This window comes from Trachurus trachurus (genome assembly GCF_905171665.1).
Source record: "Trachurus trachurus genome assembly, chromosome: 13".
Classification (NCBI taxonomy): domain Eukaryota; kingdom Metazoa; phylum Chordata; class Actinopteri; order Carangiformes; family Carangidae; genus Trachurus; species Trachurus trachurus.
This window is the reverse complement of record NC_139892.1, coordinates 14,694,252-14,755,199: the sequence shown is the minus strand read 5'-3', so window position 1 is coordinate 14,755,199 and position 60,948 is coordinate 14,694,252. Positions and strand designations below refer to the sequence as shown.

At 42.7% G+C, this 60,948-nt stretch overlaps 3 protein-coding genes across 8 annotated transcripts in view; 2 read left to right on the top strand and 1 right to left on the bottom strand.

Moving 5' to 3' along the window:
• The first annotated feature begins 346 nt into the window (after positions 1 to 346).
• Positions 347 to 34,004, top strand: fli1 (Fli-1 proto-oncogene, ETS transcription factor). Of its 6 annotated transcripts, none has more exons than XM_083985449.1 (10): positions 347 to 509; positions 2,321 to 2,405; positions 11,944 to 12,155; positions 12,418 to 12,569; positions 13,590 to 13,793; positions 21,761 to 21,829; positions 29,216 to 29,275; positions 29,802 to 29,861; positions 30,447 to 30,494; positions 30,645 to 34,004. In XM_083985449.1, exons 2-10 carry the CDS (start codon positions 2,367 to 2,369, stop codon positions 31,172 to 31,174), a joined length of 1,374 nt encoding a protein of 457 aa, XP_083841575.1. In that variant the 5' UTR covers positions 347 to 509; positions 2,321 to 2,366; the 3' UTR covers positions 31,175 to 34,004. The 6 variants fall into 6 exon arrangements, with proteins under 6 accessions (XP_083841575.1, XP_083841574.1, XP_083841577.1 ...); XM_083985448.1 differs by having other exon boundaries at positions 12,415 to 12,569; XM_083985451.1 differs by lacking the exons at positions 347 to 509; positions 2,321 to 2,405 and adding an exon at positions 6,818 to 6,952.
• A 2,676-nt stretch (positions 34,005 to 36,680) lies between these two features.
• Positions 36,681 to 38,253, bottom strand: LOC310995586 (ATP-sensitive inward rectifier potassium channel 1-like). The gene has a single exon (XM_083984680.1). The coding sequence runs from the start codon at positions 38,217 to 38,219 to the stop codon at positions 37,098 to 37,100; it is 1,122 nt and encodes a 373-aa protein (XP_083840806.1). The 5' UTR covers positions 38,220 to 38,253; the 3' UTR covers positions 36,681 to 37,097.
• A 22,584-nt stretch (positions 38,254 to 60,837) lies between these two features.
• Positions 60,838 to 60,948, top strand: part of kcnj5 (potassium inwardly rectifying channel subfamily J member 5) — a gene marked incomplete at both ends in the record, with an annotated part of 11,348 nt that continues 11,237 nt past the window's right edge. Inside the window, one exon of the mRNA XM_083984504.1 lies at positions 60,838 to 60,900. Coding sequence (XP_083840630.1) covers positions 60,838 to 60,900 — 63 coding nt within the window. The remainder of the gene's footprint in view (positions 60,901 to 60,948) is intronic.

Sequence of the window (60,948 nt, the reverse complement as noted above, 5' to 3'; positions counted from 1 at the left end):
TCTTAGAAGAAAACTGTTGTTTTTGCAGTGACGCTTGTGGTGCGTTTGAAGTTCTCTAACAGTTCACGCAGCAGTTCACCCGCACGCGCTACTGCTGCTGTGGTGCACGAGGAGGGGGGGGATAACAGAAAACTAATAAATAAATAACAAGTGCAGAAACATCTTTAAAAAATATATTTACATATTTAGAGACACGTCTTTGCTACAGAATAATCTGCAAAGCAGATTTATGACGCTCTTTCTCTCTCTTGCTTTCCCCTTATTTCATGGTTCAGTGGCCTCACACGGCAGGCAAGGGGAGGTTTTCTCTCGCTGCTCATTGGTCGCGGCTTTCCCATCTCAGGAACATTTCCATTCATACACCCGGCGCTCCTTTTCAGCCCCTTTCAAAATAACTCACTGTCATCATCATCGGGAAAACGACTTTGCCTGAACGGGACTAATTATTGAGAATTGGAGGAGGCGTGATTCGATCGAAAGACATCAAGCGACACACACGGTAACGACAGGTGAGTGTGAAAAATAACAAAGGCGGATTTGGCGTTTCCTGAAGCCTCGCGCACTCTGCAGCGTAGGTGTGCGTGCAACAGGACGGTGCATCATTTGCACTTGTTTAAATTGTTGTTTTTGAAGGCACAGACTGGCTGTAAAGTGCAGCAGATTGCGCCTGCAGTTGATTATTTAAATACACTCCTCGAAATGACCGCGACAGTGAAATGAAGCTGCAGCCTCCATCAGCTTTCTCCTCAATGTTTTGTTGTCTTATCGCAGCAGACTCGTTCTTCAAAGTTGTACCTTATTCGAAGTCTGACTTCAATCGGACTTTTGCAATCGAAAAACACAAGCTCAGTTCGTCGGAGTCTGACTTTAGGGGAGTCTATAGGTAAAGTGGAGAGTGGAGAGGGAGAGGGAGGAGGGGGGTGGAATGCGTATTAGCTGAAAATCAGTTGGCTCTCGGTTATGATGGATAACAGCAAGGTAAGATGCTTAAAATGTAACACTAGAGGGGTCCCGGCCCACGGGGCTGTCTCGGAGGAAGGTTCACGCCGTTATTCACCAGTCCTCCTCTGCCTAATTGGCTGCAGATGCGGTATCCTATGCGCTTTTTACCGCGTAGAAATTGGATGCATTTGGGGAACTTTATGAGGCGAGGCCTGCGTGGAGAAGACAAAAAAAAGAAGGAGAAAAAAAAGAAAAAGACAAGGGTCCCTTACAAGTATTTAAACCCTGCCACGTTCGTGTATAATTCCCCCCACCTCCTTTTTTTGGGGGGGGGGGGTTAATTTATCATGGGGCAGGAATTCAATGCGCAAAAAAACTTAAGCGGGAACGTGAAATTGCGCAGTAAAAGAAGGAGAAATTGTGCTGCTATTTAACTCTTGATCGCGTGTAGGAAGGTACAAGCCCCCCTACCTCCCTTAAAAAAACTCTCTTTCTTTTCTTTTGGATTTCCCTGTCAGGTACTGGCTTAAGATCAGAAGAGCCTGAGATCTGCATCCACCTCTAATTATACTAAAAATGCACAGTCGAAAACTAAATAAATAAAAGTTCATTGTATATTTATAACCCTGACAGGTCAAAACTTGCATGCTACTGAACGGGATAGATGTCCCATAGGCCTTGTTAAGATACGTTAGGCTTTAATGGTGCGTCCTGGATGCCATTATAGAGGTCCATATACTGTACGTTAATTTGCTTTATCACACAGTCCATATAACAGCCGTTTGTGATGGTATATGCCACTACCTTCCTAATAATTGCACAGGGAGGGAAGGGCTAAAGACACCGTCCTCTAAGTGCCCTTTCACCCTAGACTTTGTAAGCTGCACTTATTAAAGCGAAAAGTGTTTCAATATGTGGTAAGCTTTAGGGGGAAAACGTGATGGGGGTTGGGTTGAGGCCCCTCTTTTTCTTCATGCTGCCCAGCTCTTATTGGAGCTCACTCCTATTGGAGTAGTTCTTTCTCTTTACCAGCAGGTTAGTGGTGTAATTTCCATCTGTTGGTGTTGTTAATCTATGGCCAGCTGTAATTAAAACCTGGCCATATCTAATACCACTGACCACTGCTGAAAGAAGAAGAGAAAAAAAACGAATGAATGAAGGCATTATGTGCAGTTACACATACATGGGGCATTAATTAAGCACATTTGACTTGTGCTTTATTTTGGTATAAGTGGTAAGTCAAGTGTGCCTTATGTTTAAGCTAAAATAAACAACTAATAATGACTAATAATAATGGAATAATACCCATGATAATAATGATAAGAAAAAGGACGTCATTAAGTTATGATTGACTCTCTGTGTTTTCCTTTTCTCTCAGGGCCCACTGGACACTGAACACCCTTGGGCCTGTCTGTCAAGTAGACATGTTTCAAACTGTCCCTGACACCTCGTCTTACGTCAAGGTAAGACACCACCGTCTCTTCGATCAGGTAATGTTGGAGGGACAAAGTGGGGTCCTTTCATTTCTTCTTCAAATTCTGTGCGATATTAATATCCCAAATAGTCTAACATGAGAAAATTGGGGTTTCTCCAGTAAGTGGGGGCGATGAGATGATCTTAACATGTTATTCACATCTGAAACTATTAAAATGAAGTCTTTACATTGACAGTTTATCCAGGTCTTATATAAATATTGTTACAACATTAAATGACAACAGCATAACACATGTGGCTTTACCATGATGCACATAACAGGCCTGGTGCATTTGTGTTGGACCTCCCTGCATGTTGACACTGTTAAAAAAAACATGGCTGTGTTGTGATCGTGTGAGTATTGATTAGATTTATTTTGTCTTCAACCCAAGAGCTACTTCTGTTATGGTTCATTATCATGTTTGACGTCATGAATCTCTCTCTCAGTCTGTCTCTTTCTCTCTCTCTCTTGCTCTCCCTCTCTCTGCCACGGTGCCGAGAATGTAAATAAAGCAAACAGCGCACATCTGGTTTTCACATCAAAAAAGAAAAAAGTGCATCGTGCCACATATGGCGCAGATCCTGCATTTCTGCTACATTTCTGAAGCGCTCCAACCATGAAATATTTCTTTTTGATATAAGACCGTGTATGACCATATAGGCTAATGCCCAACATGATGTTCCAGCGTGCACTTTGCTCGCAAGTTGTCTCTGTGAATCTGTGTGGCTTGCATGACGACGTTAGCTCACATTAGAATAATATACCGAGGGGTGACTGCTCAGATTGTGCCTCATTAAAATGAGCCATTATGCAGAGGCGGGCTCGGTGATATCTCCATAATCAAGGTATTTTTCCAAGGGCGACTTGCTAATGTTTTGAAGACTTATTCCCCCTTTGAATAAGGGCTCTTTTCATCCAGGCGCAGCGTTTGTGCCACAGCGGAGAGACTCGGAGTTTTAGGGCTCAGAACAATTCCCGATTTGTTGTAAGCGAGTTGAATGGTGAGGAATGTTTTAGGAGAAAATATGATTTTAAAATGAGTCTGTCTGCCCTCCTCCTGTAAAGAAGACAGGAGGCCAGTGAAGGAGGGAAAGAGGTTAGGAGGACCTGAGCAGGAAGGCGACTTAACTTCCAATTTTACAGTTACTCGCATCTCATAGCTTTTTTTTTTCATTTGCTGTGGAAATGCAGCGTAGATTATTTATTTGCTCTGATTCCAGATATGTTATGTATTGTATTTTTTTTCCTTCTTCTTCTTCTCGGATTCAGGGTTGGCGTGTGTGTGTGTTTTTTGCGTGCAAGTGCTGCACTCACTCACTTACTCAACTCACTCACACACATTCAGGGAGATATTGGTCAGAATGTGGCACGCCTCAATACGAAATTTAAAAGAAATATCCCTCGTTCAAGCGAATCCACGGCCCAGCATTTGGTTTTGTTTGGTTAAGGCCAGGCGAGACTGGAACTCTCCAATAAAAATAAATCTCAAATTAATTATGGCCTAGAGCGAGGGGCCAGACAGTTCGTGCTTATATGCGCTGCAGACTCCACTTTTTGCCCTCAGTATTTTGACTCGGGCTGTCTTTTAGCCCGAGAGAAGGAATGATCTGAATACAAGTCTGCAGTCTAATAAACAGCAACTTTAGCAGGCTCACATGGACTGGGACTATTTCTTCATTGTAATAACAGTTCGCTCCGCTGAAAAGTTTCTCACAACACTCCTGAAAAAAACAAAAACATAACTTCCCACACTAGATTGAAAAAAAAATGTCTTGATACAAAGCATGAAACAAGAAAAAGGATGGGTCGTTTGGGAGAAATCCACAAGCATGTTGACTTTTTTCTAAGAAACAAATAGGAAGCAGGACTTATGAAAATAAGCTGCCTCCTCATTTTATTTCCCCTTTATATCTCCTCTTTGACAGACTGTTTGCACTTGTTGAGCCAATGTGACAAATAAAAGCCTAAACACCCACTCTTTTTTTTTCCTTGTGTATGACATTCAACTCTGTTCTCTAAAACTTAGATCTTCATATAAGCTAAAGAAGAAAGGATGGGCCTAACAATTGAAAGGCTGCTGAACATAAACTCTCCATAGTGTCCGCCCACCTCTGGCTTGTTGCCTCAGCGGAGAGACAGAGGAGCTACTGGCTCGTGGTGTAGGCTAAGGCAGAAATGTCTGGCTGTCTAGTTCCAGCGTCAAGCCAGATGTTCTGTGGTTCACTGTGTAAACCAACTTGCATCTGTTTATTGGCCTTCCAAAATGTTTGTTACCACTGTATTCATTATGGTCTTGGTAGGTCCTGGACCCCCAGCCCTCCTTATCAGCTTTGAATCTGGGGGTGGCAGGTTATTTTAATACAGGGATGGACTAATGTTGTCTGTGTCATTTGAAAAGCATCCTGCAAATTCCATAACATTGCATTTCAGCTACTTACACAACCTAAACTATGTTTGAAGGGTAAACTTTACTTGTATATTAATGGAAACTGGTGATATAAATCCCCCCAAAAATACACACATCACAGTGTAAAGTGGTGGTATGGGGGTATTTTAGGATATGTGTTTGTAGAGGCGGTCATAAGGCTCTGTGAGGTGAATCACCAGCTCCAGAGTCACAACTTAAGCCACTCACAATGGCATCATTAAAATGAAAGGACTGTATCAAACCCACAGATGCAGGAATGTAGAGAAGAAAAAAAGAAAGAAACCAAACCAGTCACTGAAGAGTTAAACAAGGTGTCTCCCTTAATTACACGAGTCTGAACTGGCCTCAGGCAGGAGAAGCCTTGACCCTTAGCAGGATCCAGATGTGGTGGTCCCAAGGGTGGGGGCCCACAGCCCCACCAGACCCCCGAGTCGAAAGCAGACAGGCCGGCCCTGCTGTCAGTCGTCGCGGCGGCGTATGGGCCGCTCCCCAAGGCAAAAACCCCAACACTGCAAAAAATTGTCATCATCATTTCACCTCAGTTGTAGTAGGTCCATATTGTTAAACATTATAAGAACAGGCGGTGTAATGAGATATATTCACATTGTGTCCAAAATAAGGTCTTAAAACTATTTTTTTCCTCATCAAATGTGGTTTTCTTGATACTGATGGAATGATCCGATTTTTCCAAACTAGACTCAAGCTTGTTAAAAAAAAATCCCTTAAACAAGTATAATAGTAAAGTATGTTTTAAAGTCTCTAAATCTAAATTACCTACTTGTTAGATTTATATGTTTCATTTGTCCTTAGTAAAAAAAAAAAAAAGAAAAAAAAAGAAACAACAACGCTGAAATGCTGAATATGGCAATAAATTTGTGAAAACGGACGTTTCTTGCAGTGTTATTGGCCTGGTCACGTTCAGAGCTGGCTCCATGTCTAGCATCTGCACTAAAATTATGCTTGAATTGATGAGGGCAATTTCATAGGGTAGACGAAAAGAAGAAAAAAAATACCTATGTGGGGGTGGGGATTAGTGGATTTGTGTTTCTTTTTAGGTTCAGGCGAGTAGAGGGGGAAACGATAGAATAACAAAAGCAAAGTCAATGTCTACTGCTGGTGATAACAATTTAATAATATATTTGAGTTTGTGTTGTTGAGGCAGGCTGCGTGTCATCCATTCAGTCCTGTGCTGCAACAGCAGCAGCAGCAGCAGACGCACACGTGTAGAGCAGACCCTCAGACTATAGTGCGGTTAGGAGCTGAATGCTTGGATTTTATTAATGGTGTCTCAGGGAAACTTCACAGAAAGCTGTAACAAAAAAGACAAGGTTGCAACAGCTCCTGCCATAGGTGTTCAGGTTTTCTGTGCTGTCTTGATTTAGAGCTCCATCAGCAGCCCAACGTCTGGGAGAAACATCTGTCAGGATCAACTTTATTTAACGTGGGCTATCACTTTTCACTGGGAAATATAGAATAAAACAGAAAATATATTGATTTACAGAAGGATGGAGTCATAGCCAGATGCAAGTGTGAAGTGTAGGCGTGATCCTTAAAACGCTTTTTTTTTAAAAAGAAAAGAAAAGAAAGAAAACGTGGGATCACATAACTTGTAGTGTCATGTGACAGCAAACCCCACTCCAGAAAACCTGGGTTAAATGTGTGAAGAAATAATTCAAAAGTCTGACAAATAGTAAACCCGTCCACACCATCTGTGCCATTAGTGGGAAAGCAAAACACAAAACTCTATTCTACAGCATGACTACACAGCAATGGCTGTGCACAACGCAGGCAGCCATCCTGTAAATATTTCCGAGCAGAAAAACATAACAGCGGAGCGAACACTCAATTGTTTTCCCTGCTTATCTCTCTGGGACAGTATCCTGCTTTTTTGAAGGCAGGGCTTTCGGTGACACACAGCTTCCTTCTCAACCTTCTCAACAGTGGTGACTTCACTTCCCAAATTTAGAGGAAAGAAAAAACTCAATCCGGTAAAAGTGTCTCTTTCTCTCCGCCACATACCGGGGGCTGGAATTAATTCAGGAGCGTGTCATGTTTGGGATATTGTCGGGGTCCGCTGAAAATTGCGCAAAATGGACGGAACTATTAAGGTAAGGGTGGAGAACGGGGTGTATGAGTTTGTGGGAGACTGCTTTTTCGGAGTTGCGCCTCCTTTTTTTAAGCAATGGGTTGAAATGCCCCTCTGTGTCGGTCTGTGAGCTGGGACCTCCAATCTGACGACGATGAGCGGCTTTTTTCTCTCGGTCTGAAAGCGGTAACCAGATTTCCTTCTTTTTCCTCCTTTCTTTGAAAGTATCCGCTGTCCTGTTTTTCAATAAGATGCCTGGTTGAGAGGAGACGCTACGGTGTGGATTTAAGGCTAAATCAGAATCACGCTTTGGATTTTGGGGGAGACCAAGCGCACAATTACGCACGTCTGGAAAGACACAAAGGAGTGGTTATTTGTTTCAGACTACGCGCTGTGGGCTGTTATTCCATATAGGTATAAGTTATCCACGAGTTCAACGCCTTGGTTTAGTCTGGGAAGCGGGGGATTGAGCAATAGCTGTGACTGGATGTACTGCTGGATGCGATGTGTCGAGCTGCGCAACAGCGGTGTGGCACATCGCCCGGCTCGGTCCGAAGATTCGACCGTGGCTCAAAGAAACTGTGATGATTTGTTGCTTTAGAAAGAAGTAATCTTCCCGTCTCTGTTGCTGATGACTGTTGTAAGTGTTTTTCCCCTCCGTTATCGGACAGAGAGTTTTGTCAAAGCGTATGGAAAGCTGTCATTTGGCAACTTCATGCGGTAACTGCACAATTTGCAACACTTTAAACCACAGGGCTTCACAATGATACCTTGGCTTGCTCCTTATATAGTTACACAACTATTTTGAAATGGTATGTTGGTAGTCAAGAGTGCTGGTCCACATTAACATTGGCTACTGGCCCCCGACAGTCAAATTCCAGATGTATTATGGCTGCAGCCACCAGATGTTGAATGGCAAGTCCCTAATAGTTCACCCTGCCATGCGTCCAGTCCGTGTCCTCTGGTTAACAAGTCTAAGCTCAGAAGAATTCAGCAGCATCTGCATTTACTCTTATTGTTGCTGAAAAGTGATGCATGTGACTTATTTTCTTTTTGGAAATTTAAAGTAGCTGGTTTGTGGCGGCTGGGTGTGGTGTGAGTTTTGGAGGAGTGTAAACGTTGGCCAGACAAAAATGTCAGGCTGCATATATAGTCACTTTGAATCCCGTTATTCGCAGCGCTCTGGGTGTTTTTGTTGTGTACAGCATGGAGGTGAATGGCACACAACAGGGACATGGACGTCTCAGCTTGGATGTCCGCAACAAAGCAAGACGTTGTGTGAATTAATATAATCATAATTGAATCCCTGTGTGTAAATGAGTGGCTGTGAGCTGCATTCATGCTCTCTAAAAGAAAGGAAGGGCTCTCTAGCCATGAGAGCTTCCTGTCCTACACAATCTTTTCCTGACAGGTTTCCTCTTCCTTCTTAAACAAAAGACAGGAATGCCCCCCCTCCTCCTCCCTACCTCTACCCCCCGCATACCCCGGGTGGCTACTGCTTAGATGGCTGTGTGTGAACGCCAAACAGACACACGTGCAATTTGGATGTTGGAGCTATTGCATGTATATATATCCAGTCCGCTCCAGACGTGTGGTGACGCACTTGGAGAGATAGACTTGGCTGATGTAAACAGAGCAGAGGTGGCTCCCAGCAGGTGTCACACTCACACAATGCTTATAACGGTGCTTGCAGCTTCACAGCTGAGCTAGAATGTTTTTTTCTTTTTCCTCCTCCTTTGTCTTGATATAGATTTATGACATAGTGAGAAGCCATATCTTAAAAAAAAAAAAAAAACATTTTCCAAAAAACAAGTTTTCAAAAGGCTTAACGTTTTATTATGTCAAAATGTTCCTAGTGATTGGTTATGTGATCATGATTTTAGATTTTTGGGCACAGACTTTGGGAGAAGTTCCTGTCTAGTGCTCAAGGTAACCATTTCACAAAATATCTACAGACAGAAAAAAAAAAAAACACAGACTAACTGCCTTTGGCGCTCACTGGCAGTGTGTGTGTGTGTGTGTTCCTCTCAGATACTGGAAAGAAAACACAGCAAATTGGCACTGCTCTGTCATCCTTTCAGCGTCTCCTCATGAGTGTGGCGAGCTCCTATTTAAAAAAAAAAAAAAAAACCTCATGCAATCTTGATAGGCATGCACCACTTGCCAATCATGGCTTCAATTGCACAGGCTGATATGTCACTGTAAATATAACATGTAACAGTCAAAATAGCCAACTGAGCCCTTATCGGGCCGTAATGAGACATTCCCTCACTCTTCTACACTTTATCATCCGCAGACGAGCTGCTGTGCTCTGCTCAGATAGTGAGTCCTGCTGCCAGTGCTCAGACTATGATGGATCCACTGATGAAATCACTGGAAAATCTAATTCTGGCGAGTTGGTTAAGCGCTCCTGGAGAGATTCAGCTTTTTTTTTTTTTTTTTTTTTTTTTAATCCAACCATTAACCTGAAGACCAGTACTTTAGGAAACCTTAAGCGTTTGTTGTGTGTTTGTCGTATGGTGGAGGCCTAGCAATCTGCCAGTGGGAAGAAACATTAAATATGGCACCTGAGACTCCTCTCAAGTTAGTTTAATATGAAGTTGCCAGTTTCCCTCTTAATATTATCAAACCAGAATATTGGTGCACTAAAACAGCTTTAGGACTCTGTAAATCTTTGTGTCATTACAATACAGCCAGCCAGTAATCAGGCTGTGGTATTACAACAGAGGGCACTATGGTGCAAATGACTTCACTATAGTCCAAGTCTTCACCTTACTTTCACTGCTTTCTGTTAGATCAGTTTGGTCATATGGTGAGCAACATAGATTAGGTACTGATCATAAGTAAAACTGTCATCAAATCCAATTATTTCTTGCTGGAGCACTAAGATTTACACTGACATGAGTTCTTCTTAGTCACTCGGCTAAACTACCATAAAAGACAAAAAGGGTTGTGATCACTCAAAATAGAGTTGGTGACAGAGCATCCCTGACATTTATAGTCAATGTGGTGTTTCTGTGTGCGCACACACACACACACACACACACACACCCACCACATGCATACCTACTGAATCTCCATTTGTGCTGATGCAAACGTTTGCTCCAAAAAAAGAGACATATGTCATTCACATAGGCCTAAGTGAAGACTTTCGACTCGCATGAAATGTCCTAGAAAGGAATGGTACTGAAGTTATGTGAGATCAGGAGGATTTCACTTTCATAAAAGTAACATTTTAGAGAATGCAAACGACATGTTGGAAATATTGATCAATGAATATCAAGTAGCATTTTTCCCCTGAAGCAGATATGTGGCATTTTGGAATGAAATAATTCAGTCCCAGGGGATTAGACACGTCTCGGTCTAAGCTGTGCCATCAGATCCTATCAGATCCAGATGTGCATCAGACCTGAGCCTAATCCTTAGCAGAGGCATATGACTATAATGATTTCACTTGATATTCTGACTTGTTTTTTTTGTTTTCTTTGTATTTGAAGAGTTCTTTTGCAAAAGCAGATAAGTGCCATTTTGAAAAAAATGAGCTGAGGCTTTGTAATTATTCTTTGCAAAGTGTTCTTTTCAATAAAACTTTATTTTTTTGAGATATGTCTGTTTTGTTACATCTCAAAGTCACTCAACTTTGGTTTAACTGATATCACCTTATGTAAATAAAAAATAAAAAATGAAGATTCTGGAATTTTTTAAAAACGGAGTTATCTGCTTTTGCAAATGAACTCTTCATTTGTTTCTTTGATTGTTTTTAACAATGATGGATGGAGCATTTAAAACAAAGGCTGACTCATCAAGCCATTGTGAAGAAGTTTCTACATCCTGTGCCAGCTACAAGTTAATGCTTGGCACCAGTCTGAGATGGTGACATTGACCGACTCTGTTCACTGTCAAGCACCACAAGCGGTGACATCTGCGTGTGAAAATGCGACCCATCAAGTGGATAATCCATGCTCTACTTCCAAGACATTACACGAGGAGCATGTTGAAACCACGTAATATCTTGGCCGGCCCTGAGTTTCTGCGTTTGTTTTCTTTAATAAACTTACATTGCTCCAGCTGAGCCACAGCAGAAGGGTCAGTGTAGCCGCGACCCCCCCACCCCCCCTGCTTCTGTTGAGTCTTCAGCTGTGGAGGGAAGCCCAAGGCCCAGACAGGACAGACACATCAGGGCCTGACAGGGGATTTTTGTGTCCAGTGAAGTTAAGAAGATACTGATAATGGGCCACAGAAAATTATTATACTGCCAGAGAATTTATTTTACAGTACATTTGTCATGTCAGCACAAGAATTAAACGTGAGATTCATGATTTTGAAAAAGCATTTTTTGTTAAATGTAAATATCTAATGGCTACTGTTGAAAAAAACTCCAATGGATCATACAGTATGTTTAATAAACCAGTTTGTTGGATGCCTCCAATCTTACAGCTCTGTCTTACTCCACTGTGGGCATGATTGAAGTCATCCTAACATCAACAGGAAACGACAGTTGCTACATGGGCTGTGTACACAAACCACTTAGGATGCCAGACTGTGATATGACCTATAACTGCACATAATTGCTGTAAACACAAATACTCATGAGACTAAAAAATTGACATCACAAGTTTCTGGGTAGTGTCAAACGACTGACTGATGTCGTATCTGCTCATGAGTTTCAGTGTATTTTAATAATTCTTGTTGGATGACTGTGTCCTCCCACTCTTAAAGGAATAGCTGGGCATTTTGGGGGGAAATGTAACACTGATATCACTCTGATAACTGTTAATTGAAAATGAAACTAGAGCCGGTGCTTAGCACAAAGAAGGCAGCTAAACTTGCTCTAAGCTCCTGTAAAGACGTGTAACATGGGATGGAAACAGAAGTATTTGGTGTATTGTCTAAAAAGTGTACAGAATGGCTGTATATTTTATGTTTGGCATTTTCTCACATATTCTCACTTGAAAGTGAAGTGAAGTGAGTCAAAAAAACAAATAACAAGCATTTTTTTCCTTTCATCTCCAGGAGGCGCTATCAGTGGTGAGTGAAGACCAGTCCTTATTTGAGCCTCCGTACGCTGCTGCTGCCCCCCTCCCCAAGACAGACATGACTGCATCTGGCACACAGGACTACGGCCAGACCCACAAAATCAACCCTTTACCCCCCCAGCAGGAGTGGATCAACCAGCCCGTGCGGGTCAACGTCAAGAGAGAATACGAGCATATGAATGGATCCAGGTATGGCATGACATTCCCTTCCTGTCTCTTACATTCTTCTGTGTTGTGTGAAAAATGACTGCCGGTATTTTTATGGTCAGTTCTCGACTACAACTAAGCTTCACGTTTGTATCTAATCTTTGATATAATTGCCCCTGGTGAGCGCAGGGCTGAAATATCCAGTGCCAAAATCAACGACTGGAAAAGAAAACTAACAACACCCAAGTTATCTGCTGATAATATTTTTACAACTTACTTGTATGTGTGTGTGTTTGTGTAGCAGGGAGTCTCCAGTGGACTGCAGTGTGGGTAAATGCAATAAGCTGGTGGGGGGCAACGACACTTCTCAGATGAACTATGGAAACTACATGGATGAGAAGAACGCCCCTCCCCCTAACATGACCACCAATGAGCGTCGAGTCATTGTACCTGCAGGTAAGAGCACCCATAGGTAACCGCCAGTGTACCGTGTCTGTATATTCTCTGCATATTTATCAAAAGGTGGAAATTGTACCAGGTGTTTCTCCTGCGCTACTGCTGTGAGTTCAGACAGAATCACTCCTCTCTTTTGATATCATTTTGCCAATGCTGTAAATGTTTTATGAGTCCCGTTTTTATGTACCCAGTCCATGGTGTAAAGCATTGTTCCAGGGTTTTACATCACCCGCGGGGCGCACAGCTGAATGCGTGCAGGTAGAGATGTCAGTTTGTCTGCCAAACCAATATATTTCTTCCCTGTTTTTACAAATTTGATCTTTAAGCATGCCGGATAATACAGTTCAGGGAGTAACAAGTGCAGTTTTGGGGTGAAAGTATTTAATTTTAATGCGCAAGTTGATTATTTTCTTACACATGAGCCAGAGAGCCAGAGAGAATGACTGTTTTTCACCCCCCCCCCCCCCCCCCCCCCCAAAAAAAAAATGAGCACATGTAATGCATTTAATTAAAATCGAATGAACTCTCTGCAAATTTTCCATTATAAAAGCTACTCAAGTGTTAGTATTAAACTGATGCAAAACGCCACTCATCTATCAACCTAATAGGAGCTCCACATGGAGGCCACTCCTTAACCACAAGTGGTAAGTTTGGGGTTTGGTTTTCCAACTTGGCTGTGCAGTACTTGGGTCAAGTAGTACTTGCAGATACTTTGTATTTAACTTAAACAGAGCAAAACGTACAAGGTTTGGTCACAGGAGGGAATTTCAGAATACTACTCTGAAAGACGATTTACCTTAGTCTAACAAACCCCGCTTCATATGGTTGAAATAAGACAAAGAATATTTACTACTAGCTAAACAGTGTCTGCTTCTGATATAAAACTCTGCTTCCAATTTGTTCATTTCTTCCCCTCCATTTACCTCACTGAGACACTCCCAGCTCTGTTTCCTCAACTGTCTGTCCACACAATCAATCATTTCACATTCAATGCAGTTCTCCAATACCGTCTCCCCACAGACCCGTCGTTGTGGTCCCAGGACCATGTGCGCCAGTGGCTAGAGTGGGCCATCAAGGAGTACGGCCTGTTGGAGATCGACACGGCCATGTTTCAGAACACCGACGGCAAAGAGCTCTGCAAGATGAGCAAGGACGACTTCCTCCGGCTCACCACCATGTACAACGCCGAAGTGCTTCTCTCTCATCTCAATTACCTCAGGGAAAGTAAGTACACTTTGTGCAAATTAAGCGAATAAATGAAGAGGCAAGTCAAAAAGACTGTATGATAATCAGTTAATGGCTCACTGGAACAGTTTATTAATTGGAACCAAGAGCAAAAAATATTGATCAACTGATGAAAAAGCTAAATAAGAGCAATGCTGACACACTGTGCTTTTTCTTGCTGACTCTGTCTCAGCTGAAGTCTGTTACTGGCATCTGTCTTTGCCAAGGAAAAGTCAAAATCAACTTTCAATCAAAACACAAGCTTCTTTTCATATACTTTACTCCACTGTTGGATGAAAAGAGAGAGAGAGAGTGAGAAATTGCCAAACCCGGGCAAACAACACGACACTTTTTTTTTTTTTTTTGTCACCGCACCATATTCATGTTACCATCAATAAACAATAAAATTGCCTTTACTGGAAACTAATTTCTCCATAATGTCTACCCAGTACTGAGCAAGAGTTGTGGAAACCAAGAGGGTTTCTTTCCCCTCTCAAGATAACCATCAACTTCAGCCCCCCTCCCCCTCTCACCCACCCGCCCCCCAACACTACACTTTGCAGTGCCTTATTCCACATGGGCCACAGAAAGATGAAGCCCAGGTGCATTGCCTCAGGAATCACGCTAGGCCTGTGTGTTCAGCACAGCAAAGAAAGTTGATCTGCAATTTGCAACGGAGGCAACTAAATTTGAGCCTCTTACCTTTGAAGAGTTCCTCGGTGCAATCCGGCTTCATAGGTTTCGGCGGGGAAACCAAGCCAATTTTCTGAGGCAGTATGCAAATTGCATTTCAATACAAGATGTAACATCTGGAGTGGGTACCGGCTTGAATACACACTAATGTCTGGTTCAGACAATGGCTTCATCCAGTGTTTACTATGAAAATAAGCAGATCGTGAGTAATGTGATTGGTGGACATACAGAGAATTCTTCTCATTCTGTACTCTGTAATGGCGAGAGGCGAGCTGCGTCTGCTGTGGCTGAATATCATGACACCACGCTGGGTGGAGTGACTGATGGCTCAACTAAATTTAACATTACTCCCAAAAAATTGTGATGGGCCTCAGTGTGATGTAATGGGAACTGTATTTTGTGGGTGTCAACAGTTTTCTCTGTGCACAGCGTCTGGGCAGAGAGAGATGCTTGTCATGAGTATAACAGCCTCATTGTGTAGCACTGCAGCGGGTGGATCTGTCTGACCGCCACTGGGCACACTCCGCAGAGCAGTTTTCATTATGGCCACTGGCTGTGGGACTTAGCCACGGCTTAGGCGTGCTGCACCGCGACTCTGCCCAGTGCTGTCCTTTTTTTGATTTAGACCTTGTGTGTTTTGGAGACAGAAGAGATGTCTTGGGAATCCTCTCCACTTGCCAGTTGAAATTGCTTTGGATCCGTTCCCGACAATCAAAAAGATGAATGCTCCCGTCCTGCGCCTGGACCGACTGACCTGTTTTGGGGCAGCTCTCAGAGAAGCAAGCAGTGTGTATTATTGACACTGTGAGCCTAAGGGCAAGAGAAACCATGTTGGTAAATGAACGTCTGAGGAAGACTAAAAAGGAGGAGGCGGAGGAGGAGGAGGAGGAGAAGGAAGAGGAGGAGGGCTGAGGCTTCATGCAGACCCTGCAGGGCTGATGATTTGGAAACTAAAACCGTTCTCTCTTCTCCCCCCGCAGCACAAACAAACACAATCATAGACGAGGAGTAGCCCCGTCCAGAAAATAGACCTCTGGCTTCACTCACGAGAGCTGGAGCCGGGCCGAGCCTCCAGAAAACAGAAAAAAGAGAGAGGGAGGGAAAGTCTGAGCCAAAACCTGGAAGTATTAGTGATTACAGGTCATGTGATGTCTTCCGCCAACTCCATTCACCAATCTTTGTGATATTATCCCCAAATTCTCCTCCAAAGAGATGGATGGTCCGAGGGGGTACTGCAATCATTTCATACACATCTGTGTGCATCATGTGTGCGTTTGGTTCTGGTTATTGAACCTCTGATTAACATTCCTCAGAGTCATTAAGCGCTCGTGTACACTCAGCACGGGCCAGGGACATACTTCCCTACCCTACAGCCATCCCATAACAAAACATTCCTGCCACGTCATGCACAGAAATATCGTTCAGACACCCACACTTGTGTAAGTGTGGGCACAATCTGAACATCTGTCTGGCTGCCCAGCTGCTCGCAGTAACAAGGGTAGTTACCCATGCATTATTTTGGCCTCATTGTTGGTCACTTATCCAGATTTTTATAAGTGATGGCCGCCCGCACCCCAATGTGCTTTCAATTTTGGGTGCAATTTGAGAATTTGTTCAGATTAGTCTGTCAGGGAGGGACAGCGGACTGTTTGCTTTATCGCACCCATGTAGGTCGGTTTGATACCACATGTGCTGGAAACCGAGCGGAGCAAGAAACCTCAGACAACGAGAGACTGTATCCTCTGACACACAGGGATGCAAGAGGAGAGGGGGAGAAAGCGAGGGAAGGAGGCAGAAATGAGAGGAGGGAAAGAAAAGAGACAGAAGTGAGAGCAAATCTGCTGTAGATCTACAGAAACATAATAGTAGAGATTTAATGAAAAAAAGATATCCCTGACAGATTGCTTTTGCAGTAGTTATTTGAGGACAAGGGCAGAAGGGTGTGAGTAGGAGAAACAGTTATAGAACGCGAGTGTGAGATAGAAAGAGAAAAAAAAAAGTCGGGGGTGAACTATTTTTTAAGTGTGGAAACGGTCTGAGGTGGTCATGATTAAGTGCCTTTGGAGGATAGCAATAGTTCTGTTTCCCAGCTGTCGCCATTGCTTGTGTGTCTGGATGGATTTACAGTGAGGGAGTCAAGACAGAGAGAGAGAGAGAGAGAGAGAGAGAGAGAGAGAGAGAGATAAGTCTGGGCTTCTGCACTGCTGCTCGCTCGCTCCAGAGTGGGGGACATTCTCGAGCCCTCAATAGTTTATACAGACCATAAACATCTGGGCTCGAAGGCTGAGTAGGGAAAAAGGAGGTCTGGAGAGCTCTCTCTCGTTCCTTTTCTCTTGCTCTCTCACTCACTCGCTCCCCTCTTTTCTCCTCTCACAACATTTTTATTGAGCTCCCCTTGCATTAGTTCTTTCAATTGGCAGATTATCACTGGTGCAGAGGGGCTCAGCAGCCTGGCTCTGCGCCCTTTACTGTTAGCCGTCTGCTGTTAGCCACCATTACAGAGTGAGCAGTCTGTGGCTCACTCGACTGCCGGGGTGCAGACACTTAACACTACAAGAATTTATGTACGTATCACATTAGCATAAGTGGGGGAGGATAATAAGCAGTTGCTAGTCATGTAAACACTGGGATGAGCTCAGCTGTAATTGAAGCTAGCTGCTTAGAGGTACATAATAATTGTACTTGCAAAACCAAATGCCAATTACGAATGTTGACATTGGGGAATCTGTGCAAAACCCTGAAAGAAAATTATTTCTTGCTGCTATGTCTGTGTATCACTGTTACATGGTTAAATGAGTCAGGGGACAGGTGAAAGGCAAGAAGATACAACTACACCTGATCTGATAATGTGTGTACAATCGGTAGAGTTGCAACGAGGCAGCTATACTAGTTCTGGGGCCGCATCCTACAGAGGATGCATTTTATGAAGGTGTGGCCCTTTGAAGCAATCGTGAATAGTAAAGGCTAAACTGAAATTAGATGGCCTGGCCCATGTAAGACCTTAGCTTTGCGTCACCAGCTCTGCCTGCCTCGATTGCTGAGCAACCTTAAACCAGTTATACACCAGCTGGAGCTCCCTCCGACAATTGGAACTGAGTTAGAGACAGGTTAATTAATGCAGGTTCATACACAATTCAGCAACTTGTGATCCTGATGTCAAACAACCAAGAGCCAGCATGAGAGAGACAACAAGCCAGACACAGTTGACAAAGTGACACAGTAGCCTACCCATGCCGTGTGTAGCCTATTAAAGTCCAAGCAAAAATCTCAAACAACCAGGCGTCATCACCACCAAGCAAAATGTTGAAAATCTCAACCAAAAACTTTCTTTTCAGGCATAACCACAAAGCAAAATGCCCCACACCAACAACAACAACAAAAGCAGTTCAATTTAATCAACAACAGAAAGTTCAGTTCAATTTCTGTAAATAGTCAGTAATTTTTTTTTTTTTTTTTTTTTTTTTTTAAGCTCAAAGTGACCCCTCCCCCTCAACAAAAAATTCCGGGTCAAGTAACTTCCCTTCTTTTGTAAGAACACCCGAGTAATACCTCTTCCCAAAAGAAACGCATAGATGATCTCTCCGCTAACATCACTCGTAGTTACCTTGAAGTGGCCGGCTAGTTCGCTGCTGCTCAGGTGCTTTTGTAGCTCCAATAATCCGTCTTGGGTCCAGGTTTTTAATCCACCGGAGGAAGCCGACGGTCAACCCGACCCGACCGCGAAATTTGATCAAAACGAGAGTTAGACTCGGCGCTGCAGAGATGCACTGACGTTTCTGCTCCGGTATGATGGACCGCCATCTTACCTGTTGTGGCACCATTTTTTTTCCCTAAGGTGTAAATCATTGAGGGGACGCCATTGGCTGAGACTGGAGGTGTGACGGGGACGTGAATGGGGGAAGTACGGAAAAAGATAAGGGGAAAAAAGTTAATTCATGTATTTTTGTTCCTGGGGTCAAAGGGGTATCGCCACAACAAAAACTTTTAGTTTTAAAGGTTGAACTCAACATTTAGGCTATTTACGGCGTCAACAGTGATGTAGGCTAGAATTGGTTGGTCCACAAAGCATTTGAGGCTGATTTTTTTAATATGTTGTGCCCATTGTTTAAAGGTGTACAGAAAAGAAAATGTAATTTAAGCCCACTCTGGGTCATAAAATTTGTGTAATAACTCATCTATCAGACGATGTAGGCCAAACTTTGTGCAAAATTCTATTTTTGAGTAAATCCGGGATGAAAGTGTGTATTTTTTTTCCTGCATTGGATAATGCAGGCGCACGGATTATACGTCAGCCTGTACACGATTCACCAGCCGCTGATATTTGATCCGTAATCCGTCATTCAAACGTCTGAGACACGCACACACACAAGGAGCTCGGGCTCGCCCCAAGCTTTGAATGTCCCGCCCGCTCGATAACGACCAATCAAATTCGTTTTCTTTACTCGGGTAAACTCGTGTTGCAGCTCGTGACAACTCGGCGCGACAAACAGGACAAATGGCCATTTCTGTACACCTTTAAAAAACGACTGTAGTTAGCCTACACAATGGAGTGTAGGCCTACAAGTTAATGCAGTAATAGAGAATGCTCAAAGTAATGCATCAGTCAAAAATCAAAGGGAAAAAATAACAAAACATAGCCTAATTTAAGAAAATAAAATAGAAAATAGGCTAAGTAACGAAAATATATTTTATTTATTACATTAAATAAGGCTCCAGTCATGTAACTGTTCGGTTTTTAAAGGCAGCTTCCAGTTTGTCCAAAATACACTGTAGGTCTAAACACTTTTATCTTCTGACACTTTATGAGTGTTTGGGTAACAGGAGAAGATTTTCTCTGAAGTGCTGCCCTGAGCAGCAATGTGAATCTTATTGATTGTCAGAAAACCCCCAGAAGCACAGTTGACAAACGGGTGAAGCTCAATTTCCATGTCTAAATGTTTTAAAAACAATACGGAGTGTGTGTGCGCAGAGTTTCGTGTTTAAATGCTTTTTTGACAGATTCTGTAGTTGAGAAATTACTAAATTAATTTAATCAATAGTATGTTATTCAATAGGCTACATTTTTATTTGCCCATCACTGCTAAGAAAACACTCACAAGGGTCGTCTTAGAAGGCAATGACAAACTCTATTTTGTGGTTTGGAGGACCTGTTGGAAATTTCACTATGTAAGGCTGGCATGAAAACAGACAGCCGGGTTAGTTAGTGCACTTTTATCCTATAAAGCTTGAAAGGATGACTTACCATTGGCTGGAGACCATTTAGCCCCCTTGAGGTGGCAGGATGCCCAAAAACTGGGTGACTGGGACCCTCAGTTTGTTGACAAAGCTCAGACCACATGTTTGAGGCAGTGGTATCATATAGCTCTACGGGGATAAACAGCAGGGGCCCAGTGGAGGTCCGTTACAATGCTGAGCAAGCCCTGAAGGACCTCTGTCAATATTAAGGGCGTGCCAAACTGGAAGACCGGACCATTTGAAAGAGCCGTCATAGGAATGACAGAAAAGAAAATTGTTTGTGGGTGTTATGTAATCTAACAGACTCTGAGCAGATGTGACTGAGAGGAGGGGAAAGAGAGTGAGGGTCTTAGAAGCTGAACATTGGCCAGTCCTCCCACTGTGCTGTCAGATTACCGGGACATGTTTGTTTTCTGAGAGAGGAAGAGGCCATCCAAATAAATAGGCAGCACAGCCAAGACTCCCTCCACCGAACTGTCAGCTGTGGTCTCTCTCTCTCTCTCTCTCTCTCTCTCTCTCTCTCTCTCTCTCTGCCTCTCTCCCCATGCTCTCGCTCACTCTCACTCTCTCTCGCACAGCAGCCCTGCATTTGTCTGTGGGATGGTTTGAGGTTTTCTCAGCAATGCTGCCTGTTTGCCTGTCTGGGTCAGCCCACATATGTGGCACACAGTAGGAAAAGGGTTAACAACCCCTTCCTCCCCCCCTTCTCTCCCTCGCCTTCATTTTTTTTTTTTTTTTTTCTGTCAGTCTGTTCATCTTTCTCTTACACTTTCCCCCTCATTCCAGAGATGGTGCTCTGGTGGCTCGCTTGCCCCCGTGCGCTTACACACTCTGCGTGTGGAATTATTTTTGTACGGAGAGCTGCATTTGATTGCTGAGCAGGGACCCTGCCTCATACAATGGCTCCCCTGTTCTGAGGCCCCCAGGTTTTCTAAACTAGACCCAGAGCCTTGGGGGTGCCGTGGAGTAGGTAGAACTAGGAGGGGTGGGGTGTTGGGAGGTTAGAATACATTTGTGGAGCACCCCACTCTTTCCCCCACCTCCAGGCCACCCCCTAAAAAAACAGACCCCTAGTCTGCCACCACCATGGGCCCCTTCACCCCCCAATGTCAGCAGCAGCAGCACAGCAAGTTAGGTAAGAACCCTTCACCAAATCTCAAGGAAAGAAAATGACACATTTAACGTTCAGCTTTTTGTTCCTTTTTTTTTTCTTTTTTTTTAAACGTTGCTCCATTCACAAAAGGTATCTTCCCCACTCAGCAGCTCCCCTTGGCCCCTTCTTAGCACTCAATCTCAACACTACCCATGTAGTAGCTGCTCTTGTGTTTTCTCTGTGCATTTTTGGGTCTGTTTTTCCACTCGCTGATTTATGCCTGGGGGCAGCTAAAATTAAGAGAGCATTTTGGTGCCGCCCAGGGTGCCTGTGTAAGTGGAGGAATGCGGCGCAGAGTTCTGCTCCATAAGGTGAAATGAATAGGCAGACATAAGCAGAGTCTTGCCTCCCTGACTTTATTATTAAGGAGCAGGGTTTGCTGTTAAAATGCTGACAGGCTGCAGGCTTTTTCCTTCGTTTTTTAAAGACGTTTAAAGGACTGTCTGTCTGCTGGCTTTGCTTTATTTGGGCCTAGATTTATGCGTCCTGAGTTATTTTCCTTCTGAGATTTTTTTTTTTTTAAGATAAAACAGGAACACAATTCAAAGGATGAAAAGAGCTCAATAGTGCTGCTTGACAGTAATTGAGCCGAACATTTTACTGACACCTGCTGGCTAATGTTGAGACCTTTTGAGGTTTTTGTCATCCTGGTTTTAGCAAGAGCACCCTGATGTTTCCCATCTTCATTCAAGTCAAATTCACCATGATTAATATACAAATTTACAGCTGTAAATATTTCACAAGATCATATTGCATCTTATAAGTGCAGTAATTAATGTATAAAACTTTTTGTAAGAATTTATGAATTGATTTTTAAATTCCTCACCCAGCTTGTCTGTGGTGCCGTTTCATTTCTAACTTTGTCCGTTATCTCATTTTATTGCAGGTAGCTCATCATTATCCTACAATGCACCATCTCACACAGACCCGTCCCCACGCCTGGCTGTCAAAGAGGGTAGGAACACATTTTTGTTCTCTATTCTCTCCCCTGTTTTGTATTTTTGGATCGTTTTATATGATTTGGATTGGTGTCACTGTTTTTATATGGAGGGGGTGGGCGAGGAGAGAAATGAGAAGTCAGAGAATTCTCCTCTGCCTTATAAAACCCAGCATCAGATAAGCAAACACACAAGGGCGCATACACACACACACTTAGAGAGTGCACACTCACACGCATCCAAAGCACACGCACAAGTCAGTGATTGCCTTTGACAAAGCTCTCGGCAGGTGCACCTTTTGTGTTGTTAAAATAATATGAGCCAAGCTGCTACAGCAGGCAGTGCTATTCAGAAGCAACTACCTGAACACCGTCACAACAACACGTCGTGGCTCAGAGGGGGCGGTCGTAGAATAGAGGCGCATTAACAACAAGACAAAAGGCGGGTGCGTTGATGAGTTCTGTCCACGGCGGCACAGGGCGACAACAGACTGTGAATGCTGTGATTATGGGAAGGAAGCAGGAGGACGTGAGACGTATGAATGAGGCTGTTTGATGGGAAGACAAGCATCAGAGACAGGTGATGAGGCAACAAAGTGGAAGGCTGTGCTATAGGCTGCTTCAGGCCAGGCTGGAGTGGAAATGTGCGTTACAGATCGTTATTCTATTTACAAGAGAGGAGGACAAAAGGTTAGAGGGAGATGAGGGGGGATTTGCCACTGGAATAAACTTGTCACTTCTTGTCACTTTGCACTTTTACACATTTAACACTTCACAAAATCCATCTGTAGCGTTTTTATGAGGTGACTGTCACTGTCTATCAAACGCAACATAGGTCACACAGTGAATACAAGGGTATGTATAGGCAATTGGGCATGCATACATTATAGCTATACATATATATATTATTATTTAATTTTTTTTTTTTTCAAGCACAAAAATCTGTTGTTCTTTGTCTTGCTGTGTCTTGACACTTCTGTTTTAAGAGGAACATCAACTGAAGGAACAAACAGATGTGTGTGTTTTTTTTTTTTTTAATTGTGTGAATACAAGACTGAAGGACACAATTCTTGTGCATTCAGATGTTAAATGGACTGGGTTGTAGTGTCGCTGCTGTAAACTCTTGCAAAAAAAAAGCCAAGCAGGGTTTCCAAGAACAATGCCTGCCGTGGCAGCTCAGGATGATTGTCTCTTTCCTCTGGACACCTCCTCACTCTACAAACATTATTTTGTGCTGACACAACGTGAACTAGGCGAAGGCCGCGCTGCCTATCTGTTAAAAAAAAAGCTACACATCCTTTACATCGGCTATACGGTGTCACCACCAGAGACGGGAGAAAGGACTGCAATAACAATGATAGCCTCTCTCACAGGATGAGGGGCCCTATCAAGGCAGGAGGAGAGGAAACACTAGGTCTGATAAGTGTCCGAGAATGCCCTCTGCCTCTCTCTCTATCTGCCCCGGTGGTGAGCGTTAGCAGGCCGCGTACTTGTTCACGCCCGGCTTCAATACAAATAGAGCAATGGGCAGGCCAGATAAGATTCTGCTCGGTCACCCCCCGACCCTGGTCTTCCTGGTTCTCAGCATCAGGTATTTGGACTGGCAGGAATAGAGAGTCACTCCCTTCAACAGCATTTCCCTTTTGCAAGAGGTGACTTCTATTATGGGCTCCTGTAGCACTGACTGCGCCCCTGGTTGCGTCCTGTGATCCCAGCCTTGGTATAACTTCTAGCTGAGACTCCGACAGGATGCCTTTCCGCGAATTACAAAATACACGAATCGCTTAGCTCATTAGCCACATTAATTCACTGTAATTGGTTACAATCATTTGACATAAAATGAAAAAAAGTGAAATGATTAGGGTTTGTTTGAAGTAGAAGAAACATCCAAATTGGAGTAAGGAGTCTGTGACTCAACAATAAAACAAGTGTTGCTTCAGGAGAAGCCTTTATTAACATTTTCACAGATCAGCATTGCCAGATGTTCAAGTTCATATTGCCTTTTGAGAACAGTCAAATACCATACAGGCTCTTTGGGGTAGAGTAAGCACGAGCATACAGCAGGAGACAAGCCTTAATCTGCTCCAGACTCTGTGGTGTAAAATGCAATGTTATGAATAAAAGAGAGCATATAAAACACGGAATGCAGCAGCTATGAAAGGGTGTGTGTGTGGCTGTGTGTATCTAAAGTCTGTGTCTACTATTGGCTTGTGGATAGGCATGTGTGTGTGTGTGTGTGGGGGTGAGTTACCAGTATAGCATGTATTACAGTATGCATACGTTATTTCTGAGTGTGGGTTGGGAGCTATACGTATCATAGTAGGCTACATCTGGGTGTTACATTTATACATGAGAGTTCTGCTCGTTGGCCACTTTTATTCTTTTTTTTCACCCTGCTTGATGAGTCTGTGCACCTTTTTCAGTGTTTGAACTTTCCGTTTGTGCCGCAGCTATGAAATTGTGGATTTTTTTTTATAATTCACAGAAAAGACACTCATTCTCTCCGCTGCTTCTCTATGACCGGGGGAGGACGATGATTCACCTCTGTGAAAGTATTTACTTTGCTGCCAAGTCCAAGTGGCAACGCAGCTTGAAGTGCGCCACAAGCTTTTGTACATCTATGACTCTCGACTGTTCCTCTTTTGTTTTTTGTTTTGTTCCAAAGTAGGGATATAATGGGGATTTAAAAAAGAAAAAAACAGTCACTGCACACATCACTTCTGCCCTTGATTTATTTAGGTTTGTGTTCACAGATGAGTTGTTGTCTCCTGTTAGTTTCAAGCGTTTTTGCAGTTGATGCTCTTCTCCTCTGGTGCAGTCACTGTCTCCTCGCTGCATGTGTATAACTCCTGTACTTTGCCATTATTCTCCTCCTCTTATGGCTCCGTCCTCACACAGATGGCTTTTAAAGCACCTGTATTACGGGTATTAAAAAAGTTTATCCTGTCTGGGTCTCTCTCTTTGGCTCAGACTCTGGGTTAAAAACAGTCCACGGCTCGACTCTATCTCACCTTGTACACACAGTTGCTCTTCCTCTCTCTCTCTCTCTCTCTCCCACTCTGTCTCTCATATGTCTTTGTCCTATGCTCTCTCTCTCTCTCTCTCTTTCTGTCTCGCTGCCTCTCTCTCTCTTTCCCTCTCCGTCTAGCACTTGGGCCTTGTTTTGACTAACTGGTCCTGCAGTCGAAGTCTCCCAGGAGCGTGCACCACACCCCAGACCAGAGTGGAAACTGGCTCAAGTCGCAGTCAAAGCGAGGCCTGGAAAAATGAAGGCGGGAGGGAGGGGAGGAGGAGGAGGAGGTGGTGGGTGGGGGGGGGGGGGGGGGGGGGTGAGGCTGCTCCGTGTGAGTTTGTGTGTGTGTGTGCATACGGATCTGTGTCTGTGTTTGTGTGGCTGGCCCGTACCCGTACCCCTCCTCACCCCAACCAATTGGGCTTTTGTACGTTTTACATCTGCTGCCTCTTCCCTCTCCTGCACTTTCACTTCCACTTTGCCACTTTTGTCTATTTCCAATTAATCTACTGTACTTCTACCCGTTGTTTGGTGCCTTTTGAGATTTTTTTTTTTTTTGGGGGGGGGGGGCATTGTGTCTCTGTGTCTATTCTTGCTCACATGTTTGTAAAAAAGGGAAAATTGTTGTCGAGGTTAACATAATCTGCTGCCAACAACTACACACAGGGGCACCAAGAAGATGTGGATGAGGCCACATCTCCTCCAAGCCCATACCAGACAGGAGCTGCATGCATTTGCTGCCGTTGTTTTCATTTCAAATTCCAAAGTTGTGTTTCGTCTGACTCTATTTTTTTTTTGTCATTATTTTTCCTCTCCCTCCTTTAAGTTCCTTCTTCTTTTCCTTTTTTGTGCCGTTTTCTGCACTTTTTTTTTTAACTTTCTCCATCTCCATCTGTCTGCTTCTCAATACTCTCTTCTTTCTCTTTCCTTCACCTCCTCTGTCATCTCTCTTTCATTCGTCTCTGCTGCTGCTTCTCCCCCCACCACCAAACCAAACTCCTCTCCTGTTTGTAACGCCCCTCTCTCTGCACATAGATGGAGGTAGCCCCCGTTGTGTTTTTTTTTTTTTTTTTTTTTTTTTTGGTGTGGTGGAGAGTGGATGGAGGGCTGGGGGGGTACTGGCGGTGAGTAGAGGGGAAAAAAGGGCCAGTAAAACAAAGAGAGGTTGTCTGCAGGCGAGGCAGGCAGGAAACGCAAGTCTCCCAGGACTCTCCCCCAGTCACTGCTCCTTGGCTATCCTGCCGGCCCACACCAGATTGAACCTGACAGCCCCGCTGAGCCACGGCAGCCCACTTGTTATTTGTCCTCTTTCTCTTTCTTTTTGTCTTTCTCTCCATTCCACTCGCCGTTCTTCCACTTGTTTGATCATGCTTTAATTTATTCATTTTTTTTCATGCCTCGTTGCACAGTTCATTTCCTTCATTTCGCTTTATCCATATGTTTCTTTCTTCTTTTTTTTTTGCACCATCACTAGTAACTGTTTTGCTCCCCTCTTCCCGGTCGCAGACACCAGATCTCCTCCTGTTGTCTGTAGACAGGAACAGACCCCTTTGACTGAAATTTCAGGGGTTAAAAGTTGAAAAGTTAGAAATTAGTGAGGAGATCAAGAGGCCCCTGAGCAGCAGGAGCTTGTCCCAATGGAGGATATTCTGCTAGTGAGGGGAGAAAACAAGACCACAAAACATCCATTGAAAGTAGCACAAGACGCATAATTTGATTTGAAGTGTTTTTACATTTTCAGTCGAGGATTATGAAATGAGTAAAACAATAAAGCACTTGTCTAGTTACCGGGAAAACTCTGTTTTCATGGTGGCAGTAAGATTAGGATCTGTGCTGCAATTGTGCTGAAATAAGGATTTTGGATCACAGTGCTTTATTATTTGTTTACTTTAGAGAAAGCAGGCTGTCAGTATATCCTTATCCACAGGAGGGCAGTGTTGTACAGTGTTTAAAATAAATGGCCAGACATGCAGTAGCTGTTGATCATAGTTGTGTTGATGCTGGATGTTGCTCCAGTTTGGCTGTGTGAGGTCATACGGGTCAAGATGACACACAAACTCCTAAGGTACTGTTGTGTAGACAGTCACCTTCATTTCTTACAGGCATAACAAAGATAAAAAAAAAGCTACACACTGACAAAAAACAACAACACGTCTTTGTTTATATGTGTTTCTCTTATGAAATCGAGGAGCTTGACCATGTAAACCTGACAACGATCTTTCAGATTTTTAGACAGATATGTGGAGTTATGTTACAGTGCACTGATTGACAGCATATCTGCATGTGAATTATTTAAATGCACCGGATGAAACACAAATGATAATAACTTGAAAACTAATAAATATTCATGTCTGGCAAAACAAACACCTACACACACGAATACACACAAAGAAGAATGCATTTAGAGTCTGGCATCAGCACACACACTCCCATCTGAAATGTCAAAACATATCATTGGAACGATCGCACCTATTCAGTTTGATAATTAATCATGCATGTAGTGTAAAAACACTTTGCTGCATTATCTATGTTTGACTACTGATGAGGGGCTGACCCTTTTTATTATGCTGCGGCAGAATTTAAACTGGCTGTAGTTAAAGGGATAGTTCACCCTAGAATGATATTTCGCTCATTATCTACTCACCCTCATGTTGACTAAGGGCTGGAAGAATTTTCAGAGTCCACCGTCCCTTCTCTGAGTTACAGGGGGTCTTGGCGTAGCAGTGCATTTCAATGCAACGGTTGCAAATGGACACCAGAGCTCTTCGTAAAAAAACACACACAAAAAAACATCCAAATACCTCCATGATGCTCGTATGTAATGTCCGTCTTGTGCTGAAGCCCCTTGTGCTGAAGCTGGGTTGCACTGATACTGAGACCGACTGAGACTCGAGTCGGTCTCAGTGCGAACCTTGCGCATGCGCGCTGGCAGCGGAAGACCGGACAACAGACACTAGGAGCTAATGCTACAAACATGCTTGGAATGTGGACTTATTTAATTTTTTTCGGGACAATTACGCAATTTGGGGCTTCAGCACAAGACGGACATTACATACGAGCATCATGGAGGTATTTGGATGTTTTTTTGTGTGTGTTTTTTTACGAAGAGCTCTGGTGTCCCTTTGCAACCGTTGCATTGAAATGCACTGCTACGCCAAGACCCCCTGTAACTCAGAGAAGGGACGGTGGACTCTGAAAATTCTTCCAGCCCTTAGTCAACATGAGGGTGAGTAGATAATGAGCGAAATATCATTCTAGGGTGAACTATCCCTTTAAGTAAAAAAAAAAAAAAAAAGACTTTGGTGTTGGCTTTTTCACATTCTGCTCCTCTGTTAAGAGAAGAAGATGCTGCCATCTTTGATTGTCAGTAAGCCTGCTTCTCAAAAAGCCAGCCTACGCTGATGGGATATGGGATTGCCTCTTGACCTTCTAACAGCTTGCTGATCCCAGAAACAACCTCTGTCATCACTGTTACACCGTCTCTCTATCTGCTGCCCTCTGGGGAAAAGCACTGCTGACAAAAAGATGTACAGATCGTGATAAGACCTGAAAGTAGCGTGTTGTACACAACACATATCAGGCCACAGTGTGCATCATGTTTCCCCCCACACACTGGCAGCTGTTCTGTTGAACTGTAAGTATAGTGCACACCGATACAATCCATAGAGACTGGCTGGCCAGGTGCACTGTGACCATACCGCTGTGTTTTTGAGATATTGCCAGGGGAACATTACATCCTCTGTTTTATCTGCTTGTGTCAGAGATGGGATTAATGGAAGGTACTGGAAGCCGTCCGCCTTCACACTCGGCTTCGCAGGTCCGAAGTGCAGACACGCAGCAGGTAGAGCTCGTGCAAACTGGGCCAGTTTGGCTGTTTGTCAAGGTTTCAGAGAAATGAGATTGTGTGTGGAGAGGCGGGATGCAGGGTGGATATCATGCACATTCATCGTCTGTCTCCGTCTGTGTGTCTGTTGTACGTTAATTTGCATCAGACCCTTTATTTGTGGTCAGAGTGTTGCAAGCTGCTCAACCAACTGTACTCTCTGTCAAAGATTGTGCCATCTACATTTTACCCACCGCAGCGCTCCAAACAAAACCACATTAGCATGTCCAGATATCCTGTGAAGAGCATCTCGAACCGTGTTTTGATAGATTTATTGATGCTATTTGTTCCGGAGGTTAACACACAATGAGATGAGACACGTAGAGTAGCCACATACACAAACGCCGGGGCAAGTTTTGAGATTGCAACATGACTTTATGGCGACCCGAGGATTTGGTCAGATTATTGTTTGTCCAACTGTCCTTAGAAAGAAAACATCTGGGATTTTTTTTTTTTTTTTAAATTTTACTCAAACTTTGTCCTCATTCTTTTCCTCTGTCTTCCTCAGACCCTTCATATGATGCTGTACGACGGACAGGATGGTCAAACAACATGCACAGTGGCAAAGGTGAGGTCACAAAAACACTTCAGGGTCTTTGTAATGTTACATTTTGACTGGACTGCAGTGATAAGTACGATTGGCTGTGTCCTACTGAGCGAGGGCATGACTCTACAGTACATTTCACCTGAGGTGCTTATTTCCTCACTTTTTAGATTGTTCAGGTTATAAAATTCAAGACTGCTTACAAATACCTCCGCTTATCCACAGTCTGCATCACACTAGTGGAAGTTCCAACATCCACAGGGAGAGTCTAGACGTGTGGGTCAGACTCCTGACGATTAGAGCCTCTGTTGTCAGAACATGAACGCACAGTCAAAACAAGTCGGTCCAGCCACCAGTTACTGCCTTATTTACTTTGGACCTCTGCTGACTTGCCTTCAAGATGTGTAGCTCGGTTATCTGCAGCCACCCCACTGATGTTTTCTCTAGTCTGAACCCTTTTTATGTCTCTCTTTTTCTCTCTTCAACTATCTCCTTCCCTGATTCTCTCTCTCTCTCTCTCTCTCTCATTCTTTCTCTTTCTCTCTCTCAGGCTCACCGGTGGTTACTCAGAATGTGACCAAGTCCACTGAGCAGCCCAGACCTCAGCCAGGTAACAACTATAATCAATTGAATTGTCATTAATTTGTTAGCATGGCTCTCACACTCCCTTTTTTGATTTGTTACATTTTCTCACTTTATTTTACGATGGACATGATCAAACCCTCAGCACCTCAGAAATATGCAAAACTCCTCTTTACAAGTGATTCACCGGCAATTTAATAACAGTCTACCACCAAGCGTGTTACTACTTGCATTGGTATTTTTCCTCTTACTTCTCAACCACACATCTATTAGCATGTGTAATTGGTTTTCCTGGTCAGCTCATTACTTAGAGGGTGTGCAGAGCATGATAATCCACACACACACACCAATGTTAAGACTTGACCACCCAACACACACTCGCTCTGTACGTGTTTTGCATATTTAGCTGGATTTACTCAATCCGAAATTGTGATGTTATGGGCTAATGTAAAGAATAGGAAATTTTAAATGGATAGCGTCAAAGTCGGTAGCATCAGCTGTCGCCTGGCAACGTGTTGATTTTGTCTGCCATACTAATTAGTATCGGTCAGATGCTATTGTGTTATATCAGGAATCCATGTGTAGACCAACACTGCTGTGCTTTTGTCCACAGATCCTTACCAGATTCTTGGACCCACCAGTAGTCGCCTTGCCAACCCAGGTAAGATTTTAGCACACCCTGGTCTGTATAATGCTGTGAATAGGTGATTGTCGCTCACCTCACAGACTTCAGGCTGATGGATAATGAAGTAATTGGTTCTGTGAAGGCTGCGTCTCTTTTCTGATCAGTATTTTTGTGTCCAACCATCAGGTTCAGGTCAGATCCAACTGTGGCAGTTCCTCCTGGAGCTCTTGTCCGACAGCGCCAACGCCGGCTGCATCACCTGGGAGGGCACCAACGGCGAGTTCAAGATGACAGACCCTGACGAGGTAGCGCGGCGCTGGGGCGAGCGTAAGAGCAAGCCCAACATGAACTATGACAAGCTGAGCCGTGCACTGCGCTACTACTACGACAAAAATATCATGACCAAGGTGCACGGCAAGCGCTATGCCTACAAGTTCGACTTCCACGGCATCGCTCAGGCGCTGCAGCCGCACCCCACCGAGTCCTCCATGTACAAGTACCCCTCGGACCTAGCCTATGTGCCTTCCTACCACGCCCACCAGCAGAAGGTCAACTTTGTATCCCCACACCCTCCATCCATGCCCGTCACCTCCTCCAACTTCTTTGGACCCACTGCTCCATACTGGAGCTCGCCCACTGCAGGCATCTACCCCAACCCAAACGTCCCCCGCCACCCTAACACCCATGTGCCTTCCCACCTGGGCAGTTATTATTAAAACACACCTTACTGTTCCTCCACCAGCCTTTAAAACGTGCCCCTCTCTCAACAACAAAGTCCATCGCTGAGCTGCACTCCCACTGACGCCAAACCAATGAAGACTGAATTGATGGAGGCGTTTTGTCCCCTGAAGAAATTTTGCTCCTAAATGAAGGATGATTCATTTGAAGGACTTTTTTTTATATATATATATGTAAGAATTTATAAGCAACTGGATGCTATGCTCCAAAATGGAATACTACTTACCTTTTCAAGACTAGCCAACTGTTTGTTTATGTTTTTTTGGACGTGTGTCTGAGTTTCCTGTGCCTTTCTATTTCCCATCCTCCTCGAAGCTGTTCCCAAAAGCTTCCCAAACCAAAGCCTGAGGACAGGAGAAGCAACCCGAGTCTGTCTGCCTCCTCACCCTGCTACAATACCAGACATGGGCCTATTATTTATGGGTCTCAATCTACATCCTCCTCAGTACATCTTGTACATTACGCTTTGAAGCATCTGCTTTTTTTCTGCTCGTCTACAGCCTTGTCGGGGGGTTTCTTATTCTCATCTGCTCGTCTGTCCATCTGCATCTTTTTTTATGTGTGTGTGGAGAGTCTTCTGGAATTCGCTGGATAAGGAAGAGCTCTCGGAGGGACGGACTTTTCTCAGCACTGAATGAAAATCTGGCAACTGGAATATGCCATTCACAATTTAATTTATCCTCCAAACTGGAAGGCTAGAGAAGAGTTAAATGCCGGAGAAGGAAGCGCTGTATGTTTTGCTGACCTGGGTCAACTCAGTTACTTAAAATGCTTTCTGTGTGTTGTGTTGTGTGGAGTTCACGGCGGGCAATGTGTACAGTTGAGTCGTTTGTGCTGGGGAAGCCGAGTCAAGATGTAATTGGAGTCATTTGCAACAATAATTCAACCCAGGTCAGATGTTTTCAGGGGGCCACACACCAGGCTACTACAATAAATGTTTGCCATGTTGTTGCCTTTCAGCCATGCCATTTCCAGATGTTTTGTTGCTGGACCATGTCAGTATTAATGTGAATGTCTTCTGGTTTGTGAAACGCGTAAAAAAAAAAGGGATACCCCTGCAGCAAAATCAAAATTTGTCAGATGTTTTCATTTTGTTAACTCTTTTTAACGGAGAAAATAAATTCCTTCAAAATTAAGACCACAATTGCTGCACTTGTCTAAATCTAAAACACGAGAGATGTTATGATGTAGATAATATCTACATAACAATGCTGAAGGCTATATGTTTATGAGTGGATGCTATTGTATGTTTGTTTTGTTTTTTTTCTAAAGTACCTTACAGTACATCTACCTTTACTGTGAGGTGGTTTACTATGTGCCATAATGAGACCCAAAACCCTAACCTTCAAAGTGTTAGCTCCACGCCTTAACTGCTGTTTTATACCATATATTTCTATACATTAAAGATGAAAACAGCATTACAGCTTACAAATGTATTGTGAAATACATAAATCATTTCCATGTCTGACTAGAAATCTGACAATTTTTGATTTTGAAGTGCACTCTGACAATAACGGCTGCCACTGTGTTTCTTTCCTCTATGTAGGCCAGTCAGGACCGTATAGGTCAGCACAGAGAAGTGGCTTAGCGATAAGTCATGTTAGTGGACAGTCAAGTTGCATTTTTCTTTACAAGGGCTGGATCCTAGTTTGAGAGCAGCATGTGTGTTTGAATGTTAGTTTCTCACTGATCTAGAGCCCAGCAAAAAATGCACATTAATCTCAAGTCAGGATTTCATCATCATCATGTGATAGTATCATATCAAAACATATCCATCTTCAGGTGTTCAAAGCTGTTTATAGCAAAAGTATTCCTTAAGCGTAACTGAGAATGGACACTTGAAAATAAATTACTTGGGACTAAGTAGTTTATCAGAGAACAAAACCAATAAAGTATGACGAGATGAAACAAAGAAATCCTCAGATTCGCAAACGCTGTGCGTTTGTCAGACCTATTTTTTATTATTTTATAAGCATCAGTCAACTAGGCATTAAAGCAACTTACTGTATAAATTATGCAGAGTTATTTTCATATGTGACACAGTATAAAAAAGTCAAGAGAATTAATACGAGTTGACCTCGGTCAAAAATGCAAACCTTTTGAGTCCATTTCTGCTAAGTAGTGTGTTCAGCATTTAAGCGTTTTTATATCTGTACATTTGGGCAATGCATTTTAACATTTTTTGATGTCTTGTTGTTGTTATTGTTTATGAAATTCGGTTGAAACATCCTAAATGCCTTTGAATGCAAAAGATATTTTCTTGTATTCCCCAAACCATAAATGCCTGCTTCAGTCGTAATCCAATAGCCAGGGATTCCTCTCCTCTATATGCAACATGTGGTTGAGATGGTTTGTTTCCATTTTGAATCACTTTTTATGCCAGATAGCCCTTGAATTGGTAGCTTTTCCTGTGCTTTAAAGAATTTAAGGTATTTTATGCAAAAATGATACAAACAGTATTAATATCCAGAACCAGCTTCTCCTGAAGATCTATAGCTTTAAAAGAACAAATTAAAAAGGGAACATGTAATTTGTAGCAAAGAAAGAATTAATGTAATGTACCCTTACCTTCCATGTTTCACAAGCATTGACAATGAAAAGGGATCTGTGCTACTTCGTATATGCAATGTATTTTGGATATCAAATATATATATATATATATATATAGATATGTGTGCGTGTGTGTATGTGTGTGTGTGCGTATGTGTGTATAATTTTACAATTAACCAGTGTATTATTATTATTATTGTAATTCCTGAAATGTATGAATACCTTTTGGAAAAGGGCTTTTGTATAGGAAAAATGTGACAAAATAAATGTTTTTACCTCTCATGTGGCTGTGGCTTCAGCAGAGTGGTGCGACTGATGAAAACAATGTCACTGCACATTTTGAGACACCAGATCAAAGTATAAAACAATCTTGACAGTGACTTGCACATCTGCACTTCTGTCAGTGATATGTAACATTTGATTACTCCATCCACCGGGGCGCATAACACTTGTACTGTATTCTTGTATTACCCAGAGGCACCTGCAGAGGGTAAGAGGGGTTAAAAACCTGCTTTGCTGCCTCCTTATCTTGAACCCTTGTTTGCATCTGCATCAAGAAACAAACAAAAGATTTGTTGTAACAAAACAACCTGAAATGTCAAATTTCTAACGCTAAAGGTTTAACTTTTTCACCTGGATCTACACTGCATTGAAAGACAAAAGGGACCACTTTTCAGCTTATACTTTGGCAACATCAACTTGTTCATCCATGTTTTTTGTTAAATATCTGATTGGAATGAAATTCATGCACAAACTAACCATGAAAGTTGACTACAAAAATCTGGTAGAAAAAAAAACTCCTTCAGGCACACTCAAATACAGTCCAACACAAAAGAAACATGCAGTAAATCTTACCTTCATGAAGGTTTGATGGTTCAGTCTTTGTTGAATCTGCTTTGAAGAGGCCTCAGGTCTACAGTATATAATGGTCATGTTAGAAGTGTTTATGACATTGAATGTATGTCATACTTGTGTTACAGATGTTGCTGATAAGCAGCCACAGTTCGCATTTACATTACAATGTGCTAGTTTTAGCTTAAGGCACCTGGTAGAGTAGCAAGAGAGAAGGTTTTTACAGGCTGTCTTTTCTTGATGCCAGATTTTTATAGAAATGAACACAAGCTCCCTTTTGTCACTGCTAAAATAATGATAAATCATATTCACACCCTTCCCAGTTCTGTCAGGTTTGGAATCAACAGATCATGCAAGGACACAAGCTGTGAGCAAGGAAATTGTACTTTTCTTTGTTTGTAAAAATTGGCACAATAAAGACCCAGATATGGAGAATCTGTCTAGAGAGAAAAAGGGAAGGTTTTTTTAGTTTTACCTTAACCATTACAGACCTGAGAATATCTTACCTTGTTAGATCATCAATACATCCATTAAATGTCCACTGTCCACTGCTGATCAACTCTGCAAAACAAAAAACGTTTAGTGTGTTTTGAACTGTATTACCTCAGACAGCTGGCACCACTTGGATGAGTTCAGGGAGTGATTGTGTCATTCTTAAATAATATAAAACATCAATACTAGACTGAGACAGATCCTGAACACATGCCATGTATACACCCATCTACCACCACAACCTCCACATCCTGCTGCTCTGATGTAAATGTCAAATCCCAACTGAATGTCATTCAATGTTAACCACACACAGATGAGCTTTATGCACAAGGTGTACAGTCACTTCAGTCTGACGTGCATGTTTCAATATTTAGGGTTAATCAGTACTTACCTTCACACTAGTAGGTTAATGGCTCGTTTCCAACATTTAATTGTCTTTCTGAGCACAGCTTGAAATGATAGGTCTTGGTAATTTACCAACCAGTGTGTAAGCTATAGCATCAGTGTCAAATGACAGATGCAACCTTTAATTTTGCATATAGAAGAATGAAAATAGAGGGCACAGTGAATAGCCACCATGGGACGGTTATGGGCTTATTATTATGTTTTCATTATTATAATTAAAATATATCCTGGGAAACATGTATCATCTTTACGCTACTTAGTAATTTCACATATTTGTCAGTATTCATAATCTTTATACCCTGGCTGTGCTTACTGCTCTGTCATTTTCTACAGCAACATCCCAGGGTGCAGACACACACACACACAGAACAATAGCAAGCATATGCAGTTCATTAGAGAAGGCGTAGTGGGAGGTCCGCCTTTACAAAACCTGTCAAAGCTCCATGCTAGCATACAGTATGTGCTGTTATTTCCCTAAATGGAGAGTTCTGGTTTCATGTTCAGAATCTGCAGGCAAAATAGTGGGCAATAAGCAACAGCTCTCATCTTCCAAACTCTACCACTCCGTTGTGTTTGGGCCACTGTTTGCTGTCACAACTTTCCTTTGTTTATAGATGAAAAGCCATGATAGGGGTTGGCACCTGTCATTATGCAGCTTTGACCTTTTTGATCACAGTCCTCATATGAAGTTACGGCTTCGTTTAACTGTGAATAATAATAATGACAATAATACAATGCAGATTCTTTTAAAATGCAAAAATAGCCTTTATTTGAGTGTGTTTTTCCCCTGAGATCAAATACAAAAAAAATACTTTACAAACAGGATAGATATTCATACGATAGTCAGTGCTGAATGCAGCCATATTTTAAGTGTTTCCTTACAGCTTTGTTCTTTCACAATGTCCTCACTCAAGAAGAGAACTACATCACCCACTGTTTGAAAAGACTGGCCCCCGAGCCCAACCCTTTGCTACAGTGCCTCAGTGCCTGAAAGCACACTCTAATGGTTCTTGTCCAAGTGTCTGTGTTTTACGTCCTACAGTGGAATGAATTATTGAACAACAACTTTATCCTCTTCTCATCCATGACAATAGTATGGCCTCCAACACTGGTCCTTCAAGTAATTGCAAGACATATTTTTCTTTTTTCTTTCTTATATATATATTTTTTATGTTTACCTCTCCATACTCCAAAACATTCTTTTTCGTCATGTGTATGTTTTTTGTTGTTGTTGTTGAGTACCTGGAAAACCTTTTTTTCTGTTCTTGTATTGTAGCTTTACAATCTTGCATGACCTGGCTTCCCTTTTAAAAACAGGTTTTTGGTCAGTTGATCAGTAGACAGTGACAGGTGTGGTTTACAGACAAACACATGACAATACTTGTCCTTATCTCAGTGAAATACAAAAGAATAACAAATAAGTAGGTTTGCTTTACTTCATATTTAAATGCTACACAGTGCTTTGTCTGCCATTAGGTCACCCCACCTGCCTGATAGACAAATCCTTGTCAGTCCTTCGGAGTCTTTGGGGGTTTGTCTTTGAGACACACAACCCATACTGGCCTCAGTTTCTAGAATTTGCAATTCATCGTCTCCACCATCTCACATCTTGGTGACATTTGGGGGGTCATTGATATCAATCACCTCAAAGCCCTGATTGTCATGTCCATCTTTGGAGTGATGATGGTGACCCTTGATGTTGTGGAAGCAGTAGGGACAATGTGCAGTAGCTACTGGCACCACCTTGGAGAAGTTGGAAAAGTCTACTCTGTACTTGCCCTCCTTACTTCTGGAGATGATGGGCAGGAAGTTGTAGCCCCACATGATCTCCTGAGGAATAAAGGAGGTCCGCACTTGGCAGGACGAGCTGGTGGACTCTGCTGTGGCTTCCAGGAAGACAACCAGCTCAAACTCTTGCTTGTGGAGTGTGTCCACCGCCATCTCGAAAAAGGGGCTGCTTTTGTCGATGATGTGGTAGAGCGTGAGAGGACACACAAAGAAGAGGTTGTCCTTCCCAGCGTCCACCATGAAGTCAATGTTGACCTGGTCCATGATGATCGTCTCCCCATCTGGCGTGATCGTCGTTCTCAGCAGCTTACCGTAGATCTGGCTTCCGATCATCAGGGTCTTGCGAAGGTTGGCCACTCTGATTGACAGGCAGAGTGTGCCACTTTTGGGGCTGATGACAGCCATTTCGCTAAATGTGATGGTCTTCGCCCTCTTTTTAGGCGAAGAGATTTTAGACAGGATGATTCCACACATGAAGCAGTTGATAATGGCTCCGAGGAGGGACTGGATGATGAGCAGGGCCACAGCACCTGGGCACAGAGGGGTGAGCGCCCGTCCGCCATACCCAATAGTTGTCTGGGTTTCCAGGGAGTAGAGGAACGACGTGGTGAGTCCGAAAACATTGTCAACACATGGAGTGTGGTTTTCTGGCGGGTTTTGCCATGTCAGGTCTCCATTGCTTCGGGCAATCCAGTACCACAGCAGGCCGAAAATGAACCAGCTGAGGGTGAACGAGGCGATGAAGAAGAAGAGAACAAAACGCCACCGGATCTCCACAAAGGTGGTCCAGAAGTCAGCCAGGAAGGCAAAGTGGTTGCTGTAATTGACGTTTCCGTATTCAATGTTGCAGCGGCCATCTTTGGTAACCAGTCTGGTCCTGCGGCTTTTGCGGTCTGCCAGAGTGTCCTGGATACGCTTGTTCAAGGAGCCAAACATTTTATTCTAGTCCACGACCTACAAGACAACAAGACGGAAATATATATATGAGAGATACACAATGAACAATGTGCTCATAGCTTGCTTGAGATGCTACGACACTATGACAACCCAATGAAAACAAACAAAAAACTCTTTGTGTCGTAAAAGAAAATCAGAGCTAAAACATGCAAGCCCTGTCTTTGCATAACAAGCCCTACCAACCCGTCAGTCATCCTTAAATACTGTAATTAACTGCAACTAAACAGCAAAATGTCTCAGTGGCACTGCCTGTCAGGTTCTGAATGGGAAATGAAAAAAAAAGGATATAGAAGTCTATATTTTGCCAGAAATGAATATAATATACTGCAAATTTTGGCACCTATAGAAAGCAAAGAGTGAAGAGTGAAGCAAAGCAATTAAAATGACTGATTTTGTGGCACCTGCCCTACTTCCCTGTGCATTCCTTGTTTCCTATTTCTCCAAGGTCTTTACTCCTCCTCCCATGGTGAAATGCCTGAGTCTCACTGAACTCATGTAGTCTCATTTGTTCCGAGCTGCTCAGTTCCACTGCAGTTTTAATCCTCAGTGAAATGCCATAATCCTGAATGGATGTAGCACTGCAGTGAAGACCTGAAGTTATAATGAGACACAAATGTTTCCAGTAATGCAGGACATATAAGTGCTGCAAATAAACCAAATGATTTGGGAAATTCAGTCCCGTTCAAGTGTCTCAAAACAAGCGTCATCTTGGTTCAACGGGTTTCAGAGCAACAAAAATAAACGTGGCATTAAAATAATTTGGGCAACCCCTGCCAGAGGGCCAGCTGCTCTCAGACATAACAATCTTTGACTTTATTCAAGCTCTGAGTTCTCGTAAGTCTGGTGCTTGATGGATGGTTAACTGGCAGTATTGGCTTCTCAGAGGTTTCCAAATAAGTATGGCCTCTGTTCCTGCCAAGGCATGCAAACTACCCATTTGGATCATGGCGTGCTTGTTAGTGAGTGTGAAATAGTACAAAATGATCAGTGCCGTGAGTTTAGGTTCTTTTTTGTTTTCCGCCCTCAAAGCTCTCATTCAGCTATTTCGCCAAAGAAATCTGATAATCCCACTCTGTTGCACGCCTGCAAACTGTAATCCTTTTGGAAGTGAACCTAGTCCTTCCACACCTCATCATTACATCAGCATGTTTTCATACTGTAACAAGATATGTGCAGGGATAATTTCTGGTATTTAGCTCCTTTAATTGTATGTCTCAACACAGCTTGCTCTAAATTATTGTTTTGCATCAGAAAACAAGTAGCTCTACAAATGGAAATGACCAGTGTGAAAAACCCTTGGCGATCATTCAACTTTAAAAGTAAGTGTCCTTGACCATCATGATTCAGAGACCAATCATTTCACCATCAAGACTGACCAGAGTTAAAACAGCAAAGATTAAGAATCACTGTATGCTTTTGGATAATGGAGTTTGTTTCTTGTGTTTTTTTCTTGAATAAATGGCCCAGCGACACAACCTGTCCTAATTACTTCACTACAATAATGGTTTTATGTTTCATGCTTTTCAACTTTTCTGTCCTTTCTGGTATTAAATTAAATTTCAATAGGATATAAAAAATAGCTTTCCTCTTTTGACTCAATTATAGTGAAACTGTTAAGATGTGGGTGAATACATTATTAAATAACTGTGGCTTCTATTGCATTTTACAATTCATATCACTGTTATTAAAATAATATGCTTCTCTATAAGCTTTTATAATTTTGAAACTATTTGGAGCCATTAGAATCAATGGAAATGTTCATTGTTTGCATTATTAAAGTGCTGTGAGGCTGTTACATAGTTCCAGCCTGATCGGGGATTTAGCAGCACTTTTAATTTAAAAGGGAGATTACTGGACTAAGTCTCTAATGAGCACCTTATTTGTGCCAAATGCTTTCTTTTGTTAATAAGGTGCAAGCCAGCAGTATTTTCCTTGATATATAAATATACACTACTGTATATGATAATCTAATTCCCTGTGAAGTGAACTGTATCACAACCACACGCAATTCTCACCACATACTTCCAATAGTGTATCAGAAAAAGTGAAAGTGAAGTGAGACTAACTCACTGCAAACTCACCTCTGTCATGAAGTAAAAGTTATTTGATGCACATGGGAATCTCTCCTGTGCCGTTTTCTCCTGTGCTGTCCTTATTCACCGCTGACCGGGAGAGTTAAGGTGTGTCCTGCACTGTAATGCTTGTTCACCAATACCTGTGTGCATTTATACTGTCCCATCTCAGTGCTCTGGAATCACCCAGGTGATGTTTACGCCCACAGAGACATCAAGTACCCCTCCGCCCCCACAAACACACACGCATGCACATACACATGCGCACCCTTCCCCTTGCTCTATGTTTACTCCACAGATGCCTGGCTGGCACCAGCGGCCAACCTGACCTCTATCACTCCTCAGTCCACCACAGAGTGGGAGTTCATGTGGATTTATAGTTGGCTGTTTCAAGTTTGGAATCTTTTAATTTAAGCCCTCAGTCATTTTAGAAGCAGTTTGTCAAGTGGATGTTGACAGCACTGATGCAAAATCCTGTATGTACTGTATCTGTATATGGTCCTGGTTCTCTGCATTTCAATGACAAACGGTCTGTGTGGTATTATTTACTGTGCACACATTTTTATTGCCACTGTTTTAGGGAAGTCTAGCTGATCACAGTTAGTTTATGCCAGAATTTGCGTGAATGTCTAACTATGTGAGTAGTTAGATTGACTAATATAATCTGGAATGCTGATTAACTGATTTTGATATATTATAATAGTAATGTTGTACTTAAAATATGTATTCATGATATATAAAATAAATTAACTCATGTATCTCTACCACACCTATAGAGGTTGTCACCATACAAATCAGGATTAACATGTCCCACATCGTATGTTCACAGTTAATCAAACATCAACACTTAACGGCTCAGCAGCACAGTCGTCTTGCTCCTCTCACTGTGTGCTGGATGAACTTTGGGGAGCAAAAGGACATAAGTACATGACACGAGACTTTAGAAGTTGATGAGATTAAAAAGGAGAATCTCTAGATCCAAATAGAAAGCTCTCCGTGGTCGGCGAAGCTGTTCAGAATGCGGTCATGGCAGAAAAGTTGTGAATTACGTTGGGAGTCATTTTTCAACTCCATTGTTCCCGGCAACAGTGATTCAAAAGGCTGCAGTATTACCTTGCATGCTGCAGAAAGGGTACTCTATTGACAGACACAGTCCATTACTGTTGACACACAACAAGATTAGTTTCTAAGTCCCTGCTATTGTAATGAAAGATGACAAACTTTTTTACATTTAAGGGTTTTTATATTCATTTGCCTGTTTGTTTAATCAGTTTCCTTGTTTTTAATCCCTTTCATATCTTACAAAGGGCTGGCGAGTAGCCACCAGATGACATACCTGCACTGATTGTTGGGCTGGTTCAACAACTTCAGAGTTGTGGAGGCTACATTTGATTGATGATGCAATCTGAAAAAGATACTGCCACTGAATAATAACAGCAACAACGGCAACAACAATGGATAGGTCCCCAGATAGAGTGATGCTGTTTCCATACCTGAGAAGAGAACAGTCATAATTATCAACAGAACTGATCATCAAGAATATCTTTTCATCAAAGTCACACCAATGAAATTGTGTGACCTAGTTGGCAATGAAAATGAGGCTACAGTTTATTACATAAACGTGTCAAAAACAATGTAGTAAACAGAAATGCCAGGTATGCAAATATCATCTTTCTGCAACTTTTTTCTTTCTTTTTTCCATTATTATTTGTTAATAATTATTATCTATCTATCTATCTATTCATTATGATCTATCAGTTTGCTAATAACAAATTACATTTGCAAATAATAACATAATTAGGGGGGATTTTATCGTCTACTGCACCAGTGTGTAAATGTACAGTATAGATTACAGATTGATGCAGTTAGAGGTCCATGCAGACACAATGTCCACATATGTACATTAATGAGCCCTTTTTTCCTGTAACCTCTGGTGACAGGCTCACACTGTGGTAAACAGATGTTCGTATTTACCTCTGTACTTACAATAAGCTGATTAGTACACAAACACAACATTGTCAGTGTGAGTCCTAAATGAATGGTGATACATGTCTCAGCACTTAAGAGCCTTTGATAAAGTAAAGGTCTTGTGATGATTGTAAACAATGACAGTTTCTCTCCGCATACGGCGGAGTACTCAAATGAATAATGCCGGTTTCTGTATCAGTTTCTGTCAATCAGCTACAGGGCCAGGAGGGTGGCAGCGTCCATTGTGACCCAATGATCTTCACTTGCAAGGTGATAAGTACTTTGATAAAATGATCAAATAGATAAAAATGGAAATATTCCCCTTTTAAGGTGGGGCTCATGCTTAAAGGTTGCTTACTATGTATGCCTGTTTTAATCCATAGATAACACTGTCTCCATGCTGTCTGTTCAACAGATGATTTAGTTTGGAGCAGTACAAGATAAAACTTGATTATTTAGCCCTATAGCTGTCGCAAAAAGATTCTTGATAACATACATCACTTGTATTTTTCCACTAATATCAGTCATTGTATGTTTTATTATCATTATCATGTATTTTGGCTTCTTAGGGTACAATGAAAAAACTGGCTTGAACAACTGATTTATTATCATCTTGTGGCAGACATGTTAGCAGTTGTCCATTTACACATCCAGGAGACGTGGGGCGGCATTAGCATTGGTTTGAAGCTGTGTTTTGGTCACCTGGTCAATGAAGCTCCAATATTCAGTACATGCTTCTGGCACAGGTAAATGCTTCTCTATGTTTCTGGTTTGGCGGTGGCGGTCTTTTGGTACTTAACAGTTACGGTGAGTTTAAATTAGTTTTTTCAGATGGTGATTATGAAGCAAACCTGTAAAGCTGCAGGGTTAGAAACCAAAACACTGAGCTGAAAGATGCTAAATCACTTTGGAGCTGTAGGGAACTGCAGAGTTGTGGTGTTGTCAGTGACATGCATATTAACATTGGAAATAAAATTGTAAAAAAGCGAACTGGAAAGACATTTCAAATATAATGTGCAAATTCATTAGAAATTCTCTGGAGATCATTGGGACATATCATGTTTAAGAGTCAGAGCCATCCTGCATTAACTCTGAATGTGCCAGTGTCCACAACCAACAGTGATCCTTCTGAATATTTTAAGTCTTTCCTGATCACAGTACTGGATTGTAGGCCTACTGTGGGCTTTAGACCCCTAAATCAACAGGAATCTAAGTTAAAAAAAAAAAAAAAAAGAAGCTATGTTTACTTTTGCTTTCATTAGTCGTAAATTGATGATTTGAATTGACAGCACTTCGTAGGCAGGGAAATCAATACCAGAGATCCCTTTTTAAGTCTGTTAACTCCTGACTGAGGTCATGAGGCTGAAGAGGCTTTGAAGCTGTTAAACAGTCAACATGTTGTCATGGCCCTTTAATGTTCATATCCTGCCTCACTTTAGCCCTTCTGTGGTTCCCTTTGCTTGACCTAGTGTTGCACCTCCAACCTAAAGACTTGCACAGTAGTTAGTCAGTGAGAGGTCGATGGTGAGAGACATCACTTTTAATGGGTGCGTTTAGATTTCTAAAGTTCTAAGTAACCCTCTGCACATGTTACCGCCTCAGTGCCCATACTGTTTCTTTTTATTTATTTATTTTAAAAGCATGCTCAGTTGCAGACCACTACTGGCTGTTTCATAACAGAAAAAAAACTAATTATATAATTATGAAATGTAGCCTAGAGCACTGAGCTAAAACCTTTTAATCAATTTTGGTGTGAACAAAAATGATGCTTTTGTTTTGTCATTCAGACGTGGAAGCACTCAAATATATCATTAACCATGTGGCTTCATATTCTATGTTCTGCTTGGATGGAAATGAATGCTGTTTCTATATACAGTACTTTGAGCATGATGATGATGGTGTGTGTGTGTGTGTGTGTGTGTGTGTGTGTGTGTGTGTGTGTGTGTGTGTGTGTGTGTGTGTGTGTGTGTGTGTGTGTGTGTGTGTGTGTGTGTGTGTGTGTGTGTGTGTGTGTGAATGGAAACAACTGGTGAGGGGGCTGTGCACTGACTGGTAGCCATTTTGCTGGGTCATCATATCAGTGAGCATTCATATTCCATATCCATCTTTCTCAGAGTAAAAATGGCAAAGTGCTAAATGCCAAGCATTGCAATCCCAAGCTGTGCAATGTGCTTGTGAAGCATTTGGCTCTTGTGATAACACAAACATAAGCTGCAAAACCCTCTCTTTTTTTTCCAGGAGACATCTATGCACTTTGCTGCCTAATTGCCAGCATACTTCTGCATAAGACCATCTTGTGCGTGGATGTGTGTGGAGACATGTAGGCATGCAGAGGAATCCTGCTGTCTGATTGTAATGGCCTCAGGAGCAGTCCATCCAGTATTGACGCCTTTGGGTGCAATGTGCATATCAATAGGAGCCTGTAGACGAAGGCCATCGGCGTTAAGGTTGAATGAGGTCAAAGATGAGAAGCCTGACCGACAGGGTCTGTGGGGATTTTCCAGTAGGACTTAGGCTTTGATCGTGCTCTTTAGAGCTACAACTAACAATTATTTTGGTTGTCGACTAATCTAATCGATCATTTTTTCGATTAGTCGGTGGGTAACGCTTATTTTGGTCACATCTGTTTCGACTTTGTCCCCATATGCTCCGACTCAAATATAAATACGACACATACATTTTGCGTCAACAAATTTTTATTGTCGACATAATCGTTTATGCTGGCTAATTGCACCTACTAATAGGCTTTTTTTTTTTTTTTTTTTTACAGTTTCACTTTAAGACTGAGATGACCTATTTCTGCTTCATAACCAGATGACTGGGATGTAGTTCAGTATGTACAATACCCTTTTATGTATGTCACCAGCTGGTTTTAATCTGTGTGGCATGGCTTCATAAGTAATTAACTGGCATACTCCTGTCACACACTCAACACTCAAGGGATGAAACCTGGGTTATAAGTCAATAAAAGGGAGTGAAAATTCAAAACAAAGTTTAAAATCGTTTCTCCCACTGACTTTTTTGCATCCCTTCAGAGGCTCGGTTGGTGCAGTTCAATTTTCTATATAGAGTAAAGGAACACCCGCTAACACTGACCTATTGTTCTACTGGAGGGATTTAAGCTGTTCTCAGTTGTGGATACAGCCAGACAGTCAGTATATCACATTTCATGTATTTTCACAGTCCTTTATCCTTCTTTTATGACTACTTCATTTCTTTTTAATCTCAAAGAGTGATATCCTCCAAAAGAAAAAAAATGAAGGAGCCTTTGGTTGCTAAAACTAATCTCTGCTTTGCAGTGGTTAATGTCCCGACAGCACTTCCCTGCATGTTGCTGCGCTGTCTGTCAGAAGAAAAGGTGTCTCTAAACTAGCATATTAATTCCTCCACATGAATGTGGCAGAGCATGGAAGGTACAAGAGGTCTCAATAGTCCTGCTGCCTCCAGGGATGCTCAGGAGGAACAAGACTTTGCCTCTCAGTAAGAACTCAACATGACAGCAGCTCCCTGAAGACGGCGCTCTTTAACACGTTGCCATTAGAGGAGGGTTTGCTCTAAAGCAATGATGTCAAAGCGTTGTGACATTGATGGCTTTTGACTGAAGTTTAACGTTGACTACAGGGGAAACAGGCCAGTGAGCAATGAGGAGGAAAATGTAGAGTGGGTTATTCGGTTTTATAAATGAGTATTCGCTCTCAAGGTGTTGGGGTGTTTCTCCAAATTATTTATTAAAATATAATTTAATCAGATGAAATATTCATGCCTCCTTTGAGATATTTGGTTGTCATAATGATAAATATGCAGTTTAGTAAGATAATATCACTGATGTGAGTCACTCTTTATACCAGGCAGGGCACACCAAGGCAGTTGGATGCACAATATTCCCCACATGACTTTTAAAAAAAAACAAAGACAACAACAAAAGCAAAACAAATTATGTTTTGAGTTTGGCCTGAATTCTTGTTTTCATAGACCAGTGCAAATTAACCAATTATAACAGCTTCTTACGACACACAGCCCATGCAGAAAGAAGCTAACAGAAATGCAGTTTCAGACTGTCAGTCACTGATGGATTATGTAACCAATAATAACAATTTGTTGCTTTTTAAGTGGTGGAAGTTTCCAAAAAAGTCTCAGATCAGATCTCGAATCAGTTAATTGCCTGAGGATTTCTTCACAGCAAAGCTATGACATTTGATTTGCTACAGTAACATGTCTTCCAGCACAGAGCAGCAGTCAGTTCTGTTCAGGCAGTTGCTGCTATACCTTTTCCCTCCACATAGTGTCACTGTGTCTGGACTGTGTAGTGGTGCTCAGGACCAAAACCAATCACATTGTATTGACTCAGTCCAAAATATAATATGGCAGAAGCTCATTTGTTAATTGTTTCAGATCAAATCGATACAGTAATCTCTATAGTGCAAAATATAAATTCGACAATGTTTATATTTTAACGAGATGCTAATGAAACACACCAATGAAACACACATGTAACTGCAGTATCGACGCATGAAGATGTGAGTATTTGTGAAGAATGTCTCATCTGCTGTGTAATACGACCGTGGTGACTCACCCTTGACTATTAGGTTGCAAATTAAAACTCTGCTCCCATAAGCCGATGAAGTCTGTCACAGATAATTACAATTACGCTCAGTATAAAGCAAAGTGCATCAATCTGGATGTCGCTTTTGAGACAGAGTTTTAGTGGTCATTGGATGTGATCTCTCGTGGTGTGTGTGGAGATCTGCCTTATTTTAGGACCTCCTCATGTGGATACTTTCTGTGCACAAGATAAAAACATGCTACAGTATCTCTGAATTATGTATTCACATATAACAAGCATGGTGCTGCTCTGTAGATCTTCACACTCACGTTATTCATAATTTAAACACTAATAGATGTGCTCATTCTCTAAAGTTAAGCTTCCCTTTAAATGATTGCGCATACTTATAAAAAATAATCGGTATATAATGGGTGCTGGGATGCTCCTCAGGCCTCTCTTTTTTCCTGTATAATGATGTGTTGGACCAGTGTATTGACACTGATGAATTTGTTTCAGTTATAGCTGTACCAGCATGCTCAGACAGATTGTTTAATAATTTACACCTTTTCCATTGCAAACATACCTTGCCTCTTCATGCATTCACCAGTTATTCATGCAATTAAATTCTGGCCTCCAGCTCGGCTCTTTGTTCAGCACCACATGTAAAATAGGCATTTGGTTGAACAGTTAAATATTTCAGATATTACCATACACTGGTGAAGCTTAAGCTCCAACTTCTGCATTTTTGCTAAACTATCAGGGATACTGTAGGAAAAAAAAGTTTAACTTTTTTTTTTTTTGTATTTCACAATCTCAAAACATGTTGGTGTGCGTGCTCAGACGCTCAACTTTCTCCATTATGCCCTTGTAGTGAAACAGTGTGTTTACTGTGCTTGTCCTCCTGATTTCCATTTCCAGCTCCTTTCTGTCCCAAGCCACGAGTAACAATGCAGTTCATCGCAATGCCACAAGCTCTGACAAGAGGATCAATCAGAGCTAATGAAGCCTGGGAGGAGGTGAGAGAAAGGGAAGAGAAAAAAGGAGGTATAGAGCCAAGAGCAGGAGTGAATGGGAAAGGGGGGGCTGGTGGGAGGAAGTCGGCCTATAGGGGTTGCTCGAGGAGAAAGAATACTACAGCCAAGGGAGCAGAGAGAGGATTAAGAAAAATGACACTTCCTCTTCACTCTCTCCCTCCATGCAAGGAAGAACTAATTCCTCTTCCCTCAGTTATGACCACTGGAATGACTGAGTATGAGGTCAGAGTTCCTGCTTTGGACTGAATGGGATTCTGCACAAGAGCCTAAATGCTGACCATCCCAATACTGAACTGACCAAGCAGAACGGGTAAAATCAATTATTTACGTCATGTATTGCCCCTTTTTGCATCTTGTGAGCTTAGAATTATAAGGTTCTATCTCCATTTTTTTCAAAATTGAGTTTTTTGCATAATATCATCCATTAGTGGTCTGTTAATGCCTGTGTGGTGTTATTTTTAAATTGTCAACATTTTTTTAATTAGTTATTCATAAAATAAAAAGGTTCTATCAACCAAATCACAAGCCGAGTTGGAACTTTGATGCTCAATATCTCGGAACTACACAAAACGGAGATAGAACCCTATAATTCTAAGCTCACGAAAATGCACAGATTTAAGCTGCAGTTTACACATCGGCCGTCATGCATGTTTATTTTGTCAGTCTTCGAGAAGAAGAATACCAAGAATAGCACATACCTACAGAGAGCATAGGAGATGGAGCTCAATTTATTTCGTATGGAAATGCCTGCATTGATGAATATTAAATCAGACTCAGAACATACATAGCACTTCAGTGTTTGTATTAGGCGTCTTCATCCTGCAGTTCACTTTAGCAGGGTAATCCAGTTTGATACTTCTAATGGATCATCTATTAAAGGACCTGTTAGGTTGTGTTACCCACACCCCTTTATCTTTATGCAAATGGTTCAACACTATGTACAAGTTTCCTCCGAGCACTTGTAATAATGAATGTGCCAAGCAGCTTTATTAATGTGTGATTAATGTGAGCCGGTACAACCAACTGAATGGATTTTTTCCACAGGATGAACGGCGGAGGCAATAAGATGGAAGGGGCTTAGCTTGGATCAATAAAGGTGTAACCTCAGTAGGGGAAATAATTACACATGCCCAGGAATCAGAACCCCCGGAGGCCACGAGGGGCTGATCCACTGGCAGGGTCCGCGTATAGCTGCTCGCGCCCCCAAAGGGTCTGAATTTTTACAGTTCGGATCACCAGCACTTCATGATCACCACTGAGATTAGCACCTCTACCTCGCGGGGTGAGCGTTGGCCCAGAGGTCATATCCCTCAACCAAATCCCAAGCTGCTCATTACCGCAGCCCCCGATGCCTTGATGTTCCATAATCCGCTGTTATTGGCTGCTCGGCATGGTCGAGCCTCGGAGAGGAAGAAGTATCTCCCATCATCTCGCTGCACCCCTGCAAGTCAGCAGGGAGCGAGCAAGAAGCAGAGGTGGAGGGGGGGGATGTTACAGGCAGGAACAAAGGGGGGTTGCAGTCATCAATCTCTTCTCAAAACTCAATGCAGGAAGTACATGAAGAGCCTCTCTGGTGATAGCTCCCTGTGTTGCTCCTCCCCCACTTGTCATCATCATCATCATCGCTCTATCTTTCTCTCCCTTCGCTCTCACTCCCTGTTATGTTGCTCCTCCTCTGTTATGTCGGGTCTACATTCAATTTTCTCCATGCCTAATAACATCTCAGTGTCAAGTATCCATCGGTCTGTCTCTCTCTCCTTCTCTCTTTCTCTCTCATGTGCACACATAACACATTTCCCAATCATAGATCACACACTTCCCCGTGGCGGTTAGTGAGCAGAATTTAAAATATGGGGAATGAATGATCCCACCGACTCTGTTCTGCCCCGCTTAAGCTATGGGAATCTATTTTACATCCACGCCTTGAACCCTCCCCTCATGAGCGCCACTGCTCATCATCATGGTTGATGTGACGATAATGTGGCCAAGCAGAGGTCAGTTCAGATTATTCAGGAGGCATCATCATTTACTGTCTGTTAAGAGGAAGTGCGGGACGTGGAGGTGTCCAGTCAAAGTGACGCTAACTCTGACTTGTCTCATCTCTTCTAACTCCTCTTCCTTTGTACGTGCAGTACAGCTCTGTACTTCAGCCGTTCCACTCGTTTCTGGTATGACTTTGTTACTTTCTCTCTCCCTCTGCCCTGTCTTTTGTCTTTCTCTGTGTGTCTCTTTCCAAAGACCTTTTTTTTTCTGCTTTCACTTTATATCTATTTCAAACCCTTAGAGCTTTTTTTTCAACTGCAGTTTGAGAGCAATTGATTATACCACACTCCTCCTCACCGTTGCTCTTTCCCTGTCTACACACATACACACACATGCACACACTCATCTCTCCTTCTCTACCTCTCCCTGTTCCAATGCACTTGACTTTTGCGAGCATATTTCGCTCTGCCTTTGCAGCAGCGTAAAGGGAGCCATGTGGTGGATGTAGACACACACCTCGCACAGTGATGCTGCTGCTCTGTACAAGAGAGCGCACACACATACACACAAACACACACACACACACGCACGTACACACACACACAGTGAAAAACAACAAATCCTGAGAGACAAGCGGTAGGATCTCTGCGTGGAAGTGAGAAGAGAGGAGCATTCAAGAGAGCACACGCATATTTACATCCTTTTCCATCTCCTCTCTCACTCACTCCTCTCTCTCTCCCTCTCTCTCTCTGTCTCTCTCCCTCACACACACACACACACACACACACATGCACAGGCAGACCCCCCTCTCACACATAGGAGTAGATAGAGCGCGGTGAAGAGCAGAAGGAGCTGGGTGGCAGGAGAGAGGCAGGAGGGCTGTTGTTGATTGAACAAAGCCAGGAAAGGAGTGCGCAGTCCTGGGGAGAAGAGCAGCTGTGAAATGCCTGGAAGGGAGCCTGCCAGCTACTCCTGCAGAGACCTGAAGGTAAGCCTTGTACACCGCTGATAAAGAAAAAAAAAAGAGAGAGGATGGCAGAAAGGAGGAGAGGAGGGGAGGTTTTTAAAGCCGCTGATGCGTGGTAGCTACAACCGTGGTCTCTCCGCGTCCAAGCTGCCTCTGCTCAATTTGTCGGTGCATGCTATGATTGCATTATGGGTTTGATTGCAATATCCCATCTGGAGCAGGGTTTCCCTATAACAATAATAATAAGAGAAAGTGGCATTACTTGGGGTATAGGGTGGGTTGTGGAGGGAGGTTGGGGGGTTGAAAACTATGAGAGTGAGGTGGGAGCAGAGAGATGAGGACACATAGCGAGGGAAGATGTGGGGCAATGCCAGAGACACTTTGTTGCGAGCAAGAGAGGAAAGTGTTGGTGGGAAAAAGTGGTGGGATTATACAGTACCCTCCTCCATCAGCCACAACCCTTCATCACCACCTCCTTCTCAAGTCATTGCAGAGATACATAGATCATCACCATGCATCTCCGTTGCCCTCATCGCGGGGGCAGGGTAATAAAAAAAAAGAAAAAGGCAAATGGATTTCTCTGACGCAAGCAGAGAAAAGCCTGTCAACACTCCTCCTGCGTGTGCCTACTCGTGCGCCGTGCTGTAGTTCTCTCAGTGCAATGCAGGAGTTTTACAAGCGCAGCAGCAGCAGGAGGAGCAGCAGCGAGAACAGGAGCAAGCCCGTGTGTAACTATCTGTAACAGCAAGTGTGTGTGTGGACAGGTTATTGGTGTGTGTGTGTGGGAGTGTGGGAGGGGTGGGGGTTCTTGTACCACTGACACACACTGCAGCATGTTTCAGCTCTTACATGTTTTTACACATTCAAAAAAAAAAAGAAGAAGAAGCAAGACACGAAGCAACGGCTGCTGGGTAACGAAAGCTGTTGGCAGTGTTTTCATTAATATTGTAGGCTACAGCAAAAGCATTGAGAGAAAATCATTTATATTGATTCCCCTGGAAACACTCTCTGGGCTGAGGATTCGGGCTGCTTGCTTTAATGTCTGTTGTAGCCTACACCACCACCACCACCACCACCCCCACCTCCTTTTATCTCCTCATCTGTAGCTCCAGTCCAATGCACTCCGCAGGACACGTATCTCCAGAGTTGTTGCTGTAAAACTTTGATGACAATGCAGTGGGGCTCAGCAGCCACGCTAATCGAGCACAGCCTTCCCGAGCTCGTGTCCTTTGCTGCGTTGTCATCATCGGGGAATGTCAAGACACAGTCGCGGCAGTGCGTGGACTCCATCATTTTTTAATATCTATTCTCGGGCACAATGTGGAGGAATAACTAAGTGGCAGCCATCTCTGCTGTCATCATGAACTACATTTTTCACATATGAGCCCCTTTGGAGCAAAAGGAATATGAAAGCCCAGCCTAGTAGAGAGATTTCTTAACTTAACACTTGCTTTTAAACAAAAACCTGTCTATTTGTCACATTTCAAGCATTTTTTATCACCGTAATGCAGTTACCCTGCTCACAGCTGGTTTGAACCACGATTGGCTTTTAAAAGAGTGTAGTGGGTGGGGGGGGGGGGGGTGTGAACTGCTGAGACGTAATGGTTTTTGATGGATGGCCTTTTGACCTTATTCTCAGTGATACCATTGTAGCTGCAGCTCAGCACGGTGCACCTCTCCCTCACCTCCTGCCCGCTTATTATCCACGTCCTGATCTCTCCTAACAAGAGGACAAAAGAGGGCAAAGGGTAGATGTAATGCTCAGCGGGATCTAAGGGGAGTCTCTAAAGAGAAGACACTGTGAATAATTAATTGGATCTGTTTATTTAGTCAAGACTGTGTGTCTCCAGGGGAATGTGGAGAAAGCTCCACTCTTCAAGCAGATCTACATTCTCTAATACCGCAGCGGCACATTTGTGTCAAGAGCTTAGGCAGGCGTGTAGATTTTATTTATTTATTTCGTTTTTGTATTTAGTGCCCAAGAAAATTGTGTGTGCATGTACATTTTTTTTTTTATCCGTAAGGCTGTTGATAAACTTTATTTATGCAGCACTCCTAGAATTAGTTGTCATGTATTTATTCTCCTTGAGCTCTAGTTTGTACACTTTGCTCTTTGAAAAAAATAACTTTGTCTATAATTCAAAAGTCACAGCCTTGCACTTTATGAGCTGTGTATGAATACAACCCAATCTCTTGGCATTTCCATGAAACGGATGCACACAATCTCGTCATCTCACCCACCCGAGGAAGATCTCTCTTGTTTATGCCCTCATAAATCTGTAATGAATGCAAATTCAAGCCCTTGTGTCTACTGTGTTTTTAAAGTGTCACCTACAATGCTTATGTGCCAGATTTATGTAACGGCCCATTCACTGATTCTGCAACGACTTCTCGATGCATGTCTTTTTTTTTCTTTTTCTTTTTTTTCTCCTCCTACTGTCCTGTCGCACATAAAGTTGATACAGTGCACGGAGCTATAGTGCTGCTTCAGCTGATACAAGCCTTCAATTTCTGTTTGGTGGTGGAGAGATGACTGTTTCAGGGATAACCTCTTTGTTCTTTATTCATCTAACCCCCTCACACCAACACGAATACACATGAAAGAGTATACAGTATACACACGCACATCCACAGTCTCCTGTCATGGAAAATGGATAAGGGCAGAAAAACACAGTTTCATCGCTCATGGGAATTTCTGTTGCACCGGTTTCTATATCTGTTCAACTCTCAGCGAATAAGTAAAAATGGCTGCTTGCGTCAGGTCACCTTGCCCTCGGCATCTGTCATCTGCAGCAATACCGCTCAGGTGGTACTCTGGAGGGGATAATATTTGCGTAGCGATCACTATGTGGTTACCAGTCAGACTATCCCTTGTAATCTGTCACACAGCTGACACCTGTGAAAAGGCAGTACAATGTACGTCCCATGTCCAGGTTAACTGTCTCTCAGGAATCTTCATAATGGCTTGTGCTCTTATCTGTCAGCAGCAGGTTATGTGGAATGAAATGGAAGTTTTACAGTGTCTCCTGCTCCAGGCTTAGCCAGTGGTGCTAAACCAGTCTTTATCTGGGGTTGGGTTAAATGAATGAGGATCCCTCACTGTATTCACAAGGACTTGTTTTGTTAAGTGTGACAGATGACGGCAGCGATGTCTCATGTCCAGCTGATAAGCACTCAGTTTGGGTCAGTTTAACCTAATCACCCAGTGAGTTCATGTTTGTGTTAAAGGAATCCTGCTTTCACATGACGCATGTTCGTGTAAATGTCACAGCTCACACACACAGCCGGGTTTGGGTACTGTTTGGTTTCTTATATGATGAAACAAAACAAAACAAAACATACAACCACCACCACTAATTGGCCAGTGTAACAAATGCCCATTAATATGATGATGCACACATATGCTGGCAGCTCTGCAAAAATTCACAGTGCACACTGATTCATATGCTGCAAGGACGATTTATAGCTCCACATACCATGCAGACAGAGGACATCCGATGATTGTACACACATACATTTGAAGAAGTGTTGCTATAATCACTGCAGTGTAATTAAGACGTGGGAAGCAAACACATTCAGGTCTAGTCTACATCTGGAGGTTTCTCTCCTCTTTTTTTTTCATACAGGTTTTACATAAGCATCTATGAAGCGTGAGCATCCATCACCCGGGGGAAGCTGCATACCCATGTACATTTGCAGCTCATTAACACGAAGATGGAATATAGAAATACCGTGGTTAATAAGGCCTGAGTGGCAGCAAGGTTGTTGTTGTTTTTTTTCTTTTCAAATACAGCTTTATTTTTGTTTTGTTCATTTATTTATTTATTGGAGATGTTTTTGTTGTCTTTTTTGAAGAAGAAGTCATCGCTGAGCTTTTTCTTTTCTTCCAGCCTGCTTCACATGCACACGGCCGAGACTCATTCACACCTCGTCATCCGCTGTCAGCCGTGGAGGTTTAAGCTCGTCACTGAAGGACACCTTGTCAGAAACTGCTCAGAGCAGAGGGTGTGTTACTCGTTACTCAGCCTTTTTGCCAAACAAGTCGGCCTGCGGATTTTTTAACATGCAACTGCAGGGTCATAATCTCATTTTATTCTGACTCAGTATGTGCTGACTATAGAGAAGGAGGCTCCTCAAAGGGACACCCACGGGGACACAGTGAAGCATGTCAGGAATTCCAATCAAGACCATTTGACCTTTGGCTCCTCCAGCATTCGGCGTGTGCTGCCTGGCTCTGCAGCCCGGCCCCACCCCGCTTGTGGCCTCCCTCCCTCCCTCCCTCCCTCCACCTCCCACCCATCCTCGCCTCCCTGCCCTCTACAGTGAGGTGAGACAGAAGATTAATGAACCACATGCGGTATAGGCGGCTCAAGTTTGATTCAAAGCACGCAAAAGTCTCTGTGCTTAATAGATCTAATGAAAAAAAAAACAATTTAATGATAACACTGCACATGTTCCTCCTCATTCCAGTTTGAGCTTTTGCTTAGCCATCACTCTCTCCCACTAAGACGGAGCAGTGGCATAGGGACTGTGGGATCTAAAGCCGTAAATCACAGCGAGAGCCTGACAGAAACGCCTGATAAGAAGACGAAACAGGGTGTTGGGGAGCATGCCCACCCACTCAGCCTCTCACATCTAACATCTCTCTCCACCACATGTCTCCTGTTCCAGGTCAGCGTGGTTGAAGAGGGTATTATTTGGCTGCAACAGGTGTTGGGTATGAATCTCATCCCCTCCCACTTCAGCAGCACACACACACACACACACACAAAACCAGAGAAAAAAGCATTCTCATCTAAGTGGAGGGGCGAAGCAGATCTGAGACACGCAGCAACACAATGGCTTTATCTTGGTTTGCGCAAATTGTACTGTAAGACAGAGATTGAATGTGGGACAGAGAGATAGGGAGATGGGTGTGTGTGAGAGAGAGAGAGAGAGAGAGAGAGAGAGAGAGAGAGAGAGAGAGAGAGAGGGACATCATTAGAGAAATTGTTTCTCGAGTGTGAGTCAAACGTCTCGGTGCAGCAGTGTCACTCCAGAGAAGGTCACCCATGAGAAGGACACAACTGGATACACTCAGCTCACTATCCGGCATAATGGGAAAATGGGAGGGAGGGATGGTATGAACTTTGTGTGTGTGTGTGTGTGTGTGTGTGTGTGTGTGTGTGTGTGTGTGTGTGTGTGTGTGTGTGTGTGTGTGTGTGTGTGTGTGTGTGTGTGTGTGTGTGTGTGTGTGTGTGTGTGCATGAGTGTGTGTGCGTGCGTGTGTTTGTGCTGTGCCTGGAGCCAAACGAGCTGGGGCCATTTTTAGTCATTTGACCTATCCGACCTCAAAGTGTCATAAGTGAGCAGAGATAGGGATGAAGCCATGTTATTTTATGGGCCAATCTTAGCCTGGGACATAATCATGACACATCCAGTAACCGTGACTCCTTGCTTTCAGTCCAGGGACAGAGAGAAGGGAATCCAGGAAATAGAAAGTTCCAGTGCTTCTATGGCAAAGGAGCAGCGACAGTAGATAATGTGGAGGGACTCTGCCAGTGTAGATACCTATCTGACGCAGTGCTTTAGTAAATAAATAGGCTATACCTCCTGTTCCCACACTCGTAAAAGCAACTTTCTTCCTCTTTTTCTCTCCTTTCTTTCATTTCTGCTTAATTCTTCTTTTTTCTCACCAGTGTCAGCATTGTATTTGATGAACCAACAGAAAACCACTAGCAATGACCTCAAAAGATCTATGGATGAGTGCCCACTAATAGTCAAATCTGTGTTGTAAACTAAGGGTTGATGCTGAGTTTGCAGCATTTTACTGCCGTTTGTAACCCTGTCATGTGAAGGGTTACAACCCACAAAGAGGGAGAGTGAAAGCATTTTCACTCTAGTCAGGTCAGAGCCTGGAGGGGTTAAAAGGACGCGTAGGCATTAGATATATATTTAGAATATTGCTGCTTTTCTTATTTCATTCCTGAAAAGTAAACAATTTGGAGATACGGCGCTTGTACCTCAAGGCAGCGAGAAGCTTTCTCAGCATTTACAAAACAAGCACATCTGTGCAAATTCCAAGCCGGAAAACAGTGTTTCTTCACAGACTGGAAAGGCTAAATTGATTACTTCCACATGATGGGAAATAAAACAAGTAATTCACAGAATGAATCAGGTTACAATTATGTTGATCAAGTGAGAATTACAGTGTAATTCACATAATTAATCTGTTGTAGGGTCTTTATTGGGCCAGTGATTAGTATTGATAAAAAAAAAGCCTCTCTTGGCTCAGCTCCAGGCCAGCTATTACCTCTCCGAACTGCACACACAGCTGACAACACAAGTTTGGAAGTTTCTTCAGAAATTGTGGAAAATTAAATCACGGAGCAAGTGCTTTTGTGAAAAATACAGGCCCAAGGGGAAAATTATAGATCTTGCCACAGGTTAGATGGAAAAAAGCCACATTTTGCCGCTGCTCTGTACAGATTATTGTTTACAGCGTGCAGCATCAGCAAATAAGGGAAATATATGTACTGTAGATATCCCTTAGGAAGCAGGTTCCCGTGGTTTACTAGTACCTCTTGGCTTTAGACACAACAGATGAGTGCTCTTGTTATCAGGACACAAACACAATTCAGCCAAAGCATCCTGTCACTCTCCCAGTAACAAGATAAATGCTTGTTACCCTCTTAAAGCACTAAGATAAAACACCCCAGCTGGGATCCATGTTGGAACACCTCTCATTTGGGCTTGTTGAGTCTGCTGCTGCAAACAGACACGGCAATCACAGCCTCACTGAAAATACACACAGGTCTGGAGTTCACAAATCTCCTAGGAGTCATGTTTAATTCATGAGAGAACCTAAAATGAGTCAGAAAGCGAGACCTTGCAACCTCTTTTAATGTATTCAGTGTGGTTTTCCAGAGGCTTTGTGTGTGTCCCACACCTCTGCTGTCTGTCTGTCTGTCTGTCTGTCTGTCTGTCTGTCCATCTGTCTGTCTTTTCCTCGCTCAGATGCCTGTCACGTCACTCTGCCCTTTGCTTTGGACCATCAATGTCAACACTACATTCCTGTGTGGATCTGATTTGTGACGTGGTCCTCTCACTTCTCCGCGCTTGACTTTGCTTCCCCCTCTCCTCTCTCGTCAGCGATCAAATAGAGTAACATCTAAGACGGCTGACAGAGAAATGTCAAATGTTGTCAAGGACAAGAAGCAGTTGCAAAAAGTATAGTTTACCCATGTTCTTCGGCTCGGTCGGTTCCAGGGCCTCTCGTATCCCTTGTTCGTTTACTAAATTAAAAGTAGTTGATTTTCAAACAACACCCAGGGGCTCTATAACTTAATTGCCTCTTGTGGAGCTCCAAAGGTGTTGTAAGATTGCTGCTAAAATTAGGGCTTTATCAGAGGTCCACCTCCCCCTACCCCTCCCCTCCGACTCCCTCACACCCCCACTCCCCTCTATAACTATTGCAGTGCCTGCTATTAAATCCCACATCATGCAGCAGACATCGAAGGCGTTCCTTTTCTACTCCTCCTGTCACTTTTGGCCCTCTCATAACTGATGATTAAAAATACCTGTTTCGGCATTCAACGCTGCAGTAGAGAAATACTCTTTAAAATCACATCACACATATTGCACACTGTCAGTGCATCACTCAGCTGCTCCTTCCCAGGCTAAAAACAACCACAAAGATAATGTGCGCAGTCGTTTTATATATAATTAAATGTAAAGTGAAAGATGCAAGTGGATTTTTTCGTGACACTGCACTCAGTAGGGCTATCTGTCTATGAAAGGATGGCGGAGCAGCGTGTGTGACGTTGCGTATTGTGTTTGTCTGCATGTGGGCACATGTAGCTGAGGCGACTGGCGAGGCTGGCAATGACAAGCCTGCTCTTTGGGAAAATGATGCCGTTAAAAACGCAGCAGCTGTGCCTGCTTCATTGTACCGGCAAATTAGCCAACAGTGGCCACTTGGTCATCTCCCATGTGATGTTAACAGCTAATCCTTTACTTAAGTCCTCCAGCTGTGACAATGCAGCACTCTTATCTCCCTTGCTCTATTATATTTGTACACATTGGGGCCATTCCCAGCAACTTTTGGTTAATCACAACAGCATGGTACATTTCACGTGTTTTTCTCCATGCCAAGAGTCACAACGCTGTAAGTTACATTGAATTTCAAATATGAGTTAATAAAAAACATTTATGCGTGGATATTTATTTCAGTGTAGATGTATATTTATGAGCTGCAAATACATCTACCACCGGCTTTTCAGGTGCAACGGATTTGTTTTGCCAAACCAAAACAGTTCCTGGGAAGTGCTACGTTTGGGGAGTTATCTCATCCTCAGTCCCCTGTGTGGTTAGGTTAGGCAGCAAGAGACAACAGCACACATCCTCTCTCGTGACTCAGTGTTGACCACAAATGTTCCCAGACATTAACCGGTGTCGTGAATGCCTAAACGTAACCACCAACCCTCAGCTGTTACAAGCAGAAATTGAACTGCAAGTGTTTCTATTGTTGGGAAATTCTGTGTTGTCAGTGAACATTTTGCAGAAACATCCAGACACAACATTTTGTGACTTGGCAAATGTTCAGAAACAAGAGCAGACTTATAAGTACAGCAGTGGTTTTTAGCTAACATCAGCATGCTAACATGCTCACTATACAACAACGTTTACCAGTTAATGTTTAGGTACAGTGTTCCCTCTCTTAATTTAGGGCATTTGCATACTAATTAGTATTATGATTAGTGCTAAACACAACAGCTGAGGCCAGTGGGAATGTCATAAGTTGTGTGGGTCACAAGAAAGTATCGGATTAACATTTTAACCTAATAATAGCACTGGATGAAAGCTCAAGGGATCAAAGTTTATACACATATAGTAATCATCTTAGTACCATGGATGTCTGAAACAAATGTCATGGCAATGGATAGGCTACAGTAGCCTAGTTGGCGACATATTTTAATGAGAAAGAAAAAAAATTGTGCAGTGAAAAGTCAGGGGATCAAAAGTCAGAGTGATTTATCCACTCAGCACCACATTAAACAGCCGAAGTGAGAACAGTTTCACTTAAAAGTATTTTGACGATAAGCCATGGTTGCCCCTGATTGATGGCAGAATATTAGAGCATCTGTATATTGATAGCATTTGGTATTAGTTGCTACATGTCAGAATTTAGTGATGATATGGGCTTTAATGGAAATAATATTCCTCCTATTGACTAACCTCCATGTGAAAAGCTGCAGCAGTCCCAGCTACCATCCATCTTCAGATTTAATTGTCTTGCATATTAATGGAGTTTATATGCCAATGATTTCATGCATTGTGGTGAATTCTCTAATTAAAATAATAACCAAAAAATAGAAAAATGTGTAAGTGTATGAAAGTATGGTCTCAAATTGGGTAACTGTATTAGTATTATTTATAGCGGATGCCTGTGGATTTTGTATTTATTTTATTTTACAAAGCATAAGACAGTCTTAATTGCTGGTTCAGCTGATGCCACACTCATTAGCTGCGGTTTAGCTGGGTAAATTTCACACAAATAGTATAGACACAGTATTAAAACCAACACATGCAACATCTTACTCTATTAAAGATATGTCCTTTTAATAATTCAAACCGCCCCTCATTGGTTTGTGCGGGTTCTAATTACACCAGCCAACACATATCGACATATTGACAAATTGAAACAATTTAAATGACAGGTACAAAATATTGTGCCTGGGGGGTTGCACTATACATCAACCTAACATTGTTAGTGCAGACATAATGTATGTACTTTTCACTGGATGTGTAATTTAGATGGCTGCGGGTTGAAAGGTTGAAGGGCTAATGGATGAAGCTTGTGCAATGTGTTGTGGGGGCACTGCAGCCTTGACCTTTCCTCTTTGTTGTGTTGGTTGATTTGGATGTTGGTAATCAATGAACTGAGGCTGATTCCACTGCTGCAAAATGTTTTCTTCTTTTTTTCCAAAGCCTAAATTTAATAAACGAATGTATTGTCTTGTGTCCTATAGGTGTTGTGCTTCAGCTGAGAATGGCAGGAGATTCTCGAGTCCTCATGGACCACAACATGGAGATAGGAGTCACACCTGCTCAGGTAAACTTTAAAAATTGACTGCTGCACTTTAGGAACTGTGCAATATTG

Coding starts and splice junctions, on each gene's coding strand:
- fli1 (XM_083985448.1), top strand. CDS start 2,367: ATGTTTCAAACTGTCCCTGACACCTCGTCTTACGTCAAG. Junction 2,406..11,943: donor ACACCTCGTCTTACGTCAAG/GTAAGACACCAC, acceptor TTTCATCTCCAG/GAGGCGCTATCAGTGGTGAG. Junction 13,794..21,760: donor TCTCAATTACCTCAGGGAAA/GTAAGTACACTT, acceptor ATTTTATTGCAG/GTAGCTCATCATTATCCTAC.
- LOC310995586 (XM_083984680.1), bottom strand. CDS start 38,219: ATGTTTGGCTCCTTGAACAAGCGTATCCAGGACACTCTGGCAGACCGC.